Below are 72,089 nucleotides of genomic sequence, written 5' to 3'. Positions count from 1 at the left end.
CAGGAGGCACGGCTCTGCGTCCGTACTTCTTTGCACTGCACTTGTAAGACTCAATGCTGTCTCTGTGTTTCTATGTTTAATGAAGGAAGTTTTAAGGGGTGAAAGGTTTGGCTTATGTATTTCAACCCTGGCTGCTTATCTTTAATGAAACTCTGGTTTTCAGTGTCTTGCTCATGCCATCCACTGGAGCTGAGATTTTCCACTCAATGCTTTCATTCCTTTCTAAAATCAGCAGCCCATCCTCACAATATTTTAAAAAGTGAGACCCTGGCACGTATTGCACGGAGCACTGGGTGTGGTGCATAAACAATGAATTTTGGAACACTGAAAAAAAATTAAATTAAAAAATAAATAAATAAATAAAGTGAGACCCTGGGACAAGCACAGGATAGAGGTTCACACTCTAAGTCTTGCCTGAACACATAGTCAGCTTCTTCTGCCCCCAGTAGGTCCTAGATGAACTTATGTCACCTGCTGGGCAGGCAGCCAAGATTGCCTTTCCTTCTCAGTCAGGATTAGAAGGAAGGAAGCCACTGGGCAGAAAGCCAGACCTGCCAACCTGTCTATGACCCCACTCCAGTAAACATCTTCACAGTATTAGATCAATATTCTTTTCTTGATTTTTATTTCCAGTTGGCCCTTTTTGCCTGGAGGTGGAATGGTTGCCCTCATCATTCTGATATTGCTACACAACCTCTAACTCAATTTTTGAAATGTCTCCTTCACTGAGGAGCTGAATCCTTTATTTAAAAGATTGATATTGGCAAGTCAATAAATAGTTAACCCAATTTCTGAAATGGCCTGCAAGAAGAAAACATTTGCATTTCTGTCTGTCATTTTTTTTTTTTTAAGTAGAATGTGAATGATAATTAGACCAACATGGGATCTCTCTCCTGCAGCAAATGACTCACAAAATGTTTAAGTAATGACAGAAATTCACATACTGAAGGCTTTTCCTGCTTAGTGGAAAGAAGAGAAATCAACCCTACTAAGATGAAAACCCTACGTGCATTCTTTGGTGAAATTTTGACCAATAGATTGCTAAGTTATTATAGCTTGTGTTTCTTGTGTTAAGTGGTGGTGGTTTTTTGGGGTTCTTTTAATGAGTTTTTCCACATAAAACACTCATCACCATGCCTGGCTCATGGTGCTTGTGAGGGCTGATGGATTTAAGAAGAACATAGAGAGACTTATTGGCCAATAGACATACCTTAAGAACACAGGAGGCAAGTAAGACGGTAAAAATCAGATTCAAAGAGAGATTTTCCCTAATACTTTAGAAGCCCAAAATGTATAACACCACCAGTCTTCTCCCAATCCCAAGCTCTCTTGGGATTATGTAACAGTAAGTGCAGTGGCAAGAGTTCCTGACTTCACCCTTGCATGAGGCCACTTCAGGTTCCAACACCATCTGCAAGACTGAATAGATCGGCAGAGTTGGCTCCCATCTGGGCAGTTGTGGAAGGATTATTGACATTCTAGAGTAATTAACTTTGGGGGTTCTGGGTGATTCAGTTCATTAAGAATCCTACTCCTGATTTTAGCTCAGGTCATGACCTCAGGGTCATGAGATTGGCCCCACATGGGCTCCGCACTGGGTGTGGAGCCTGCTTAAGATTCTCTCTCTCCCTCTTCATTTGCCCCTCCGGCCTTTCTAAACAAACAAGCAAACAAATAAATAAAATGAAGTAATTAATCTTGTAACAACAGAAAACAGAAAGACCTACTAAGAAAGTCATTTTATAAAAACCTTCCCAGTCAAAGCTGTTCTACCATGAGGACCCTAGCAGGAGAGGAGACAGCTAGAAATTTGAAAAATATTCTAACTGAATTTTTGGATCTTCTCACATTTTAATGTTAGTGTTTTTTCATGAAAAGAATGTTTTTCAATAACTACGTTGAATGTAAATGGACTAAATGCTCCAATCAAGAGAAAAAGGATGTCGAATGGACCGAAAAAAAAAAAAAGAATCTATATGCTATTTACAAGAGACTCATTTCAGACCCAAAGTCCCCTGTGTATTGAAGGATTGAAAGTGAATTGATGAAGAAACATTTATTATGCTACTGGCTGTCTAAAGAAAGCCAGAGTAACAATACTTACATTGACACACTAGACTTTAAAACAAAGACTGTAATAAGAGACAAAGAACACATATAATAATAATAATGACAATCAAACAGAAAGATAAAACAATTATAAATATTTATGCCACCAACATGGGAGCACCCAGTTATATGAAACAATTAATAACAAACATAAAAGAACTAACTGGGGGACGCCTGGGTGGCTCAGTTGGTTAAGCCACTGCCTTTGGCTCAGGTCATGATCCCAGGGTCCTGGGATTGAGTCCCGCGTCGGGCTCCTGGCTCAGCAGGGAGCCTGCTTCTCTCTCTGCCTCTGCCTGCCACTCTGCCTGCTTATGTTCTCCCTCTCTCTCTCTGACAAATAATAAATAAAATCTTAAAAAAAAAAAAAGAACTAACTGGTAAAAATACAATAATAGTAGGGGACTTTAACACCCCCTTACATCAATGTACAGATCATCTAAGCAGAAAATGAACAAGGAAACAATGGCTTTGAATGACACTGAAGCAGATGTGTGGTCATAACATTCCATCCTAAAACAGCAGAATACACATTCTTTTGACGTGCACATGGGACATTCTCCAGAGTAGATGACATATTAAGTCACAAATCAGGTCTCAATACAAAAAGTTGACTTCAATACAAAAAGATTGAAGTCATCCCATGCACCTTTTCTGACCACAAGAAACTTGACATTGACCACAAGGAAAAATTCTGGAAAGACCACAAATACCAGAGGCTAAACAACATGCTATTAAACAATGAATGGGTGAACAAGGAAATCAAAGAAGATATTTTCAAAATACATGGAAAAAATTAAAATGAGGACAGCTCTCAAGAATGTTCGCCATCCAACAAATGGGCAGTCTCTGAATTCATAGAAATGGCAAGCAGACATTTACTATAAATATAGACTCTCATGGTAGTTCAAATTCTGCCTTTGTAGTGAGTTGACTGGTGGCCCCCCAAAGGTTGTGTCCATGTCCCAAGCCCCAGAACCTGTGACTGTGACCTTATTTGGGAAAAGAGTCAATACAGATATAATGTAGTTAAAGAGTTTGAGCTGAGGTCATCTTGGATTATCTGGGTGGGCTCTAACTACAATGACAAGTGTCCTTATAGGGACACGGAGAGGGCCATGTGAAGACAGATGGATAGATTGGAATGATGCAGTCCAGGCCCAGGGGAGCCACCAGGAGCCACCATTACATGGGGGAGGCATGGAGCAATGCTTCCCTAGAACCATCGGAGGAGATTTGGACTTTTGACCTCCAGAAGTGGGAAAGAATAAATTTCCATTGTTTTAAGCCACCCAGTGTGTGGTCAGTTGTTACCACAGCCCTAGGAAATGAATACGGCCACCATCTGCATCCTTCCACTACCTGGCGTAATGTCTAAGCTGGAAGGCAGCCAGGGCCACGCTAGGTGGGATTTCATAGCTGTCAGGTGACTGAATTGTTGCCAAAGAAGGGAGCATTCTTAGTTGTCAATGAGTCTCAACATGAAGACCCATGAGAAGTGAGAGTGGGTTGAAGCAGCCTAACATGGCAGCTGTCACTATTGTAGGAACACAGTCGGAAGAGCAGCAGAGAAGCAGGAAGGTGGGACGGATGCCTCAAATCAACCAAAAAAAAGATAGAGCTCCTTAAGAGGCATGTAAAAAATCATAAAATACTGTCATAGCCCTAAAAGAAATCCACGACTGCTTTGTTAAAGGAAACTCTGGGGAGGATGTTATTTGTTGTGGACTTCATCAAAGCGCGAGGACATCCTGACTCCTGAGTCACCAAGGTTCCAAATATGCCTTAGCTTCGAGGTAAAATCAGCCACAACGACTGCCTTGCCTCCAAGATGGCCACATAAGAGCATCCCAATGAGCTTTGCATAGAAATGTCATAGGTTACCCTGTATACTTCTACTCTATAATTTAAAAGCAGAGTTTGTTAGACTTTCAGCAAATGTATTCTACTGAGTTGTAATATTTTTTAAAAGATGACATGCAAAGATTCCACTGGGACACAGCTTTAGATGATAACAGTCTTATTTTTACAGATCTTTAATAAAGATGCTTTGAGTGTCCTTGGTGTGTAGAGACTATTTGTGGAAGACTTTGAGCAAATCAGCAAAACTTTTCAAAATCTCCCCTAAACCTTTGGTGTATATGGGTTTAAGCAGACTGAGCATATAGTGGGTGTGCCTTCTTCTGTTACTAACCCATCACTCAGACCCCGGGGACTGGGACACACGTCATCCTGAAGCACGGATGAACGGGACCTCACGTCTACATGTTGTTTTCAGAAACATCCATTTTACCACATTTTCTCTAGAACAACAGAGCTTTTTGCAACCAAGGAATTGCCCAAAGGAGCAAGGTTTGCCATTGTGAGATCCAAACAGATTTCATCCCGAGAAACAGGGAATATTTCCATCTCCATCCTGCCTCTCCCAGGTCTCACTGATGCCAGTAGGGTGTGTACCCGAGCTGAGCGGCGGCGAACTGAAGCACTGGCCAGGGGCTGAGAGAGACCCCCATGAAGTCTGCACAGGTCCTTTTTAGAAATTCTGGCTTGCTGTCACCTGAAAAGGCAGACTCTTAATGCTGCTTGGGCTTCAAATTCTGTTGAAAGTAAACTAGGTCAGATCCTAGGAAAAATTACATATGATTATATCTGCAAAACTGTCTTCACATAATCATGAGAACTTCCAAGTATCATAAAAAGATACAGACCATTGAAATTATCACATTGCTGAGGAATGCCCTTGCCTCATTCCGCTCTCCTAGCCAACAGCATCTTAGGAGATGAGGAAGGAATAAAGCCTGTGGGATTGAGAAGAAACAGTGCTGGGGCAGAAATAATCAGGCTCCATGTCTCTCAGCTGTCAATCACGGACAGTCACTCTCTACTACATGGAAAGGAAGTGGGGGAAAGGTACCTGGGTTTGTGATTTTGTACTTTAGTTGTGGAAGATAAAGAGCATTGACAGACCAGTGGATGGTGCAGTCACAAATGTCCTCATGCAAGCACCCTGGAAAACTGCAGATAACAAGAAAGTAAGTTGCTGTCAATAAATCACATTTTGGGGTATGTCCCAGCCTCCATAAAGGTTCAGCCAAATGTTCTAGCTTTACACATCGATAAAACAACCCCATGACGGATGCTCAGAGTTCTCACTGAAGGCAAAGGACACAAATTTAATAAACACAGAATAATCAGTGTAAGAACACAGAAAAATTGATTTAATACGGTTCCCAAATATTCCCATGCAATGTCCAAAAAGCAGAGGGGATTGCACTGAAAGGACTGTCAGCTGCTCAGAAAACTGTATTGTCAGGTATCTTTCTGCCCAGTTTTGCCAGACAACGAAGGACCCTTATTTTCGTAGACAAGAAAATGTTATTCACAGACACTGGAAGAATAAGTAGGTGGTTGAGGAAACACAATTTGGTCCCGATTCAAAGGTTATTTTTAAGCGTCAGCCTGAAAACGCTTCTGGTTGCTTAGAGAACATTTGGCTCCTGGAATAACGAGGTATGCTTTGTGGATTGCAATAGAAGGAATCTGAAAAGATGATGTTTATACAATGCCAGTGAGGGTTCACTAGTATTTCCTTGTTCCATCTTTGGCCCTGGTTTTACCTCCCAGAGAGACTGAGTAGCAGACAGAGAGGATGGGAAGCATGCTCAGGGCAGCCATGCGAGATCGGGATGAATAAAAAGTGACGTTCCAGCCACTAAATGCAGGGAGACATACGCTGAGGTTTACTTGGCAGGGCTACTGATGGGACATTTCTAACCTCATCTGCATGTTTAAAAGGTCTGGCATTACAAAACTGGGGAGATTTGTTCTGGTTGCAGAAGAAGCCAAGCAGCATTACCCCCATTTGCTTGGGAAGTTTCTTTCACTCTGTGGGTGTCTGACTGTGTTCAAATGAGTCCTGATCCAATTGATGATTCCAAGCTTTTAATTAAGCCAAGATTCAGGTCCCTGCCCCTGAATAATTTAACGAAACTATACCCTTGAGGGCAATGCTTATTTAAATAAACAAGGCTGTGTGAACTCAAACGCCCATTTCCAAATATTATGCAACAGAGAAGTTCATAATTAAAAGAATCTCTGCTTTACATAACCTAAAAGATCATCTGGGAGTCTGTCATGGGTGCTCGATACAAAGCGAATGGACCACAAATATTCAAATGGGGCTAACTCGTGAGACAGAAAGTCCTATTCTAGGTGGAAAATAAGAGGTTGTCATAGCAAATAGGTCATAGGTTTTATGTGATGATTAATACCTAGACAGGGTCAGCAGATCCCCGCAGGGTCACAGCTCACAGACTGTGATTTGTTCATGTAGCCCGTGGGTTCTTTCTTTATTGTCGGTGCTTCTGCCCGTCTTTTACCCTAAAACGAATGCTCTCTTGTTATTTAGAAAACTGAGTTAGATTCAAGATCACCACTTCTAAGCATGAACTTGTGCAAGTAACTTAATCCCCTGAATCTTGACTTTCTCAACTATCCAGTGGAATTGCCTCCCTCCCTCATAGAGTAGGGATGCTCTTCTTGCTCCGTCGCCCCCCACCCGTCACCCACTCGTCCGTTCTTCTACCGTGGCTCTTCCCTCCTCCGCTGGGGTCCCTACAGCCCACCCACTGCCGGACTTTCTCCTATGCAGATTTCAGACCAGAATTAAAGTTCGTGTCCTCACCAAAGCCTTCTTGACTCATTCTAATGGCATCAGAGCCCACCATCTCTCATAACGCCTCATATTTTCCCTCAGTTGAGTTTTTCCCCATCTCTACTTACATATGTGTGAGTAGCTAGATTGACAGATAGATACAGAGGGTATAGACACAGATGATGATAGATGGATAGATAGACAATGGATGGATGGATGGTTGGATGGATGGATGGTGGATTGGTGGATGGATAGATAGGTGGATGGATAGATGGATGGATGGAATGATAGACAAATAAACAGATAGATAGACCCTGCTGATTACTTTACTCTGCAGAACCCTAATTATTGCTTCTCTGTATGGTATAATGGCTCAATAAATGAGCCTTCTTAGTTAGAAAAATACCCCTAGAGGACCCTGGGTGGCACAGTTGATTAAACATCAGACTCTTGGTTTCCACTCAGGTCATGGCCTCAGGGTTCTGAGATTGACTTGGCCCACGTTGGGCTCCACGTTCCGGGGGAGTCTGCTTGAGATTCCCTCTCCCTCTCCCTGTGCCTCCTACATGCACACTCTCTGTCTAAAATAAATAAATAAATCTTAAGGGGGAAAAAAAAAACACAAAAAAATACCCCTATGCTCTGAATCTGATTTTCTGCCCCAGTTTTCCTGGGCCCTCTTATCTTTGTCTGTATATCCCTGCATGAAATTCTGCTCCAAGACTTCTCTGGTCTCACTGTGGACACAGGCGCAAGGGTTATTGTCAGAAAGTGAAAAAACTGTGCATCTCCTCCATGAAACAGTTTTGGAGTGCTACCTCTATTTATGTAAGAGTTTAGATTTTCATAGGTATTTCCTTTTCCTGGTAAGTTCCATATGACTTACATGTGTCCCCACTCTCGCTCACTCTGCCTTCATTCCTTGGAGATGTGAGGGGAGCAAAAGTCCAAGCCCAATGAGGACACTGAAAGAGAAACATTTTAGTGTCTCATCTAGACCCATGGGAGCAAGATACAAGGCACTAGAGGCCCCTCACTTTCTGCTCCTGAACAGGTTTAAACTGAAACTGTCCTCTTATTACCTTTGGTTCATACAAAACTCTGAAAGATATGTTTTAAGAAACGTGTTTTTCTCTGTCATCCAAAATTCTGCATGAAGATCAGATGAATCCTGTGAATTATTTGACTTTTTGTCATTTGAACACCTCTTGGTAAAATAAATAGGCACTGGGCATGCTCAATGGGAAACTCACAAGGGGAAATTACTTAGAAATTAGTTTCAAAAACCAATTTAATTTAATAGCTTAAATAAAAGCCCATAAAACTTGAATTTATCCAAAGCACTAAAACTGAGAACTAATGAGAGTTAAAAAAATAAAATAAAATTAGGGTAGGGACACTGCCAGGCTCAGTGAAGGGCTGTTAGGAACTAACAGGTTACATCATTATAATATTCTCATGATTTCATCTGCAAGCTAGATAGCAGTGCACTTGGGCATATGCAGGGAAAACATGATAAAACATCACTTTTTTTTTTTCCATGAGGCAGTTGCTCATGAGGTGTCTAAATGTCCCTGTCTCTTTCACACCATTTATATTTCTGGATGTTGTCACTCTCAGAACATGTCCCCCTTTCCCTCATAATTCTGCCTCTGACAAAATGAGCCTTTGTCCTTTGAAGTCAATATTCCCACTAAAAAATGTTTAGATCGATCAATGTGATTCTTCTTTTCATGTTGATTTACAGACATTCTAGACCATGTTAGCCACCAAAAGGAAACAGACTTGAAAAATGTGAATTCACCCAAAATGAGCTTATCTGGTTGCTTCCCCAGTTCAGTGGATGGAGACGGCTCTGCTTCCAAGCATCCAAGCTCCAGTCTCCTAGGATTCATGGTCTAGCCACCTTCCTCCAGTCACATGATGCTGCAGGGCCTTGCTAGCTCTAACATCCTGGTGGGGTTCTGGTTCAGCTTCTCCCTCCCTGGTCCTCTTCCCACCCTCAGCCTGGTACATGGTCCTGCTCCTGTGGGAGACTGAGTTCCAGCCTTCACCATCTCTCCTGAGGTTCAGGCTTGTTGCCCCATTTCTCTGCTCTCCACCCAGCTATCCACATGGTCCTATGACACCAAAGTTGGGTTCGTTTCTTATCTGTCAAGTTCCTGCTGTGCCATCCCACTTCCCCCAGGACAACAGTGAGAGCTTTATCCACTTTACACACCCCCTGTGCACTCCCCATGCTGGCCGCCCTTAGTCCCCAGGCATGCCAGGAGTCCTCCTACCTGGGAACTCTTGCCTTCTGATTTGCCTGCAAGGTTCTTCCCCTTCTCACTTGCTCTCTTGCCTCCTTCCTTTAGGTGTTGGTTCAGACGCCACCTTCTCTGGCCCCTCTCCCTGACACTTTGAACCTTGGTCTGGCCTATGTCCCTCCCCTCTTTGGTTTTTATCCTTGCTGCTTACCTGCCCTTGGCACACTTTAGATATGACTGGAGCTTCCTGCTTGGTGTCTGTCTCCCCTCTGTGATGGCAGGGTCCCATGGGAAGGAAAACTTGTTTTCATCCCATCTGCAGCCCCTGGACTTGGAGTGGAGCTCACACAGAACACTTGAGTATATGTTTTTTCAAACAAATGTACCAACAAAAGGAACTCAGCAATACAACCATACAGGAGTAGACCCAAACCCAACCACTATCTCCTCTCCTTGGAGAACTTACTCAGAAGGTTTGTCTCTGCCAAGACCACCCCTTCTTACCTGAGGTACAAGTGAGAAACCACCTACTCCCCGCCACTCTCTGTCCCAGCTTTGGTCTTCAAGAAGACATAAATTTTAGGAATTAAGAGAATAATCCAGCTAATATCAAAGGCTTAGAATTATGTTTTCTTAATTGATATTTTTATCAACATGTCTCTCCAAGAAAGTTTTTTCCCTTAACTTAGTATTTTTAGATTCCCCCCCTTAAATCAGTGTATGTTTAAGTCTGTGTACATAATGTGGAAGCTGGGAAAATTAAGGGCATCCCACCTCGAGTTTAGCATTAGCACAAGTACAGCCATTTTAGCTTTGGCAGCCATCTCAGGCCCCTGTGACCAAGGGCTGAACTTTCCCCTTCTTTACTTTAGTTCCAGGGACCCCCACCCTGCTTTAGTTCCAGGGACCCCCACCCTGCTTTAGTAACAAGAATACCTAACCCTGTAAACACTTACAGGAAAAACCACTATACCTAACCCTGTAAACACTTCTAAGAAAGCACCTAACCCTGTAAAAAGCCCAGCAACAGCTAATCAGCTTACTGCAGAAAAGTCTGAAACTTCTTCTCCCCCACCCCCACCCTCTTGTCATGACCCATAAAAACCCCTGCCTTAACTAGCGTTAGGGTCCAAGTCCCTACTCCACTGTGTCAGGTATACTTGGGCCCAAGCTTAAGCTTGTCAAATAAACCCTCGTGTGATTGCATCGGTGTTGGCTCCTTGGTGGTCTCTCAAACACGAAAACTTGGGCATTACACATAAGTGTTCACTTAAGTCTGATGATGTCAGCATCGTGTGGGGCAACATCTCCCTGGACCTCCTCCCCCAGCCCTTTGCTGTGTCATCCATGTGTCCTTCGTAAAAAGTTGGATCTGATTTTTAATCTAATCAGGAAACCTTAAGTCAAGCAGAGAAAGACAATTATTACATGCTTTCATTCATATGTGGAGCATAAGGAATAGCACGGAGGACCTCAGGGGAAGGGAGGGAAAATTGAATGGGAAGAAATCAGAGAGGGAGACAAACCATGAGAGACTCTGAACTCTGGGAAACAAACTGAGGGTTACAGAAGGGAAGGGTTGGGGGGATGGGGTAACTGGGTGATGGGCATTAAGAAGGGAACCTGTTGTTATGACTGTTGGGTATTACATACAACTAATGAGTCGTTGAACACCACATCTAAAACTAATGATGTGCTATATGCTGACTAACTGAACAAGAAAGAAAGAAAGAAAGAAAGAAAGAAAGAAAGAAAGAAAGAAAGAAAGAAAGAAAGAGGGAGGGAGGGAGGGAGAGAGGAGGGGAGGAAGGAAGGAAGGAAGGAAGGAAGGAAGGAAACCTTAATCTTTTCAGTAGAGACTATGATTGTGTTTGTTTACTTTTTAAAAGATTTTATTTATTATTTGTTTGAAAGAGAGAGAGAGAGAGCACAGGTGGCAGGGTGGGGGGAGAGGTAGACGCAGAGGGAGAAGCAGACTCCCTGCTGAGCTTAGAGCCAGAGGTGGGATTCAGTCCCAGGACCCTGAGATCATGACCTGGACAGAAGGCAGCCACTGAACTGACTGAGCCACCCAGGGGCCCCTCTTTGTGTACTTTTAATGAGTGATATATTTGGATTTATTTCTACCATATCAGTTTGTACTTTCAATTTCCCTGATTTTCTGTTTCTCCCCCCGCCACCCCGCTTTGCATTTTTGTTCTCATTTCATTCCTTTTCTATTAGTGTAGAATATCCTTTGTGTTTATCATTTTCACAGTAACATCAATATCTAAAATTAAATCTATATCTTTACCATCTTAATAGATAATTGGCCAACATTAGAACATCTAACTTAGGTCATATTCTCTATGACTTATGTGCAATTGTTAACATGTATTCCATAAATATTGCATCTAGGGTCATGTATGAAGAGGCCTCTTAATTTTCTTTTTGTGTAACAACCTTGCTGGATTTCACTGTGAGGGTTGTGCTGGCTTTACAAAATTAGTTTACAAGCGTTCTGTCTGTATTCTGTTTCTTCTTAATTGTTTATAATTCCTTAGTGAGGCATGTGAGTCTTGAGTTTCATTGAAGAATAGATTTAGATACAAATTCAAGATAAGGACTGTTCATATACTCAACTTTGCCTTATAGTTTTCTAAATTGCATTTTCCTAAAAAGTTAGGTTTCATTTAAATTTTCACATGTCTTGGCATACTTTTTCGTAATATAATTTCTTAATACATTTTTATAAGTTATATTCTCCTGTTTTCATTCCTGATGCTGAGTACAGGGTTTTCAATTTTATAAATGGTTCCAAAGAACCAACTTTTTAGGTTTGTTTTAACTACTAAAATTTTTTTTTGTTTGCTTATTATATTCTGCTTTTATCTTTATAGTCCTTTGAATGCCTTTCTTTGGGCTTATATTGCTATTCTTTTTCTAAATTTTCATTTTGTCCTTAGTTCATTAATTTTCAGCATTTTTTCCCCTAGGAAAGGCATTTTAAAAATGATGGCTTTCTGTTTTGAATATGGTATTATTTTCATTCAGTTTAAACTATCTCCTAAACATGATGGTTTCTTCTTTATATTGAGGTTATTTAGAAGTATGTTTCTTAAATCACATGTAAGAAAGTTTTCTAGTTATGTATTTTTATTGATTTCTTGTTTACTTGAATTGTGGTTGAAACTATTTGCTATGTAATTTTGATCATTTTGAGACTTGCTTTAGGAACCACATTTGGGTCAGTTTTTGTAAATGGTCAATGTATTCTTGAGAAACAAAATGGGCCTCTAACTTGGTGGGTGAAATGTTTCACATTTGCTGCTAGGCCACATCTTTTGATTGTTTATCTATGCTTTTACATCTTTGATGATTTTTTGGTCTGCTTTTCTATCAGTTAGTGAAAAAGCGAGGGCTTGACGTTTGGAACCACCTTACCTGCAGCATTTGCCGTTCTAGAACACAAGGCTAAGAGGCGAAACAGTTCCTTTGCCTAACTTCTTAGCCCAGGAGAGCAAAAGTTGTGCAGGGAGGTCCACCGAAGTGGGGTCTGAATACACCTCTCATGCCTTTGGTTGGAGTTGGGGAAGTTGTGAGCTAGAAGACCAGTGTTGGAACAGCCCGCAGCCCAAGTTGGATGAAGTGGATCCTAGATTGTTGTGCCCCAGGTGCTCAGGAAAAGTCAATAAAAATCCTCTCTGTAGGAGGATGACATGATCCTAGTCTTCCAACTAGTCCCGTGAAGAATGTTTATAAGTAAAATGCCTGGTACAAAATCACAGATAACCTGAAGCACAAGGAGAAGCTACATGAATGAAAAAAGAAAAAGTGAACATGAGAAGCTATCAGGCAGTCTCCACCTGCTGAATTAAGGAAGGCATCCAGATGAGTTCAGTGTGAATTTTGTTTGAAATTTTTTGAAAATATGCTTTCTTTATGTGGGCAAGATAACTAGTCTTAGCCAAAGAACCTAAGACTTTGCTAACTCTCCTTTGCATTCAAGCACATTTTTTATAACTTATAATTTATATTTTGTTTTCTTAATCCTCAGCGGGAGAGTTGAACTGAATGCCTAGTCCACCATATGCAAATAGAAACCCTTCTCTTTTGCTCTTAACACACAAATTTGGCTTCTGCGTGCATGAAGCTATTGAAATTTGACACAGTTTTGTCAGATCTACTCCTTTCCAATACTTTCCAATTATTAAGCAGTAGGGTAGTGCTCTCCCCTTTATTCCCCTACACACACACACACACGTACACACTGAGAAGAATAAAGGTGTACAGAATGGTAGGTAACTTGCTCTCTCACTTGACAGTCTGTTTCATTTTCTTTACAGTGTAAATCATTCACATGTCAACCTCCATAATCATGCTTCACGCCTTCTGAAAGTGACATATTACTCCAGGTATGTATTAGAAAATGTATTATCTCATTCCCTTTTTGTTAGACATTTAATTGTCTTTCTGTCTTGCATTGCTATTTTAAATAATGTTGCAATTAATTTCATTGAATATAAATACAGAACTACTTGTGAAATTTTATTTTAGGATAGCTTTATTGGTGCTGAATTAAAGTGTATAAGGATTCAAATTTGTAATTTAAAAGTCTAGGGGATACTGCCAAATACCATTATTGCATTTGGGAATCTTGGTTTCTCACTTTGTGTCAATGTGTTGTGAAATTCCAGTTCTAATTCCAGCTTAATGTCTGCTTAGTTGAAAAAGAATTCTCATAAGACTATATGATGTCTAATAAAGTAATCCAGAATTTACTAAATTATAGTACTTATTTACCAATTCCATCAACTGACGATGCCGAGTTTTGTTAAAGTTCACTTGTGAAACCAAATTGTTCTGTATTCAAGCAAACTGGTCTTTGTTCTCTGTCAATCCCTTGCTCCTAGCATGTAATCAGAATGCACAGGCTTTTTGATGTTTTAAACAAATAGGTTGAAAGCTCACTGAAAGTCATCATTTGAAAGATTATTAAATAGGGCAGAAAATTGTTTCCAATTTCCAAAGCGTGTGAACATAAACGGTTTCAAAGGTGACATTATGTCAGCAACACCACCTCAGTGACTCAATGCACTGATGAAAACATTGCCAAACACTCACTTCCAATGCTCTTGTTAAAGAGCATGTTCCTTTCAAAATGCAATTGCTTTCTCGTGCTTTGTTAAAGTGTCATCTTTACCTGGAAGGAATATATCAACTGATCTTCCATTTAGAAACTACCTATTCCTGGCAGTCATTCCTCAGGGTGTAACTTTGTGGAAGGGGCTGGGCTGGTTCCTCACCCACTCTGACTTGATCCCAAGGCCAGAGCTGAAAACATCCAGCTTTCCCCAAGTGTTGGGAAAACCTAGAGAGAAGTCTCTAGCACAAAGGTCTCCCTTGGGCCTTTGGAAATCAGGGTGTGGACAGCAGTAAAATGTGGATGCAAATACACAGAGAAAGAGAGTCCTGGTTTTTCACACCCCGAGGAGATTAATAAGCCAGTGGCAATATAAAACGAAAATTTTTAAAAAAGAGTTGTCAGAAACTGTTTTCTACCCCCAGGATAAATGATAACTTCAATGTAGCAGAGTGTCATGACCTAGCAATCCCTCTAATGATTACCAAAAACCTCTCCCTTTAGGCTGACTGTTGTGGAGCTCAGCGGGCAGAGACACATGGCAAGGACAGAATCCTACTAGAACAAACTCGCTGACAGTCAACAGACACATGGCCTGAGGTTAGATCCTAATATCTTCTTCAAATGGTTAACTTCACTGCAGAGAACCAAGAAATGGGACCAGTTTTTATTTAATCTTGATACTCAGATAACAACACGTATCTGAAATTGAAATGCTGTTAGTTGTATGTTTAATTGAGCTGGGACCTCATTAGTATGATTAGATCTTTACAAAGAATATAAATTACAGGCTTACTCTCTGTTTTTGATTATTTATACTATGAAAAAATGGATTTGAAAAGTTCTAATGTGGGGGGATCAAAAAATTCAGTGACCTTATAACATTAAAAAACAATGTGTGGTTATTATGTGCATATAGTAAAAAGTTTCCCTGGAAATCATATTCTGTTGTAGTATAACACAGGTAGTTGAAGTGCTGTGAATGTAGCTTGTTCTTTGCAAAATAATGCATGTGTGGTTTAAATATTTTTACATCCTGCACTGATACAGTAAAAGCTCACTTTGGAGCGGACAGAGTTGCAGGTGCAGAACAAACAAAGATGAAAAACAAACAATGCCGCCATTTTCTTTTAGTCGTGTGTCTGTTTGTCCTTCTTTCCCACTAGAAATCGAGCATCTTGAAGATAGAGACTATGGGCCCACATGTGCACGTACAGCCCATGGGACCTCTCCCAGCAGAGCCGAGTCTGTAATATGCTCTCTGAACTGATTGTCAGTCTGCCCCGTCACTCTTCTCCCCTAAATTCCAGGGCCTGGCTCTAAGCCACCACTGGGGTTTCATCTTGCTTAAGTTAGCAGGTGATTCTCAACAAACCCAACACTTGACTCCTTAACCGATTAGCCAAGCAGTAGCAGCCCTTTTCCTGAAGTGTCTGCACTGTAATCTCTGCATTCCCAAGAGGTGGATGGTTTGGCATAAAAAACTCACCTACCCTTGCCATGAGTGTCCATGTAGGTTACAAAATCCAGTACTACAAAGATGTCTTCGCTATAAAGGAGAAAACTCCAGTTCTAGATCATGCAACATGTATGTTCTGAACATCACACTCATTCCCACTCCAGCTCCACTCCCAGGCACCAGCTGTGAGGTCAGCCAGGTTTGGACTCAGGTCCCTGCTCTGTGGCCAGAGTTTTGTAGGCTCTCTATACTTCCATTTTCTCACAAGCAAAATGAAAATACCCACCTTGCAGATTTTAATAAAAACTAAGTGTGTGATCTGCACGAAGATGCATCCATGTTGCTCCTGACTCGGAGCTTGTGTCTGGCTTACTCTCAGCGTTGACCAAGACAGGCAAGGTCAGGCTCCTACCAGACTGGCTTCCCCTAGTGGGTTTGGATAACAAAGAAAGAAACAAATGAAGCCCAGTTCTGGAATTGGGAGTGAGTTAATAAAATAAGGCCAGTCATGAGCAGAGACTGGCTTCAGAGTAGGGAGTCGGAATGGCAGGAGCATTTGAGTGAGAGAGAAATACGGTTATTATCTGTGTATCAAAGCCTTCCCCTCCTGTATCATGAAAGTCACACTCTTTCGAGAGGAAGTGTGCTCCCAGCTGTGCGAACCTATAAACAAAGCCTAATCTTGAGATTTCTGACAAAAAGGACACTGGACACTGGTCTCACTTATCTAAGAATATGTAATGAGATTTAATTACATTTTAATAAAAACTGAAGAAAAAGACTTTAAGGACTTTTCAAATTTAAATTATGAATTGTTAATTATAATTTGCGTTTTTTCCTTTTAATTTTAACAGATAATTGGATATTTAGAATAGAATAAAATTTTAAACTATAATCTGGAAATAAATTTACTTTCTAAAAATTTTTATACTTTCTTTAGTGTACTTCTTAAAATATGTTTTTAAATATAAGGATAGTTTACTATTTAATACTTTAAATCATTTCTTTCTACAGAGAATCGGTTTTAAAACTATATTAAAAGAAAAATCACCTGGAATAAATGTATGATAATTTACAAGTTATATGTGTATGTGTTTCCTATGGTCCAGGAACAGAAGCCCACATGTGAGCAGCGATCATTACCTTTAGTCGCCCTTCATCCCGAATGACTTTCAGTGATTTAAAACCATATTTTTAATCTGTTCATTAAAATGGTACACCTGTCAGAAAGGACGGCAGAACTATTGCATTTAACTTTGGGTCAGCTTGACTTCCAGCTGGAAGATGTTGGCACATACGGGGTGCGGGCCGCCGTATGCATCTCGTCGGGAACGCTCCCAGTGGAGCGGCGGAACGTGCTCCTGTTGGCATTCCCAGCCGCTCAGAGCGCCCTGCAGAAGTCACTCGGTGGAAGCGAAGCAGACGGTGGGGGCAGGGGCATGTGAGCTGCTCCCCGAAGGACGAGAAGAAGCAGGTGTTGGTGTGGGTCCTGGGCAGAGGTGCCCCAGGACTGAGGGATACCGTACTGTGAGGGAGCCAGGCTGGAGCTACCCTATGTGTTCCCAGAGCAAGGCAGGAGGGGGCGGGTTTCAGGAACCCTTTGGCCTCCATCAGTTTTGTGGTGTCAGGGCACCTGGAATAGGTCGCTGAAGAGATAAAAGTAGAAGATGCTGCCAAAAACACTTGAAAACAAGTCCTCGTGAGGGGCGCCTGGGGGCTCAACAGGTTAAGCCGCTGCCTTCGTCTCACATCATGATCTCAGGGTGCTGGGATCGAGCCTCTGCTGAGCAGAGAGCCTGCCTCCTCCTGTCTCTCTCTGCCTGCCTCTCTGCCTACTTGTGATCTGTCAAATAAATTAAAAAAAAATCTTAAGAAAAAAAAAAAAGTCCTCGTGAATGACCATAATTTACTCTTTGCTCTGCTGTCAAGGAAACCCAGAGCCACACCTGTGAGCCTCTGCTGGTGATTAAATTCCACTGCAGAGAACGTGCTGTGCACCAGCGTTACCTCCTTCTTGCTTTACTTTTCTGTCCATATCTTGCCTCAATCCTTCCTGCTTATCTATTGATTTTGACTGTTTTGTTGTGAATAACAATGCAAGCTGACCAGATGCATTTTTACAAGGAGAAGGAGCAATATACAGATTTAGACAGAAGCCTAGCATCAGAAGGAGCCATGAGCTGGGCAGGAAGAAGTGTCACCTTACACATATGGATCCAGGGTACTGGGAGAGTGGCAGTAAAGAATGGAAGTTTCCAGGGGGACAGCAGGCTTGAAGATGGAGGAGACCACGTTTGGGTGAGCACCTCCCCAAAGAAGTGTTGTTTGACGGTGGCATGACGGGGGACGAGCCAGCTGGGGTGGGCAGAATAATGCCCCCCTAGATGCCCCTATCCAGATCCCTGAAACCCTGGATACGTCACATGACATGGCAAAGGGACTTGACAGATGTGAGTAAGGATAGAGATCTTGACATGGGGAGACCATCCTGGATCATCTAGAGGGGCCCAATGTAAGCACAGAAAAACAGAGAATCTTTCTCAGCCTCATCAGAGTGAGCTGTGGTGACATTGATGGCTTTTAAGGTAGAGGAAGGCAGCCACGTGCCAAGGAACTTGGGCGGCTTTAGAAGCTATAAACGGGAAGGAAGTGGATTCACGTCTAGAGCCTCCAGAGAGAAACACAGCTCTGCTGACACCTTGACGTTAGCTCAGTGAGACATGTGTTAGAATTCTGACCTCCAGAACTGCAAAATAATAAGTTCATGTTGTTTTAAATCACTCAGTTTTGATGAATTGTTACAGCAGCGATAGGACACTAGTATATTAGCCAAGAAAAATCCGGCCGAGCCCAGCAAGGATGAATCCAAAGAGAAGACACAGCCCTGGCTTCTTCCTCACATCCAGGAGCTAAGCCAGGAGGGAAGGAGCAACGTGTGTGTGCACGTACTTCAAAATTTGGGTGGACCACACAAGGACATGCCCTGAGCTTCCCAGCATGAAAAGCAAAATGCCTGCCACTTCACTCCTATCCTCTAGACTGTGCACAAAAACTCCCCTCATGCCTCACTGCAGCTGGGAATGTACTGGAAAGGAATCCTGGGAAATGTTTCCTGGTCCAGACAAACAGACACTTTCGAGTCTGCCACAGTCCACTCCTTGCCAACACGGCAGTCAAACACATCTCTCTGAGTCATAATTCTTTTTCAAATAAAGATAATAATGAAGTCATGCTTTAGGCTAACGTGATACAACTATCTCAGGAACAAATCAAACCCACTAACACTTTCCTCAGAAGAGACTATGGTCCTGTCATTCCATGGATTTGTGGTGCGCCCTGTACAGCAGGTGGGTGCAAACCCAAGAGGGGCGGGATGGGTGGATTGGCTCAGAACGTAGCTGCAAGCGAGACTCAAGGACTCTGAGGCACTTGCCTGGAAAAGCAGATCTTGGCACAAAGTTGCCTTGCACCCTCGTTGCCTTACAATTTCAGTCCGTCAGAATGATAGGTCCTTAAAAGTCTGCTCACCCATTTTTGGTTTTCTTTTCTGAGGCACTTCTTTGACAGGACAGGAACTTGCAGAAAACCTCAGGCCCCCTCAGGTCACCCACTTCTCCAGCTTGCTTTGCGGCTGCTGAATGCCGTCAGAAAGCCCAAGGCCACAAGCTTGCAACAGGCTCTAGGGCCTAATTACTTCTGGCTTGCTGCTACAAACACCAGACCAGACCAGTCACAGTGGGCGCCCTTTCCCTCATCAGCATGCTAAGAATCACGCCCAGGGCTGGAGACATAAATACGTACAATGTGTGGAAAAGCATGTCCTTTCAAGTGCACATGCGCCCCCAACTTTATCTACTTCTCCCCGCCCCACCCCACATGCCTAGATGCCACTCCTTTCCTGCCTTGGTCCCTTCAAAAGCTTTCCCCTGACTCTGCTGAGGGAACACCCTAGTAACCCTCTTACTGAGGCTCTTTCCCCCATGCCCAGGCATGGGCTTGCTCTAAATGATCTCTGCACCACTCTTGGCCTTGTGTCTGTCTCTATGCTGGTGAGCCAAAGAACCCCAAGATCATAAAGAAAGCTACTTGTAACCTCACTCAAGTGACAGCAAAAGACAGTGGAGAGAAAGGTCCCTCCAATGGGCTGAGCTTTGGGCATCCTGCGTGGCCATCCACGAGTGAAGAGAGAGAAGAGACAAGGGGCAGAAAAGATATACAAAACTAGTGAGACAGTGACGAGTGGCTGGACTAGCTGTGAAGAACCTGGAGAGTAGAGGACTGAATGATGGATGCAAAGAAGTGAAGGCTGAGGCCATGGAAAGGCATACAAAAGTCAGTGGGCCCATGAGGGTCCGGGATGGCTATCCGGGAAGATGCCGAACTCACCTTCTGCACAGACACGCCGCGTCTAAACCCACATGTAGAGCTAATCTCCCCGAGGAACTGATGGCTGAGTGGACAGCTCCCGGCAAGAAAGGAGATCAGGACCATACAGAAGATGGAAAGAGAGTTGGAGATGTGGTAATAATGTGGAACTCCCCAGTGCAGTTCCCACAGACTGGGAACTGCAATGGGGAGGGGTAGTACTGAGGGACCCTGAGCAGATTCATCTACCCTGGCGCACAGAGAAAAAAAATAAAATAAGATGGGATCAGAGGGAGACAAACCAGAAGAGACTGTTAACTCTAGGAAAGAAGTTGAGGGTTGCTGTAGAGGTGGTAGGTGGGAGAGTCGTTTCATGGGGTGACGGGCACTCAGGAGGAAACGGGGCATGAGGAGCACTAGGTGCTACCTACAGACAACTGAACTCTACGCCTGAAACTAATGACACACTCTATAGCAGCAACATTGAACTTAAATAAAATAAGATTAAAAAAAAGATCGGACGGGCACAAAGTAGGACAATCCTCGTATCACAAAGGACATCTACCAGAGAAGATACACAGAGCAGCCCAGTAGGCAGAGTGACTCCACCAGTCGACATCAACCCTTGTCATTGGCTTAAGTCACAATAAACTCTTGTAGATGCTGAGCTTCTAGAGGGCAGGAACTCTATTATAGTGATTGATCTTTGGACCCTAGGAACTATGCACTGGATCAAGCACACAGTAGACACTTGCTGTATGTTCGTGGAAAGAATGAATGTCTTCATTCATTCAGCATCCTCTTGGGGGCTGTTGTGTCATTTTCTCATTCTCTTCTTCCCTTTCCTTGGAAATATGAGGCGGGGAGAGAGTTGATAATAATTCACTTTCACATCTAAGATTGAAGACATTTGTCCTTTTAAAAAAAGTGTAAAAAGGCCAGCCTGGGTGATACATTTGTTTTTACAGATTTTATTTCTTTATTTGACACACAGAGAGAGAGAGAGTCCCCGCTGAGCAGGAAGCCCAATGCAGGGCTAGATCCCAGGGCCCTGAGATCAAGACCTGAGCCAAAGACAGACACTCAACCGATGGAGCCACCCAGGCGCCCCTGGGGGATACTTTTTATGACCTCCATGCCCAGGCCTTGAGTCCAGAGAAATGACAAGCACCTGACATGCTTAGTGACAATATGAGTTAAATGTCTATTTTTCCACACTCCACAAACAATGCTCAGGAACTCAGGAACATGGAAAGTATGCAATAATAAATCCATATTTGTGTTTTAGCAGGAAGAAAACCTCAGTCTTTATTTAGCTAATAATTATATCAACTAAGTTTGGCAGCCTAAGGCTGTTTTTTCTTCTCCCCAGACAAGGTCTTTCTTACAGTAAGATATAAATAATGACCCAACATTTTTAGACCCAATAAACTCACACATACTGTAAATTTATAGTTGCTTTCCATCTGTGAGGACAGTAAGTGCATCTTGATGAAGAAGAAAAAAAATCTGAATTTCTTTAACCCTAAACCTAGTCTTTTATTAAGAATAAAAGGGTAAATTGGGGCACCTGGCTGGCTCAGTCAGAGAGCACGCAACTCACGATCTCAGAGTCATGAGTTCAAGGCCCACGTGGGGTGTGGAGATGACTTAAAAATAAAATAGTTTTTAAAAAAAGAGAATAAAATGTAAATCTTTTCAGCCTAAATGTAGTTAATGTTACCCTGAAAATCTTAATGTAAAAACATTTGAAACTGAGTTTGCATTTTAATTGAGGAGACAAAAGGGATCACTTTAATAATAATATAAGGCAGGGGTGTGAACAATAAAATTGGCTGTTCCTATCCATTTTCATGGTTTGGAAAGCAGGAAACTTCAGGGATCAGGGGTTGGGTAAAGGGGAGGTCATGAGGGCCTCTCACGCGGTGCCTACAGTGACTCACTTGGTGCTCTTCCCTCTGCCCATATTGAATTTCTTCATCAAGCTCTAGTCAGACCCTGCCCAGTTCTCTGCAAGCCTAGCTTCATGTCCTGAGCCGGCAAGAGCATTTGTTGCTTGAACCATGAATGATACACACCATTTGCAAGCATTTCCACTTCCCTGTAAGTCTGGAGACCTGAATTTACACACTTTTAAATTCTTCAGAAACAAATTCTAACAAAGCAAAAGAGCCAGAGCTACTGAGGAGAGTAGAGACACTGATGGCCAGGTTACCTTTTCTATAAAGTACCACAGTGATGAGCCACGGGTGGCCACTGGGGCCGGGGTGTCATCCTACAAACCCTTGCAAGGGGAGAGATAGGGTCTGAAGCATGGAAGGACCGCCCTGAGTCATAAGGCCACTCAGGTAGGAGTGGAAGCCCTCTCCAAATAAATCCTGGGACTACACACTCAACTGTGCTGGGGACATGATTTCCAGGCTCAGCCAGCCAGTTTCTAAGGCCTGGAAGAGAAGGCAACTCCATCACCTGCTCTGGAAGTGGCCGACGGCAGCCACAGGCCTTACCACGGTGCACTTCTCTTCGTGGCCAGGCTCAGGCTTTCCCAGTGCCCTAAAGACTTCCATAGAAATTTTCATTTTCTTATCAGTAAAGTTGGGGATCTCATAATATGTGGATTTATCTTTTGCCTGTCATCAGTTGTGTTGTTTGTCTGCAGACTTTATCTGTTTTCCTTCGGTCTCCTCCTTGTTGGTTCTGCATGTCCTCCAGGATAATTCCCTGTGACTTGTCTCAAAAGCATTCTCCTGGCCTGTTGCCTCCCTTTATCTCTGCCTATGCTGTCTCACTCAAAACTCTCTTTTTTCACATAATGACACAGTTAATTTGCATTAGGTTATATGCTTCTGAGTTTCATTTTTCGGAGCACCTGTTAAGGCCTTAAATTGTTTTATTAAACAAAGCTGGAGGAACACCTGCATGGCTCAGTCAGTTAGGCGTCCAACTCTTGATTTTGGCTCAGGTCATGATCTTGGGGTGCTGGGATCATGCCGTGCTACCCTCTCAGCGTGGAGTCTGCTTGTCTCCCTGTCTGCTCCAACCCCCACTTACTCTCTCTCTCTCTAAAATAAATAAATAAATTTTACGAAAATAAAAAATTAATTTAAAATGCTGGACTTCCAAAATTTTTATTTTATTTTATTTTTTGAGATTTAATTTATTTTATTTCAGAGAGAGAGAGAGAGAGGCTGGAAAGGGGGAGTGGCAGGGGAAGAGAGAGAATCTCAAGCAGACTCCCTGTTGAGTATTGAATCTAACTCAGGGCTCCATCTCGTGCCCCTGAGATCATGACCTGAGCCAAAACCAGGAGTCAGATGCTTAACCAACTGAGCCACCCAGGTGTCCCTGCATTCACTATGATTTTTAGGATTATCAAGTAAAACTACTGTTCATGTCATAGAGATTAAAAGTAGGGATAGAAACAGTACTTAGGTCATGAGGATGAGACTAGATTCACGATTGTGGTTCCACCAGGTCTCAAATAGTAAGCACCTCACACATTAGTTCTAAATACATAATGGGGAAGTAGAAGGGATGAAGAAAAAATACAGAAAAAGATAAACAAGGAGAAAAGGGGGGAATGATAATCAGAGAACTTCCTGAAAACATCTGTTTGTTGGTTGCTATCCTTAAAAATGAGCTAGATACTATAAGACTTGCTGGTCTTTATCCTCACAGCACCTGCACGAGCTCACTAGCACAGGCAGCGTTTCCATTTTATGGGTGTACATAGATTTTCAAAGAAATGAACCAACCAGCATATGATCATAGTGGTATTACAATGTAGGTCTTTGTTACCTCGACCTCAGCAGGAACCTCCTTTCAGCCAGAAAGGAGTTATTTCCATGTCCCGATGGTAGATTAACCGCCACTATTGATCAAGTTCACTGACTAAGTTGCATACGATGCTCCCCTTGGAAACCCGGAAATATCCGTCCGTCTACTCAATGGCTATTTAATGAAACATGTTAAAGGCCAGGTGCTGGGCTTGACACAAGGGACATGGAGGCAAATGAGGCAGACACAGACTCTGCCCTCATGAATCCTACCCCAGGGCAGAAACAAGAGTCACAAACCAAGTAAGGGTGAGCGTGATGAATGAAGGTTTAATGATGCAACCAGCCCAATCTATAAAAGCAGGAAAAGCTTTCTGAAGAAGCAATATTTGAACAACCATGTGAGGTAGGAGATGATTATGTTAATGTTGTGGAGAAGGAAAGATGGAGAGAGAAGAAAAGAACAATGGTGGACTCTAATATGTGTTCGCCTAACTTGGGGGGTGATTAATACAGCCCCCTCATGGTGAGGTTGGGTGTGCCCATGATTCAATTCAGCGAATGGAATGTGAAGAGAAGTGACATGAGACACTGAGACAGACACCTCAGGAGTCCGTGTGAGGTTTGGCATGCTCTCCTTTCCTTGCTCCTATAATCATTCCAGCACATGCCAGGATGGAATGGGTCAGTCTGGGAACCTGAGCTGCTGAGATATGGAGCCCCCTTGTTGACTATGGCGGACAGAAGACAGGGAATAATTTGGGAACAGGAAGAACAAATGCTGGGTTAGGGATGTTGGATAAGCTGCGGTTTGGTCCAAGGCAGAGGCAATGGAGATAGGAAAATTGGGTATATTTGAGAAATGTTGAGCAGAAATAACCAGCAAGGTTTGTAAACTGAGCAATAATGCAGAACTAAGGGATTAAAGATACCTATGAGTTTTAGGGAAAGACGATTCCATTTGGTCACATTCAGATTGAGATGCTAATGAGGTACCCTGGTAGAGTCATTTTCCCTGTCGCTGTGGAGCAGCCTGGAGCTCACAGAAAGAGCTTCTCTGGTGATATAACTTCGGGGGTCTTCAAGATGATAATTGAAGTCACTGGAGTGGATGAGCTCACTCAGAGAGAGGGTGTAATTGTTGGGAAAGGAAGAGATACTGGCAAAGCAGAATGAGAAGAGATCAGATGGGAAAGAAGGACATCAACAGGGGATTTTTAAGAGGAAGGAGAGGACAAAAGAATCAAATGATTGGGATTATTCAAAAAGCTAAGGGCTAAAACTGCCCGTCAGAGCTTCTGATTTGGAGGCTGTTAATGACTTGATAGAAAGAAGTTTTGGTGGAGACGTGGTGGGGAAATTCAGAATGTGATAGATTTAAAAGTGAATAGAAGCTGAACTAGAAAATTTGCAGAGATATTGCTACTGAGGACAACCAGAAAACTTGGGCATAATCTATAAAGTCTGCTGGAAGATTCGTGACGACCTAATAAGGTAATACGCTCAGAAATTAGATCCAAGAGAAGAAACTTTTGGGTTCCAATTTCATTTCATGGCATCCTCCAAATTCTGGAAAGTGTAGAGAAAAAAAAATTGTGAGCAGACTTTCTGACAGCCTCATAGGATTATGGATAACATGGAGCCCAGGTCTCGCAGATAACAGAGAGAGGCCCTGCCAAGCTAGCTGAGATTTCATTTATGATACTTGAAAAAGTGAGCTTTTAAAAAAGAAATGAGATAGACTTAGCAATTCCAAAGCAAAGCTTCAAATCATTTCAGACTCTGGGACTGGATGAAAGTGAGCCAGCATCTGGTGCCAATACCTGTCAAGAGGACAAAACCATTATTCTAGGCCTCACAGGTATTTGTAGAATTCTGTATACAGTGTCTCGCACTCCATCTGCAATGACACACACACAATCAGACAAATAACACGAGTTAAAAGGAAGAAAACATACAAGCAACCATAGAAACAGATCTGTAAAACACAAGAACAAGATCTAAAGAACGGAACTGGAAACTCTAAGAGGAAAAAATAAAAATCACAGACTTGAAAACTGAAATGAGTAAAGTTAAGAATGTATTAGGCAGATCAGCCACCAATTAGAAGAAGTTAACCAGGAGATGAAGGAACTAAAAGACGACACAGAAATAAAATCCAGAATGAAACACAGAATGCAAAAAGAATTTTTCAAAAAGAGGAGAGGGTACGTGAAAATATCTAACATACATATCATTGTTATATAGAGAGAGAAGGTTTAACATAAAGCAGAAAAAAATATTTGAGGAGAGAATGGATGAGTTTTCAAAAAAAAAATAATGGAAAACGTGGAGATACAAATTGAAAAGGACCCTGAACTCACAAGCCAGATGAATAAAAAGAATGCCACAAATTTCAGAGTAAAGTTGAAGAAATCAAACACAAGAAGAAAATATTGAGAGTCTGGAAAAAAGAGATCACCTTCAAAGAAGCTATAAGATTCTTAGCTCACTTCAAACCATGAGCAAAGCCAACCAGAAGAAAGTGCTATAATACAATGTGAAAGGAAAACAAAGGACAAACTAGAAGTCTTCGTTCCAAAACTAAATCCCTCCCAGTTTGAAGTATACAGTTCAGACAACAACAACAAATTAAATAAATAAATAATATTTTTATTCAAATTCAATTATGTAACATATAGTATATAATCAGTTCCAGATGTAGTGTTCAATAATTCATGGTTGCATAGAACACCCAGTGCTCATCACACCACGTGACCTCCTTAATGCCATCACCCACTTACCCCATCCCCAACCCCCTTTCCCTCCAGCAACCCTCAGTTTTTTTTCCTAGAGTTAAGAGTCTCTTGTGGTTTGTCTCCCTCTCTGATTTCTTCCCATTCAGTTTCCCCTCCCTTCCCTGTGGTCCTCTGCACTATTCCTTATATTCCATGTATGAGTGAAACCATATGATAATTGCCTTTTTCTGATTGACTTAAGAAATAAATCATTAATAACAGATCTTTAAGATGGGGGATGTTTTGAAACACCTTCAGGTATTAAAAAAAAAGGCTTTCAGTTGAAAGTTAAAGATGCAGGGAAGCTCAGAAATAAAAAATCAAGAAACATGAACACATGGATAAAACTAAAGAAGTACTGAATGATAAAAAATAATATTAACAACCTCTGGGAGTTTAAAGATGAGTGAAATTCAGATACAGAAGGCAATGGAATTAAAGTTATGAGGGAGAAGGCAGACGTCCACGAGTCAAGGTTAAAGCTTGCAGTCTCTGAGGAAACTACAAAAATAATAATAATAATAATAAATAAATAAAAAACAAACACTGAAACAATATGTACTATCTAAGCTTATAGAGGGACAAATAAAATCCAAGTATCACATGCTTAGTGACAATAATATCTGATATTATATCCCTGATAATCAGAAGCTTTGTACAAAAATGCTAATGATGAGTCTACTTCCAATTATTTTTAACAGGAACATTACAACACATTACATCTTATCTGAAACCCTTAGTCAATGCCCTAAAGTGTAGCTAAGACACAAGAAAACAGCCATACCTAAATTTCAGCTATTTTGATCACTGGACAGTTATCAGTGATTGAATTTAGTGACTAACCTCTCTCATGGCCAGTTACTCAGCAGGTACATGAGATCTTGACTGACAAAGGTTTGCTTTTCAAAAAGGACACGCACTATTTGCAGGTTCTACTTGTTTCATATAACAACTTTATTAAGACACAATTTATGTTTTCTTCTGCATTCTCTGGGTCTAGCTATTCCATTTAGGTCTATGATTCATTTCAAGTTACTATTTACATACGATGTGAAGTAGCTGTCCAGATTCATTTGTTTGCGTGCGGGTATGCTGCTGCTCTAGCGCCTTCTGTTGAAAAGACTCTTCTTTCCCTATTTTTTTAAATTTTTATTTTATTTTTTCAGTCTTCCAAGATTCATTGTTTATGCACCACACCCAGTGCTCCATGCAATCCGTGCCCTCCTTAATACCCATCACCAGGCTCACCCATCCCCCCCCCCAAAACCCTCAGTTTGTTTCTCAGAGTCCATGGTCTCTCATGGTTCCTCTTCCTCTCTGATTTCCCCCAATTCACTTTTCCTTTCCTTCTCCTAAAGTTCTCCATGTTATTCCTTATGTTCTACAAGTAAGTGAAACCATATGGTAATTGACTCTCTCTGCTTGACTTATTTCACTCAGCATAATTTCCTCCAGTCCCGTCCATGTTGATACAAAGAAGACATACAAATGGCTAACAGACACATGAAAAAAATGTTCATCATCATTAGCCATCAGGGAGATTCTAATCAAAACCACATTGAGGTACCACCTTACACCAGTTAGAATGGCCAAAATTAACAAGACATGTGTTGGAGAGGATGTGGGGAAAGGGGAACCCTCTTACACTGTTGGTGGGGATGCAAATTGGTGCAGCCACTTTGGAAAACATTGTGGAGATCCCTTTAGAAATTAAAAATAGAGCTTCCCTATGACCCTGAAATTGTGCTACTGGGTATTTACCCCAAAGATACAGATGTAGTGAAAAGAAGGGCCATCTGTAGCATAGCAGCAATGGCCATAGTCACCAAACTGTGGAAAGAACCAAGATGCCCTTCAACGGACAAATGGATAAGGAAGATGTGGTCCATATACCATATACACCCAACTTTTGTATCAACATGGATGAGACCAGAGGAGATAATGCTGAGAAATAAGTCAAGCAGAGAAATTCTTCCTCTACTGAATGGTCTTGATAACCTTGCAAAAAATCAACTGGCCATGATGTGAAGGTTTGGTTCTGGACTCCCAGTTCTATCCCATTGTTGTATATGCCAATATGTCAATCTTATGCCAGTATACACTGGCATGATTACTGTAGCTTTGCAGTAAGTTGTGCAATTAAAAAAAAAAAGTCATAGGAATAACACAGAGGACATGGGGAGATGGAGAGGAGAAGGGATTAGGGGGAAACCAGAGCAGGAGATGAACCATGAGAGTGATTTAAGAAACAAAGTGAGGGTTTTGGAGGGGAGGAGGGTGGAGGGTTGGGTGAGCCTGTTGGTTGGTATTAAGGAGGGCATGGATTGCATGGAGCACTGGGTGTGATGCATGAACAGTGAATTCTGGAACAACAAAAAGAAATATAAATAAATAAATAAATAAATAAATAAATAAATAAATGTCTTCCAAATATATTCTTATTTTTCAAGATTGGGCTATTATGTTTAGGATTGAATTTTCATATAATCTTAGGTCAGCCTTCCAACTTTTGCAAAGAAGCAAGCTGGAATTCTGATAGAGATTGCATTGAATCTTTAGATCAATTTGAGTACTATTATCTTGGTAATATGAATTTTCCAGACCACAAATATGGATATCTTTTTATTTATGTGAGAATTCTTGATTTTCTTTTAAGCAATAATTTGTAGTTGCCAGAGTATAAGCTTTTTACTTCCTTTGTCAAACTTAGTATTAAATATTTTACTATTATTGGTACAGTTGTCAATGGGATTCTTTCCTCAACCTTATTTTAAAATATTTTTTACTAGTGAATATTAATGCAATTGATTTTTGCATCTGTGTCCTACAATCTTGCAGGATTCATTCATTAATCATAATCTATGGATAGAAATTATGCACTTGAGAAAGTGAAAACAATCCAGAGTGAAACAAGATATTTATGACATATATAATCAGAAAAGGCTCGTATTTAAAATAAGGGACCACCTACAATCCATAGGAGAAAAAGATGGATATCTCAATGGAAAACAAGCAAACAATTTGATCAGACATTTTATAAAAGAGGAAATCAAAATGGTCAATGAACACTTGAAAATGTGTTCAAGCTAAATTACAATCAGGAAGATAAAAATTAAACCCACAAGGAGCTATCACTCTATCTACCACAAGAGATGAAATTCAAAATAATATGATGTCAAGGTTTAGTGAGGGTCTAGAGCAGCCGACACTCATCGAGTGTGAGAGTGTGAAATGATGGCAGCACCTGCATTCTCCACTGAAGCTGATAACATGGGCATTCTCTAACACAATAATTCTGTCCCCATGAAATGCATATGTATTCGAACTAGAGACCTGAACAAATTGGTCGTAGTAAGAGCAGACGCTAGCCTCAAACTGGGAAAAACAAATAAAAGACTTTCAACAATGCATTGGATAAATTAAATTATGATATGTTCTTACCATGTTTCTACAAGAAACAAATAAAAAATCTACAACTGTGTAGATGAAACTGACAGATACAATGTTGAACAAAGTGAATCAGACACAGAAGAACATATATATGTAATTCCATTTACATGGGCCAGATACAATGAGGCTGTGGTGATACAGAAGTCAGGATAGTAATTAACTTTGCAGGGAAGCAATACTGGGAAACAGTCCAAGTCCTTATCCAGGATGCTGACAAAATTCTGTGTCATAGCCTGAGTGGTAATTATATGGATATTTGCTTTGTGATGATCGAGTAAACTGACCATAACTGTCTTTATGTAATTTCATTCACATATTTACAGAATGAAGTATGAGAGAGTAGACCCTTCCATTTCTTTATTCCGTCATCCCATTTCTTTCTTCATTCAGTAACTACTTACTGGGCACACATTTCATGACAGGTGCTGTGTGATACACTAAATATGAAATAGTAAACAAGATAGATTTTCCCTTGCTTTTTCATAGACCCCAGAAGTCTGTGAAGGATAGAGGAAGACCAGCCAGAGGGCAGGGATGTATTTATTTCAGGTGAAAACCTGGAAAACATTTACACATCTTTGGGAACAGCCAGTACCCAGGGATATGTATACACTGTCTCAGATCCAAAACTTTGAAATTTAAAGTCTCTCTGCACACTCAAGTTATTATTTCAAAATGGGCTAACTCTTTCCAGGACAGACTATTTTAATTTGTCATTTCAAAGAAGAAGGAGAAGGAAGTGGAAGAGGACGAGAGAGGGACATCTCAGACTCATCACTCTGGAATTTAGCAGTTCGCTACATAACATAACCTAGCGTGTGAGAGGCCAGAAGCCAAGGTGATTGTATTAGGATCAGGACAGTTTTCCTTGCTTGTGGTCATCAGGTATGTTGGTTAAAACCAAGCACAATGCCAGCTTCAGCGGCTCCGTGTTCTTCTCCCTCTCGCATTTGACTGCAATTAGGGAGGAAGTGGGTATATTGGAAAACCCCACACATCACATCTTCAGACTCTCTCTCCATCCCTTATTGCAGGGCTAGCCTGAGACCCAACCCTTCTAGAAACAGATAAAGGTCCCCTTCAAAGTCATATTCTTTAAAGACAAATATAGATGCAAAAATGTTGTGAATGTGGTTTGGGGCTGGGCACCACATGGAGAGAAAGAGAAAGATGGCTCCAAGGGTGGGGCTCACTAAGACCCTCTGTCCCCCATGCCCTCTGAGTGCCGCCAGGGGCCAGGCCCTCTTGTAATGTCACACCAGCAGTTTCCAATTCAAGAAGCTTATTAAAATATTCCTTTCTTTCACTCCCACTGCTCTCTGAGAAGTGTTCTGGTAAACAAGCTGTTAGTGTTTATTATGGAAGCTTTCACCATGTTGGTGGAAGTTTGGCAGCCTTATATGTTCCCCACAGACCTGTGCCTTACTAGGCTACCTCTCAACCAGTCTATGAGCCCATGCCCATGTCATAAATTTGGGGCCACTGTAAGTCCTCCCGATGACTATGATCCACTCTGCTCCTGCCCATGTTTGATGTTCCATGGGTGCCTTTGTAATATTAACTATTAAAAGCCCTTGTGGAAATGTGTGTGTATTATTTGGTACAAATCATACATGGAAGCATGGTCAGTTTTAAAGAAAATATCCCAGTTAGTATTTTGATTATTTAGTCCATCAACAAACATTTGAACACCTACCACCAGCCCAACAGAACTGAATCTAAGATGATGTGTTTTGGAAGGGACAAGGATGAGGACTTTGGGGACATCTTGTCAGTAGAGCCAGGAGTCCCTATGAAAAACTAGACACAGTGTGAAGACAGAAGGGGACAGCATGGGTGTGTGTGGGGGGGGGGGGGAATGGTGGGAAAAATTGAACTGGGTGAGCGCTGACAATTCTGGAGGATGGAGTCATTTATTATGGACACTTTTGTAGATCCAAAATAGAGAACCAAGTTTGGTGCATTTGGTTTCTCAGAAAAACTAAGTGTGGTTTAGTGCTCATTCTCTTTCTACATGTTCTTCACTTGCTACAATAAAATTACAGGTTTTTATGGGAAAAGCAATTAACTTGATCTTCGTGCCCATGGATTTTTAGATAAGATTTATGAGGACATGTTGCAATTTTTTTAAACAAGAATTAGAGGGATGTGAAAAAAGATTCTAAGATGCAGCACTTCACAATTAGGTTACGGCTTCTATTTTTTCAAGGAACAATTTCAACCCTCTGCATTAGTTCTTTTTGCATTAAAGAAGGATACTTTGCAGACTTGCACTTGAAATTGAGCTGTCCGGATCGTTCCCGTCTCTCACAATATCATGACATACTGAGACATTAACAAATTTCTTACCTGCAACATTTTAAAACAAGTGTAGATGCATTTCCTGCTTTCCATAAAGAAAAGATGGATCTAAGATGTCCTGTGGCAAATTAGGATTCACTCAGCCATGAATGTTTAAATCCCATTCGAGAAAATAGTTCATGTGCCTCTACTTTTTTCTGGGGAGAGGTATTTAATGTTTATCTTTTCAATCATGACCTTGAAGAGGTCGCTGGGCACGGAGGTGATTTCTAGTGTTTTTCCCTGCCATCACAGGAATTTTCTTATGGCTTCTGAGTTGTGTGAAGACCAGAGAAGTAATCAGCCCCTTGTGACCTTGAGGAAGCACTGGCCATCTGGTCTGCTCACTTTGGAAAACCGCAAGCCAGATGGGATGGTGCAGCCAATGGCCAGCAGCTCCCTGCACAGAGACTTGCTTTCATCCTGACTGAGAACGGGGTGGATTCTTCTGAATTTCAATTACTTGTGGGTGCTGTCTTTTCCAGCCTCAGTGGGGAGATGTCCCTGTTTCTTCTGGTGAATGGCAAATAGACTGCCTCCTGTTTACTGCTACTTATAACTTTAAAATTGCTTGGGAAAAATAGTTTCTCTAGATTGTACCAGTTCGGTTGTTTGTTTTGTTTTGGTTTGGTTTTGTTTTTGTTTTTGTTTTTGTTTTTGTTTTTAACAGGCAGGCCCCTGAGATTCTCAGACCCAATAGGACATTTCTCTTTTGTAGATATGACTCTCCTCTTGGGGTAATTACAGTTTTATCCAGAGGATACCAGGGTTGTCCTTTCCCCACTTTACTCCATTAACCACTGCAGACGCTTGCAGTTCCAAACAGACAACCATGCTTATATTTTCTCTTCTTTCAAAAATAAGAAAAAGTGTTGTTTAAAGTTAGACACAAGTGAAAAATGTCGATGGTATTTTGATAGGGATTGCGTTGAATACATGTAGGTTGCTCTGGGTAGCATAGACATTTTAACAGTATTTGTTTTTCCACTCCATGAGCATGGAACGTTTTTCCATCTTTTTGTGTCTTCCTCAGTTTCTTTCATAAGTGTTCTGTAGATGTCAGAGTGTGGATCCTTTACCTCTTTGATTAGGTGTATTCCTAAGTATCTTACGGTTTTTAGTGCAATTGTAATTGGGATCAACTCCTTAATTTCTCTTTCTTCTGTCTCATTGTTAGTGTATGGAAATGCAACTGATTTCTGTGCATTGATTTTGTATCCTGCATGTTGCTGAATTCCTGTATGAGTTTTAGCAATTTGGGGGGTTTTGCCCAAGATTGGGGTCTTTGGGTTTTTTCACATAAAGTATCATATCATCTGCGAAGAGCAAGAGTTTGGTTACTTCTTTGCCAATTTGAGTGCCTTTTATTTCTTTTTGTTGTCTGATTGCTGAGGCTAGGACTTCTTAGCACTATGTTGAACAATAGTGGTGAGAGTGGACATCCCTGTCATGTTCCTGAGCTTAAGGGAAAAGCTCTCAGTCTTTCCCCATTGAGAATGATATTTGCTGTGAACTTTTCATATATGGCTTTTATAATATTGAGGTATGTTCCTTCTATCCCTACACTGTGGAGAGCTTTAACCAAGAAATGATATATTTTGTCAAATGTTTTTTCTGTATCAATTGAGAGGATGATATGGTTCTTGTCCTTCTTTTTATTAATGTGAGGTAGCACTTTGATTGATTTGTGAATGCTGAACCACCCTTGCAGTCCAGGAATAAATCCCACTTGATCATGGTGAATGATCCTTTTAATGTACTATTGGATCCAAGTGGCTAATATCCTGGTGAGAATTTTGGCACCCATGTTTATCAGGGATATTGGTCTGTAATTACCCTTTTTTGTGGGGTATTTGTCTGGTTTTGGGATCAAGGTCGTGCTGGTCTCATAGAATGAATTTGGAAATTCTCCTTCCATTTCTATTTTTTCACAAAGCTGAAACAAATAATCCTAAAATTTGTATGGAATGAGAAAAGATGTCAAATAGCCAGAGGAATGTTGAAAAAAGAAAACCAAAGCTGGACTTCAAGCTCTATTACAAAGCTGTAATCATCAAGACAGTATGGTACTGACACAAAAACAGACATGTAGATCAATGGAACAGAGTAGAGAACACAGAAACTAACCCTCAACTCTATGGTCAACTAATCTTTAACAAAGAAATAAAGAATATCCAATGGAAGAAGACAATATCTTCAACAAATGGTGTTGGGAAAATTGGACAGCCACATGCAGAAGAATGAAACTGGACCATTTCTTTACACCATACCATGAAGATAAACTCAAAATGAATGAAAGACCTAAATGTGAGAAAAGAATCCATCAAAATCTTAGAGAAAAACCCAGGCAGCAACCTCTTTGACCTCAGCTGCAGCAACTTCTTGCTAGACACTCCAAAGGCAAGGGAAGCAAAAGCAAAAAAGCAACTAACCCACTCACAAAGCTGTATTTCATCAAGATAAAAAGCTTTTGCACAGCAAAGGAAACAGTCTACAAAACTAAAAGACAACCCACAGAATGGGAGAAGATATTCACAAATGACAGGTCAGATAAAGGGCTAGCAACCAAGATCTATAAAGAACTTATCAAACTCAGCACTTTAAAAACAAAGACTCCAGTCAAGAAATGGGCAGAAGACATGAACAAAAACATCTCCAAAGAAGACATCCAGATGGCCAAAAGACATGAAAAAATGCTCTCCATCACTTGGCCTCAGGGAAGTACAAATCAAAACCACAATGAGATACCGCCTCACACAACTCAGAAGGGCTAAAATTAACAAACAGGAAACAACAAACGTTGGCAAGGATATGGAGAAAGGGGAAATCCCTTACACTATTGGTGGGAATGCAAGCTGGTGCACCCACTCTGGAAAACAGTATGGAGGTTCCTCAAGAAGTTAAAAATAGCACTACCCTATGACCCAGCAATTGCACTACTGGGTATTTATTCCAAAGATACAAATACAGTGATCCAAAGGGGCACCTGCACCCCAATGTTCATAGCAGCAATGTCCCCAATAACCAAACTGTGGAAAGGGCCCAGATGTCCATCGACAGATGAATGGGTAAAGATGATGTGGTGTATGTATACAATGGAATATTACTCAGCCATCAAAACATATGAAATCTTACCATTTATATTGACGTGAATGGACCTGGAGATATTACTCTGAGCAAAATAAGCCAATCATAGAAAGACAGTTATCGTATGGTTTCACACATATGTGGAATATAAAAAATAGTGCAAAGGAGCATAGAGGAAAAGGAGGAAAAACTGAATGGGAAGAAATTAGAGACACAAACCACGAGAGACGCTGAACTCTAGAAGCAACCTGAGGGTGCTAGAGTGGAAGTGGGTGGGGATGGCGTAACTGAGTGATGGACATGAAGAAGGGCACATGATGTAACGAGCGCTGGGTGTTACATGCAACTGATAAACTACTGAGCTCCACATCTTAAACAAAAATGTACTATATTTTGGCTAATTGAATTTAAATTTTAAAAAATGTAAGATAGAAGAGCATGGAGCAGAGCACCTCCCATTCTCCTGCCACATCCTCTACCTAACCTGATGTGTGTGTGCACACAGACCCATGTGCAGATACATGCACACGAACCCACATGCACACACATGCACACACATACATACACACATGCAAGCCCACACGCACACACACACATGCACACATACTCCCTGTTGAGGAGAAGAGGAAAAAGAAGGAATCAAAGGAGTAGAAGGGAGAGACAGAGTCCATACCAGACTAGCACTGGGTAAGAATGCTATCCGAGGCAAGAAATGGAATATTCGATAACAGTGACTTAAGTGAGGCAGAGTATATATTTCTCCTCTAAAAAGAATCTGGATGTTAATGGCTGGTGTTAGGGTAGGGGCTCACCAAAGTCAGGGGTGTCCCACACAGCAGGACAGCTCCACTCCCAGTTGCAGAGGAGCCACGTTCACGCACAGGAACACGGGTAGGGGACAGCTCCAGCTGGGGCTTCTCTTTTTCAGAAGCCTCCCTTCAGCTTTCTGCTCATACCTCATCAGCAAGACCTGGGGTATCTGGTCCCCCTAGGTACCAAGGAGGATGGAAAGGAGGCATCTTACCTGCAGATGGCACACCACTGATCCAAGCCAACTGAAGTAGCGCCATCAAGGAGGAAGGACTAGAGGCTGCTGGCAGACAGCCAGCACTCCCTGGTGACATGCCTGCTGTGTCCCCTTTGCCCAACCCACCTCTCCGGCTCCCCTCCAACTACTTCACCCATCTTTCCCAACGGGGACTTCCAAATTTCTGGTAAACTACATGGGCTTGTGTTTGTTGACTTCACAACCAAATCATTACCCATAAGAGAAACTCTCGTATGAACTGCTGGAGACAATTGTTTATGCGTTTTGGACTGTCTGCCTTTTAGTTACAGGACAAGTGTCCAGAGTCCATTTGCAAAGTAACAAATGAATTCCCCTATTGTAGATAGTTGTCCATAATTAAGAATCTATAGGTTTTGTGAGTGCACTAGTGTTTCTCATGATTGTACAATTCCTTCCTTGGTACCAATTGCCATTGTAACAACTAACTTAGCAATAAAGAAAAAGTAAAACTAAGCACGTGTAAAACTGAATCATTAGGGAAAAAGATGGTTACTCAAATGAACCTACTTAATTGATCAATAGAAATATTTTTAATCTTTTAAGTCTCTTGAATTTTTATTGAATAGTATCTATGAATTCTCCTTTTAGGTTGAAAAAAGCTTCAATTATCAAAACTGACTTCTTAAAGTAACAGACCTATATGTAATGACTTTGAATTATAAACCTGTGGAAACAATTGTCTTTATCGGCAAAGGAAAAATCATTGAAACAGAAAAAGGAGTCTTGGTCATTTTTAGTTCTATTCATCTCTTCATGAAATCAGAAAAGCTAAAAAATAAACAAAATTTCTCTATTTAGCTCTTTCCTCAAATATATGTTTCCCAAAAAAAGGACAACTCAAAGTTAGAAATAGTCAAGTATAGTATGTCAAGGGCACTTGTACCAACTGATGTTTTCTGTGACAGCAAATGGATTTTTTCTTCATCTTTTATGTTGTGCAGGCTTTCATTTCATGCAACAGTTGGGTTGGTGGCCCTCACATCACTGCATAGTTAATCAGGAGTTAAATTAGAGTCAAGAGATCATTTTATTTGGCAACTAACCCACTCACGAAGCTGTATTTCTAAGGTCGAAAATATTCATTTCCTATAAATTGACGTGTCTGCTCTGCAGCCTCTTTTAACACGTAATACCTGGTATTCATGGTAAATGTGTTCACAGGAGTGCTCTCCAGATGGAAATCACCCTATTCAGATAGACTAAATCCATAATGGCACGTACACATCAGTGCCGCTCCCTGCTATAATCTGGTTCATCGAAGCTGGGAGAACACAAGGGCATTAAAGGAAAGGCTTCTGGGGAGACATCAAGTGGATGTGTGCATGCATTTGCTTCTGACAACGTAATACTTCTTACTGGTAAGTCGTTACATTTAAACCTAGAATCATCTTAACATAAGCTGTGTGGAGAAATAACCTGACCTTGGTTACTTCTCTAGCCACGCTGTCCTGACCAGCACTTGATAGGATAATTTTGTAAGCTAGAAGCCTTCGAGTCCTTTAACCTATCAGACATATAGCTATATCATTGTTCCCATGATGGTTACAGCCTCCCATCTTTTCCCTAGAAATGAGAGAAATCATTTTGTGTCGAAATTGTCATTTTTATATGAAAAAAAAGTGTGATTATGAGGATGAAAAGTGAAAAAAAAAAGGCTGATCAAAGCAACTTTTATTATAACTCTATAATTAAAATGGGACAATTGAGGGGTGCCTGGATGGCTCCGTCACTTAAGCATCTGACTCTTGGTTTCAGCTCGGTTCGTGATCTCAGGGTCGTGTGATTGAGCCCAGCTTTGGGGTCCATGCTCAGGGCAGAGTCAACTTGAGATCTTTCTCCCTTGCCTCTCCCCCAACTCATGCACACGTGGTCTCTCTCTCTTTTTCTGAAATAAATAAATAAAATAAATCTTTTTTAAAAAATAGTACAATTGAATCCATGAGTCTCCTTTTCCCATCCATAAAGTAGGAGTACAAATACTTCTGTTACATATTTATTGAATGATAGAATGAGATAGTACAGAAAAAGTGTTACGTGAACTTCGTCACGGCTCATGGCAGACCCCTCTCAACAGAAGCAGATGCTGTAGCTAAATCCAAAAGGAGTTTCTGGGAATTTTAATTTTCTTCTTTATGAATTTCTTGCAATTCATATGTATTACTTTATACATCCATTTTGAAGTACACATTCATACACAACTACTCAAAAAGAACTTTGATTTTTGTTGTCAGTATTAAAACTTCCCATTTAAAAACAGACATATTGACAATGGAATAGAATAGTGAGCCAGGAAATAAACCCACGCATTTATAATCAACTGTGCATTAAGAGTACACAACAGGGAAAGCATAGTCTCTTCAAACAACGGTATTAGGAAAACTGGATCTAACATGCGAAGAATGAAAGTGGACACTTATCTTACGCCATGCACAGAAGTCAACTCAAAATGGATTAAAGATTTAAACATAAGACCGGAAACTGTTAAAATCCCTAGAAGAAAATATAAAGTAAAAGCTTCATGACAACAGTCTCATCAGTGATTTCTTGGATATGATGTAAAAAAGCATCAGCAACCAAAGAAAATTAGGCACATGAGTCTACATCAAATCAAGAAGTTTCCGCACAGGAAAGGAAATAATCAATGGAATGTAAAACAATCTATAGCACAGGAGGAAATATTTGCAAACAGGTCTGCCTGGGTGGCTCAGTCGGTTAAGTGTCTACCTTCAGCTCAGGTCATGATCCCAGGTCCTGGGGTCGAGTCCCACATTTGGCTCCCTGCTCAGGGGAGATCCTGCTTCTCCCTCTTCCTCTGCTGCTTCCCATGCTTGTGATGGTGCACGCTCTCTCTCGCTCTCTCTCTCTCTCTGTTAAATAAATAAATAAAATTACATTTTTCAAAAAAAGAAAATATATCACAAACTATATATCTGACAAAAAATTAATCTCCAAATTATATCTATATTATATATGATAACTATATATAAATATAAATATAAATAAATATGTGTGTGTGTGTATATATATATGTATATATATATATATATATATAAAATCTCCAAATTATATAGTTAAGGAAATTTTACAACTCAATAGGAAAAAAACCCCAAATAACCCAATTTTAAAAAATGGGTAAAGGACTTGAATAGATTACCTCCACAAAGAAGAAATCCAAATAGTTAACAGACATATAAAAAGATGCTCATTATTACTAATCTTTGGGGAATTGCAAGTCAAAGCCGCAATAAGATATCACCTCATACCGGTTAGGATGGCTATTATCCAAAAAATGATAGCGGCTGTTGGCAAGGATGTGGAGAAATTGGGACCCTTGTCTACTGTCGGTGGGCATGTAAAATGCTGCAGCGATTGTGGAAAATGGTATGAAAGTTCCTCAAGAAGTTAAAAATTCGAGTTACCATATGAGCCAGGAATCAAATTTCTGAGTGTATATCCAAGAGCATGGAAATCTGGAGAGTGAGGAAATGTATGCACCCCTGTGTTCGCTGCAGCATTATGCACGATAGCAACAGATGAATGGACAAAGAGAATGTGGTACATACATAAGAGAGATACAATGAAATTTGATTTAACCTTAGAAAAGAAGTGAAATTGTGCCCACATGTCACAGCACTGAAGAACCTTGAGGACATTATACTAAGTGACAGAAGCCAATCAAGGACAAAATACTGCGTGTTTCCACTTACATGAGATATTTGAGAGATTCAAATTCACAGAAACAGAGAGTGGGATGGTGATTGCAAGGAAGTGGAAGAAGGGGAAAAACGCAGAATTGCTATTCACTGGTTATGAACTTTCAGTTATGCAAGATGAAGAAGTTCTGGAGACCTTCTGTACCACACTGTGCTCATGGTGTGTATGACATGCGTACCAGTCTGTGGAGAGGGGCGCTCTCCTGTGAAGTGTGATTCGTTAACTGCAAACACTCTTCTCTGATTCTTCCATCCATGGTTCTGAGCCAAAAATCCTTTTGTTGATAAGAACTGTGACCTACTCTAAAATGCATAGTTCTCAACCCAAATCAAAAATTTTGTTGTAAAATACCTAATTTATATCTGATGTCCCTTATATCTGATGTCCCGAGGTTTATGAATTCCATATAAAGAAGACTTTTCGGTCCTCTCTGTATTTCAAAATTACCTTATCTTTTGGGATTTTACTGCTGAGGATTTATACCTCCGTGAGCCCGAGAAAGGGAGAGCACAGTGGTTAACAATGAGAGCTCAGGAGTCAAAAGTCCAAGGTAAGATCTTGAGTAAATTGTTTAACATCCCCATATGTCAAATTTATATAGTGATAGTTTATATCAGAGATAGTTATGATCATTAAATAGGTTCATCCATGTAATGTGTTCTATACTTCTCTCTTTTTTTAAAGATTTATTTATTTATTCCAGAAAGAGAGAGAACATAAGTTGGGGGGAAAGGGAGATGAGAGAAACAGATTCCCCTCTGAGTGCAGAGCCTGATGTGGGGCTCAATACCACGATTCTGAGATCACCTGAGCCAAAACCAAGAGTCCAATGCTTAACTCTCTGAGCCACCCAGAACCCCTGTCCTACACTTTTCTGACACACAGTAAGTTTTCGATAAAAACTGAGTTCCCAGCTATCTCCTATGAATTTAATCTTGTTAGGCACACTTCTCTCCTGCCTTGTACCCTGAACTGTATGCACCAAAGGTGAAATAGAGTAACAACAACTCATATGAAAACCACACAGGGAGCAGCACCATCAGAGCATGCAGAGTGAGCAAGTTGTTCTTGCAAAACTCTCAGCCTTCCTGATTCCAGAGCAGTAAGAGGCCAGCCTTTTCTGCTTCAGACCAACAGGTGCCTCCCCATGGAAGACTGAGTACATCTTAGATGAAAGAGTACAAGGAAATGTGATCTCTCCAACATACTTCTAATCCAGAATTTGGAAGGATAAACTAGTAGTCTTTGGAAATCACATGCAATCCATACCAGCTCTCCAGGTGAGAGCAGAGCCCAAACCGGTCATGGGTGGAGTCCACAGACTCATCCTCTCCTTCACTTGGGCAACCTGGCCTCCAGACTAAGGTTTTCCTCTTGAGCCCTCTGTCTTCTCACAGTGGTAATTAATATTGAACTGTGCTTTAGCTTTTCTTCATCTCGTTTAAGGAGAATTGGATTGTTCTTGTCACCCTTCCCAAATTTGAAACACTCTCTACGGTGATTTTAATAAGCTTTTGCCACTTGTGTGAAAGCAATAATTTTTAATTTACAAAGAAGAGAGAAAAGGGATATCACGCTTCTGCAAAACAGGTAAAAGTGAAGTGCTGTTAGAGCCTAATTGATACAAACTAAATAGGAAGATGACCAAGGAGTTTTTCCAATAGCTTTTTAAGTGTTTCAGCAAAATTGACTTAGGAGGTCATATTCAAGAGTATAAAGATGATGACAAAAATCCATGGGGACTGATGACATACCCAGAGGTATGGGGGACAAATCTGGGCAGCAATTCTTTACCACCTTGTGGAATGTAGACCTCCACCAGCAGCTCCGGGCTCCTTTTCCCTTCTGCCCTTTGGCCATCCCCATGTCTCCTTCCTATTATTCAAAGAAGCCAGTGCATTCCCATCTCAGAACGTTGTACCCTCTGTTTGGGATTCTTCTTTCCACACTCTTCTTATCCTGGGGGTCTCACCTTTAATCTCACTTTTGCAGAGGCCTCACACTGTCTCTGTATTCAAGAAGCCCTCAGCCAGGACCAGTCTTTCTCTATCAGATCTCCTTGGGTATTACCTTCACATCTTTGTCCAACAAGTATTAGTACATTATACATTTAATCTCAATTCCATATTTATGATTGTGGGCTGCTTCTTTTCTTGTTCTAGAATCAAAGTTCCACTAAGTGTCCTTATTCCCTTTCCATGTTTCAGCACCGAGACAGTCCCCAAACCACAGAGAGCACTAACAAATATTTGTGGAATGAAGAGAAATGAATAACCAAGTGAACTCTATGTTTGCTGACTGCAGATGATTCACAACCAGTGACTCGAGTGTGCTTGTAGGCAAACATGATGACAGGTCTGGTAACATTCACATGATATAATATCTGAAGGAAAATAATTTGAAGGTGGACCCCATCATTGGAAGATTTATTTCTTCATGCGTACACTTCCTGTAGCTTCAGAGCTACTCATGTCCAAGACCCCTTCCAGAAGGGTGGCCTGGGTGGTGTCATGGAAAGATTAAGAAGGTTTATAACCTGGAATCTGAGGCCTACCTTCCTGGTGAGATACCATGTTGGACTGTCATGAACTGTCAGTCATATTTTTTCTGGCTTTGCATCTATAGAAATTTGTGGGCTGGAATATCTGAGTTTCTCATGATCCTTACCCAACAAAAGACAGGACCAGAAAGACACATTCTATCTGCCGGCGTCTGCCCCAGGCAGATCAGAGTTGGACAGTGCTTGTCTCCCGTCAGGGACTCGAACTACGGGTCATCTCCAGCAAGCATCTAACCCAAGGTCTTATCACCAATGCTGATAACGGGAGATAACAGTCCACGTCAGGACTCTGTGCCGAGGAAGCATCTCTTCTGTACTTTTAGAGCTAGATTACCTTGTGCATTTTCTGTGTTTGTAGCAACTGCTTGTCCTAAACATTCTGGTCACGTGGTGTTTACATTTAGACCTCATGTTACATATTTAGCATGAAAGTCATAATTACCAATAAAGTCAAAGCATTTAAAACTGCAGTTTGTGTGTGTGTACACATACTACCTATGCACCTGTACATGCAAATATGTAAAAACAGTATTAGGAAAAATATTTTTTGCATAAGAGTGAAAAATTCAGACTCACCTTATATTCAGTAACCTAGCTATTTGGCTCATTTTAGTTTCTAAAACAAAGTTCAGAGTTCTCTCGAATTTCAGAGACTAATGGTGAGAGCACAGCCCCTGGGGCTCTTCCTCCTCGGTTTGGACCTCACACCTCTCTCCTCTAGACTATGATCTCAGGCAAGCTCTTGATCAGCCCAAGCCTTAGTCTCTTTTTCTTTAAAATGGCGATAATGATAGCACCTACTTCATAGGCTTGTTTTTTAAGATTTAAATTAGCTAACATTTGTAAATTCAGTAGTTTGCAGCACATAATAAACTCTGCAGGTGAACTTGATAAGTGAATAAAATATCATATTTTTCAAACTGAGGACTATTACCCACGTGAACACAACCATGTGCCATGGGGCACTCAGCACCATAAGACGCATTCCAGGACCTTCCTGTGGTAACTACTAAAGTCAACGCTGAGGAATAGAACATTTTTATTTTAAGTAAAGGCAGATGCATTAAGGAGTAGACATTTTAAGATAAAACATGGGCTTTCAAGACGTTAATTTTTGCAGCTAGCTCCTCTGTTGCAAGACACGCCATTCCTGTCTGATGTGTCTTTCATCCCTTCCTTACAATAATCCAAATTCTAATCAGACTCTCAGTTTTCTGGGCCCATTCTGTACTTTCCTATATCACCTCTGCCAGTGATGACCACTCCTCCCATCCTGGCCACCCACGAAAATCCAGACCCCCTTCCAGAACCACAAAACATTTTCTTTCCTGTGAGGACTCTCTTGAGTCTGCTACTAAATGTAATTTCCCTGTCGTGAATGGCCAGAACACTGAGCGACTACTTTATGACAGGTGTCACATACTGAATAGTCATGTCTTCTGAGCATGAACACTCCCACTCCTCTTGTTAGGCTGCAAGCAACTTGAGTTCGGATATGATTCCTTTTATTCTGCTCTTTCCTTCCCCCCACAGGGCACCCAGCACAGTGTCTCTCACTTTACTAGGTGTTTATTGAGGTGACTAGACCCCATGTCTCCATCAGGAAAAGCCAGCCACAGGGCAGTTGGAAATCATTCATCTTTTGTCACAATGGCATCAATGAAAAGATAACTACTTCAAATGGGTTATTGACTACAATTCCAGGAAAGTACCAAGAACAAGTGTTCTAATTAATCATCCAGCCACAAACTCTTAACTTTCTGGTGAGTCCAATTTACTTTTCCCCAGGGGTCCTGTTAGCTTAGCTCAGCATTTGCAAAGAGGAGTGGTTCAATAAGGTAAGCAACACCTTTAATGAGCAGCCTATTTGCAACAAGGTCTAATTCAAACCTCAGCATGAGAAGGAAACCTAAACATTCTTCCTGGGGTATGACATGACAAGCAATTTCTTATCTAGTCATGCCCCTGAATATTCTACTAGCTGTATTTTTGTTTTACAGACTTTCTTTGGAGATAGTTGACATCAAAGTTTACAGGAAACATGAGAGCATTAACTAATTTTTTTCCAAAATATTTCCTTCATGCCCACTATATACCAGAATGATCAAGATGGAGATTAGTCACAGTCAATAGTGAAATTCAGACAAGTAAATGGAAAATTAAGTGCAGGGTAATATGTTGTGAGAGTGGGAGTACGGTTTGCCAGACAAATATAGAGGACCTAGAGTCAATAGAAATTGTTTGTTGGGTGTGAGAGAAATCAAGGAAAAATCCCAACCTTCTGTCCTGATTACTCAAGGGACACTAGAAAAAAAAGCAGGTTCATCCAGGGTAAGGGTGAGGATGATGATGGTCACTTTGATGTTGACCAGGTTGAGGATGAAAGGTCATCAAGACATCCGAGCAGAGATGTACATTAAAGGGCTCAATAGCAACTCAGGAATTTGAGAGAGAGATCCTGATAAAGGCACACATTTCTTAGGTACAAAAGAAGTAATGGTGATTGAAACACCAGGGAAGATTGAGACTGACAGGAGAAGATGCCTCTAGAGCAGAGTAAAGGATAAGTCCAGGAGGTAGGAGGAAAGCCAGTAAGGATGTCATGGAGGTCAAAGGAGATTCAAAGAGAAGGGACAGGTTATACATATCCAACACCAGTGAGCAATCAAGAAAGATGAGTACTGTAAGGAGACATAGGATTTAGTCAAAAGAATTCTCTGGTGACCTGAAAGTGTAATGTAGTGAAGAGATAGGGAAAAAAGCCAGTAAGGAGTGGGTGAAGAGTGATGGGAACACATTCCCAACAGAGATAGTAAGTGTTCGCTGCTCTTCTCAGAAGCTTGATGATGGAGAGAGAGCACGTGTCATCCCAGAAGGAGACTTTAGCACAAGGAAGGAGTTTTAAATGATATTTGGACCTTAAATATACTAACATATTTTGAAAAAATATCCAGTAGCAAGGAAAAGAGGAAGAGGAAGCCATGCATAAAGGGATGAGGTAGGAATCGGTTTTAGAGCATGGCCAGGATAACATTTAGCACATTGAATCTATAGAACTTAGTTAAACAAATACAGTGGCCCACAGAGAAGTAAAGCACCAAATCATGAAAGTGAACAACCTTATTAAATTCAGAGTTCTTATCCTACCAATATGCAGAATTCCAGAGGTCCAATATAAGTTCTGAATCTGCCTCTGATCCTCGGAGACGTCTTGGAGAAAGTATGTCATGTTCTCTGCAGCTTTCCTCATCAAAAACAACACAAGTTGGACCAGCTGCTCTACAAGGTGTCTCCCCATGGATGGGGCTCATTTGCACGTGGAGTGTAACCTGAGAAGGCTTTGGTAAGCCCCTCCAGGATCATTTCCTTCCTTACACCCTTTTTGAGCAGGTGTGGGCTGCTGGCTGCAGACTGGGAATACCCAAAAGCCTAGAAGCGTAGATACTCTTCTGAACTTGCTCCCTCAAGATAAGGTGAGGATTTGTTCCTTTATAAGGCTCAGTATGTTGGGCCCTTCCTTGCTAAAGCTAATCTGCTGGGTGTAGAAGTTACTCCCTTGTCCCATCCCCCAAATTAATTAATTAATTAATTAATTTATTTATTTATTCATTTATTCATTCTTTCTTTCTTTCTCTTTCTTTCTTTCTTTCTCTTTCTTTCTTTCTTTCTTTCTTTAAATTTATTTTCAGCATAACAGCATTCATTGTTTTTGTACCACACCCAGTGCTCCATGCAGTCCTTGCCCTGTCTAATACCCACCACCTGGTTCCCCCAACCTCCCACCCCCCCACCTCTTCAAACCCTTCAGATTGTTTTTCAGAGTCCATAGTCTCTCATTGTTCACCTCCCCTTCCAATTTCCCCCAACTGCCTTCTCCTAACTCCCCATGTCCTCCATGCTATTTGTTATGCTCCACAAATAAGTGAAACCATATGATGATTGACTCTCTCTGCTTGACTTATTTCACTCAGCATAATCTCTTCCAGTACCGTCCATGTTGCTACAAAAGTTAGGTATTCATCCTTTCTGATGGAGGCATAATACTCCATAGTGTATATGGACCACATCTTCCTTATCCATTTGTCCATTGAAGGGCATCTTGGTTCTTTCCACAGTTTGACAACTGTGGCCATTTCTGCTATAAACATTGGGGTACAGATGGCCTTTCTTTTCACTACATCTGTATCTTTGGGGTAAATACCCAGTAGTTCAATTGCAGGGTCAAATTTCTTTCTTAACATAAACCATTTCACTTCAGTGAGGCAAGAAGTGTCTCCTCTTTTCCTTACATTTATTATTTTTCTCTTGTATTTATTTTTAATACCCAATCATCCTCCTGGAAACCTCAGTGAACTGGTTGTTCAGACTTATTCCCCTCAATATGCCCCCCTCCATCTCAAAGGTTCTCCTACAGAGTCTTCCACAAATACTCACCAGCCTGTGATCAGGCTGTTTTCATTTTAGCTTCCTCATTACACCATCAGGTCATGCCTGCCACCGCCACCCTTCATGTCATCTTTGCTCAGCTCTGATTATCATAGATTGTGTTGATCCTGGGGAAAGGAGGGGGCCAAAATGAAGGGCTAAGCTGAGAGTAACTCACTTCTGCCACTAGAGGTGGCCACTCTGGGACACCTGGGCAAACCTGACCTCAGATTCAATTCCAGGCTGTTTCGTAGATTCATTCTCATAGAAAGGAGAGTTCACCACAGCTGACAAATCACCACTGTCTGGAGTCCCCGCCTTAGAATCCAGGCACAAGATCTCCGACCCTGAAGAACAATATCTCTGTCTCCTAGTGCAGGTGCTGCCTTCTTGAATCCCCATTTCCCATCCAAAGATTAACCTCTACCTTGGCTGATTGGCAATAAAAACCCAATACTTTCAGAAGGTGTGTATTCTGCATTCCATGACCCCCCAAAGACCATTCCAATAGTAGCCCAGCATTCCTAGTCTAACTGACGCCTGCAAGTTTTTAATGGTATTTCTACTCTCAGATGCAACTAATTTCTTCACCTGTTGTTTTAGTCCAAATGAATGGTTCTCCATCTGGATCATGTGGGAATATCTGTTCTGGACCTTTGAATAGCAAATGCTCACTCTGGACACACCCACTGTTATGCACTGAATTGTGTCCCCCACAGTTATACATTGAAGCCCTAACCCTTGAAGTGACTATCTGGAGATAAGGCTTTTAGGAGGTAATTAAAGTATTGAATGAGGTGATATGGGTAGGGTCCTAGTCCAGTAGAATTGTTGACTATATAAGAGAAAGATCTCCCTCTCTGTCTCTTTCTCCTGTGTAGGGACAACGAGAAGGTGGTCATCTCCAAGTCAGGAAGAGGGCCTCACCAGCACCCAACCACACTGGCACCCCGTATGGGAGCTTAGAGCCTCCAGAACTCAGAAAATAATTGTCTGTTGTTGTTGACATGACTATGGTATTTTGTCATGCAGCCTTAGCAGACTAATGCCCTCACCTGGCATCTCTAGGGAGCAGCACAAGGATAAATAAAGATGAGCCGCCTCTGCAGCCGGACCTACTGACCACTGGTACAGCCAGCCCCAGCCTATTCACAAGTGGCCACGTGCCTCTACTAAGAAGGAAGATTGTTTCTTCTCTGAACTTCTGCTCCATTTTCAGACTTTCTGAGAGCTAGCTAAAGGCTCATGTAGTACCTTCCTCATCTAAGCTTCGGTTACTAAACTTCAGTTTCCTATCTTACCTATATCGAACTGGTCTCTTCTTAGAGTAATGCATAAGGGATTATTGGGTATGGCCATTTCTCCCACATCAAATATCTAGCGCACCTCTCTCCTAGGTTCCTTCTATGACAGGAGTTCTTTACCTCATTAGCTTGTGGACCCTCTTTGAGAATATGAGGAAAGCCAGCACTACTTCTAAAAAATACACATGCTTGCATGCCGACAAATTGCGCATGACTTGGAGGCGCGGGAGATCATCGTTCTGCCAAGGCAAAGTTACCAGTCTAAAGAGTCATGACCTACAGCCTCGCTATGTGAAGCCTGGTCTTCCCATGAATATCGTCACTGAATGCAGAGTTTCAGGGCATAGCTAGGACCTACTCATCAGAATCTGCCTCTGAATGAGACGCCACGTGACTGTGTTCACACTAAAACTTGGGAGGCACTGTACAACAACTCTGGCTATAAACAACTAATTTATACACATAGCATGAGCAGGATGAGTTATTATAATTAAACAATTCCCACTCTGAGAGTTTCTCTGGAGGGAACTGAGAGAAGAGGACAGGCATATCGCCAATGTGCTTCCACGGAGCACTAGAGATGGGATTCTTCATCCATGTACACTTCCCGACCTGGCCTCCGATGGCCCCTAATTTCCACCTTTGGAGGAGATTTCCGTACATTATGAATATCCCTATTGAGCATCCTTTCCTGATAAAATATCCTCAGTCCTCAAATAAGAGGGGCAACAGCGAGGTCACCAAAATAACTCCTTTTACTGCTCTTTGAGTTTCAGGCATTAAGTCAGATGGCGAAAAAAATGATCCCTCAACACATCTCCATATGTTCTGACAATGTGATCCCATTGTATCATTTACAAACTTCACATACTAAATTAAAAACTGTATTGACTTCATCTTCTTGGTGTGAAATCACCCCTAGAATCTGACCTTCTATGAATGTCTCCAGAGCTGACAAATCAATCTCGTTCTCGCGAGTGATGAGGGATACATTTCTCTGCTCCCTGAGCAATTGAAATGTACAGCTGTCTCTTGTACATATTTTAATTAGAGATTTTTCCTTTTCTGTGCCCTGGGGCTTTTTCTGAAGGTACCTTTCCCAAGACTCATGATAAAAATAATGATATTGCATGGTGCAAATTCACGCAACAGAACACAGGTGCCAGACTTCTACTTGGATTTCTGTCATGGCTGAAGGATGTGAAAGGTTGTTGTCCAGGCTAAAAGTTGGGGAGCAAAGTGGATGAAAGAAGGTGAAAAGAATGCAGTGTGCATCTGTAATTTCAGAAATGCTGCCATGACCTCTAATGCCAAGCCGTTCTCCGCTCTTCACCCAAAGACCCTCAGAGACAACGCACAAGACAAGAATCTAGTCCATGTAGGGTCAGCTACTGGCTTTTGGTTCCATAGATTTATGTAAGTGGATTCCATGATTTTATGATGTGAGTCCACCTGGGCAAGAGACTACTGTGTACTGAATCTATCTATCTAACTTTCTTCCTCTGTTCAATCTCTCCTTCTTTGGAAGAACATTCCATGAACACTTTCTTCCCAGGAAACTGCCAAACCAAACTTCCTTGCCCACAACTAAAAGTGTCTTCACGTGATCATTTTGAGCCCAATCCTCTGTAAAACCACCCCCAAATGCTTCACCTGCTCATGCACATATGCACGCGCATGCACACACACACACACAGACACACAATCAAACACTCAGAAACAGACTATGGGGGAATGCTTAATGCTTATGGTAAGCTTCAGAAGATAGCAAACATGTAGCTGAAAGTGATGTTATTTTTTGCACAGCAGCAAGCCGAGGAGTCAAGAGATAGGAGTCAGGATGTGTTCCAATTTAAAATAGTGATTCTAACCTCTGGAGAGATGTCAAGTCACTCTGTTTTTATATTCCTGGTCCAGATCTTCACTTCTGTTGGAGCACTGGTCCGAAATTGGGACATTTCCACACAGCACCCCCACCCAAACTGGGTGACTGTGGGTGGTTTTCCAGTGTTCAAGTATTACTTTTTCAATGGTATTGTTGGGTTGCATTAGTCGGAGCGATGCTGGGAACTACAGTGAATGTCCTTCAGACCTTGGGGCATGAGCCCAACGCACATCTATTTCTCTCACCTCCAAGGACATCTGGGAGGCTCTGCCCCAGGACTGTACTCACCAGCCCGGACTGCTTTCTCTGGCAATGCCCCCATCTTCAACATGAACATGCCCTGTGTGGCCAGCACCCAAAGAGAGGAGACCACGGAGAGTCTTATGGACGGCTTCACAGCAGGCCGAGGAGTTGGTACATCACCACCGTCCTCATCTCATTGGCCAGGCTCAGGACTTGGCCCCAACCAAACTGCAAGGTAAACTGAGATACTGTTTTCTCCATGGCCAGGAAGAGGGAAATGGAGCACGTGCTCCCTCCCAGCATGCATGCACTCCCTGGTCAACTTGACATTACAGAAAACTGTCTGTAGAGTTCATGAAAGCAAACACACAAATCATCCAACGTCTGTGCTATGGCTTCATGGTTTCCTTGCTGCTAGGTACAGGATTCTGTTTTGCTAAAACAAAAGCAAAATGTGGTATGAGTGTGAATGTGTGTGTGTGTCAGAGAATAGTCCTTCTCTGAAGAAGGTGGTATAAAATAGTCTAAAACATGTTTTTTTTTTTTTATAATCCTAGAAGCCCCAACAGCAAAGTCTGCATTTCATCTGTTGTCTGAATCCTGACTTTGACCGTCTTCTACTCATCTTCCCCACCCCTACCTTTTCTCTGCCCTCCTACCCATGAACACCAAGCCAGTGGGCCTCTGGCATACTAGAATTAAACCTAATGAAAGCCATTTGATGCTGAAAAAATGAATTCATAGGGGCGCCTGGGTGGCTCAGTGGGTTAAAGCCTCTACCTTCAGCTCAGGTCATGATTCTAGGGTCCTGGGATCAAGCCCCACATCGGGCTCTCTGCTCAGCGGGGAGCCTGCATCCTCCTCTCTCTCTGCCTGCCTCTCTGCCTACTTGTGATCTCTCTGTGTTAAATAAATAAATAAAATCTTAAAAAAAATGAATTCATAAAAAAATTGAGTACAGAACTGACCTAGATTACATGGGAATTCTGTTTATGATAAAGGAGATGTTTTAAATTAATGTGAAAAAAAAGGAATCTTTGGTGAGTAGTGTTAGTAGAATTAGTTATCTGTTCAAGTAACAGAAAACTGTAACTTCCTCTCACTCCATCACAATAAAATTTCAGATAAAAAATGTAAACATTTAAAAAATTGACATTATAAAAATCCTAGAAGATCACAGACGAGTTATTTATAATATCAGAATAATGAAGGCTTTTAAAAGTAGTACACAAAATCCACAGTCCATATTAGTAAATTTGACATAAAAATTTAAAACTTTTGTATTATAAAGATACAGAAAATTGCTTACCAATCATTCATTTCCTGCGATATAATATTTCACAATTTAATAAAATATTACATGCTATAAATAAATAGAACTTGTGGGAAAAGAGAGACATTCACTTTTCATTAAACTTTTGCTCTGTTCTGAAATTTTCAAAAGTTAAGCCAGGAATATTTTTTAGTACACAGGTTTTATTTTCCTCAAATTACAAAAACTGTATACAAATCAAACAAAGATAATAAGAGATCATTGAAAAGATGGCAAATGGTATTGATGGGCATTTATAGAAAAGCTGACCAATAACCAATAACCATGAAAAAATTCTAAACTCAAAATCAAAGACATGCAAGTCAAAAATAATAATGATAAATGTCATGTGTGTTCTTAACTTACCAGCTACTTAAAAGGGGAAAAATATTGATGATGCTGGTGCTGATATAGGTTGAAGAAATAGACAATCTCCTTACGAGCAGGTGGAACTCTATGTACACAAAATTGTGACATTCAATTTGCAAATATAAATGAAAATAATAAATATACTTAACCTTTGCCCTAGAAATCTACTGCTAAACTTTTATTCTACGTATATCTTGCTTTTAAAAGGTTTGCAAAGGTAGGGCACCTGGGTGGCACAGTGGGTTAAGTGACCAGCTCCTGGTTTCAGCTCAGGTCATGGTCTCAGGGTCATGGTCTCAGGGTCGTGATCTGAAGGTCATGAGATTGAGCCCTGTGTGGGGCTCCATGCTCGACGTGGAACCTGCTTAAGACTTCCTCTCCCTCTGCCTCTCCACCCCCGTTCTCTCACAAATAAATAAATAAATCTTAAAAACAGTAAAGAATAAAATGTTTTGCAAAGGAACGTATGTGCAAGGATGCCCCTTGTAGCACTGTTTACAAAAGCAAAAACGAAATAGAACTGAAGAACCAAAGGTAGGAGGACCATAATGTGTCATGATCAATGCAGATGTTAGAATATTCACAACAGGGAGAATGAAAAAGCTTTTTCTGAACTGATGGAAAAAGACTAAAAAAACATTCAAAAGGAAAAGAGCAAATGCAAAAGAGCAAGCTCTCTGTTTTTATCTTTGCCTTCTGGGGGGCGAAGAAATCTCAAGATACTGTTAAAAGTTTACATTAAAAAGAACTTGTCAGAAAAGAGAGACATCTGCTTTTCATTGCAAACGTTTTCTAGGTTCTGTAATTCCTAACTTTGTCTAAATATTTCTTATTTATTTAATTTATAATTATGAAAAACAATTATAATTGTGGTTGTTGGGATGAGATTTGAAGTTAACATTTTGCTAGGGATAAATCTTCCCCTCACTGAGGTAGGTTACAAAAGACAATCGTAACGACCCATCTAAATTCTTTCCCATCGTGTTCTACTGCAAATCCATTACCAAATACCAGGCTCTATACGTCTTAATATATAGATGTACACATCGATACACTCCAGCACTGGCACAAGCTCTATTTATAACAGCACACACCCTCTGTGGTGATTTTCAAGACTGACCACAAATTCCCTGCCCCCGTATTTTGCAGTGCGACACAGCAACTCCCCCACAAAGGGGGGGAGACTGGGGCTCCATCCCTGCAGCCGGTGGGGCCCAGAACAGTGTGTAGGCAGAACGTGACTTGACGACAGTCTGCAGCCTGCCATGAGGGTCTCCCTGTCAGTGGTGGGGGACACAGTCAGGCAACCTCCAGCCGTACTTCAAATCTGAGTCAGGTCCCTCCTCCTTGAGACAACCTTCCTCAAGCCCAAATGTTTACTCTCTGGGCCGGTTATGGGCTCACTTGTGTTCCCTCAAAATTCCTATGCTGAATTCCAAACCATCCCCCCACCCACCCCCCTCTCAGAGTGACCGCATTCAGAGATGTGGTGTTCAGGAGGTGATCAGGATAAAATGAGGTCACCAGGGCACACCCCAGTGCGATATGATGGGTGTCCTTGTAAGAAGAGGAGATCAGGACACAGTCACACACAGAGGGATGCCCATGTGAGGGCATTGGGAGAAGAAGGCTGTCCGCACCCCAAGGTGAGGGGCTTTAGGAGAAACCAATCCTGCCGACACCTTGATCTTGGACTTCTAGCTTCTCCAGAACTGTGAGGAAGCAGACGTCGGTTTTTAAGTCCCGCGTCTTCGGTATTGGTTATCTTGTGTACTTCTGACTCCTCCTTTTTCCTGCCATGTTGTAGGCATGCGTGGAATCTTGAATCTTCTCCCTCGATGGGGGAGTCTGGTGGAGACTTCATCCCACCCATCTTTGTTTCCGGAGAACAGAGCAGACCCAACGGCTGGAAAGCTGGATCCTCCATGCAGATGCCAGCAATTTCCTTCTGTGCCAATATTCACGTATTCACTGCTGTTCCTCACAGTTCTTGGTCATCCTGGGCTCTGGTGTCTGGCATTTGGGCATCTACAACTCTTCTCTGCATCTCCCTCTCATGCCCAGGTCAGTGGTCGCCATCTGGTGGGCTCTCAACAATGACTGACAGACAGGACAGGACAACAGAAGCCAGGACATGATGCTTTCCAAAGCAAGAAGGAGGCAGAGCCAGGGCTCCTTCCCTTACAATGAGGCTGAGTAACAAAGTTGGTACGTCCTCGGTTTTGTTCAGATAACTGGAAAATCAGACAGACCCAGGAGGCACTTTGATGATATAACAGCCTGGGATGATTCCAGTGTGTCTGCAAAATCAGACCTCACGCGAAGCCTAAAACAGGCTATGACACTGAGGGGGAGACTCCGAAAGCCTGGAATTGCTGACTTTGCACTGGCCCACATCTGTCTGCAGGTCAGGCACACGAGGGGACGATGACTATACTCAATGCCACCATCATGTCTCGGCAACTCGTCAGGAGGCTGACCTCTGTCTGGAAGCAAGAAGAGGGCAACAGCCCTGCCAGCTTTATGAAATGCAAAGTACGGATCTATCTTTGCTTGGAAATATGTCCCGGGAAAAGCAAACATGTATTTATTGAAAATATGAACCACAGATTGTTACCCATCTGAGTAAAAGTTCTCCAAGATTTAGTCAGGGTAAGAACACGAAAGACTGGTGGACGTGCAGGTTTTTTCGGTCTGAGGTAGTTTCTCACAAAGAGTTTTGAAGACCATTTCACCAGGCAGCCCCAGACCCCTACAGCATGTGTTCCTGCTCACCCACTCGCATCCCATGTATGCTTGTTAGGAGTCAGCGTGCGTTTCTTTCTTCTCGCTTTGAGCATCTCCTTCCCACGTTGGCTACTGTTTTTCCTCTCTTCCTTCCTAACACCCCGAGTTTCTGCACATATTCATTCCACGCCCACTGTACCTGTCTTCTCTGGGGATCCACCTGTCACCACTAAAGTGTCGTTATTGTCATTTTCTGCTTTCGTGCAAGCCAGCATAAGGTGTTTTATAGGGTAGACAGGGCACTGTTATTCAACAGTGGGGCATCAGGAGAGACCGAAACTAGGCTCTGTACACCAATTTTAGTACAGGAAAAATCACTTATACCCTTGAAGACTGAGAGTGATGATTTACTGTATTCTGCTACTCACGAATGCAATGTAGATTGGGAGCTGGAGGCAGACAGTGGGAAATTAACATAAATCGAGATTTCTTACATTGTGTATAGTTGGAAAGTAGCACTCTTCAGAGGAGAAAGTCATAAAGCACTTTTACCAGATGTTTTCTTGGCAGACTTTAATTACTCTCCTGCTCCCTGTCGTTTTTAATGATACCCATTGGAGACGGCTACTAATTCATGCTTCCCTGCTTTGTTATCCCCTGGGATTTCAAGTTTTTCATATGTGTCTGCTCTTCTGCATAGATCTGAATTGTCAGGTGATTACAAAATACCAACAGCAACTCTAACAAACAGGCCAAGGGCTTGGAAGTATAAGTGGGTATAAGTATCTATGTGGAGAGCAAAAGGTGAAGATCGTGACAATGTTAATCCGGGAAGATCACAGAGCGCGACAGAATACGGCGCCGTGCCCAGAGCTAAGGGTTCGCATTCTTGGCTAAAGGTAAGCACAGTGAGGATTCAAAACGTCTGCGCTCAAATTTCCTTCCCATCTGGAAACACTGTCCTTATTAACTGCTGACCACAAAGATTGCTTTTACTGGAAATAGCAAGGGAAAAATCTTCATAGACTATTACCAATAGTCTTTATAGACTATTACCAATAAGAAAACACTGCACGGGGTGGGGGGGTGGAATCTGTGCAGGAAAATAAAAAATTCCCTCATTTCAGTCATGGCTTTTCTCCCAGTGTAATAGTAAAACTAAATTGGAAAAAGATGTAAGACTATCCATAAATTTTACTAATTGCAGGCAAAGATGTCACATACAGGTTCCCAAATTTAAAACTCTTTCCTCACATTCTAATCTTTCCTAAACTTTGGCTCTATCCTGGTGTATTTCCAAATTCCTGGGTTTCTGCCAGCCCTTTCAAGGATTATTTTTAAGAGGATTCTGGCCTTTCTGTGGTTAATGATTTAAGGCAGAGCCAAACTGGAAACTGTCCCAGGAAAGTGACAGGGGATGCTCTTGCTGACAAATCCTTTCAGGATTGCCCTGAAGGCCTTACTGAGTCTCCAAAGAGGGTAGAAAAAAGATCTGAATGCATTCTTACTAAAATTTTTGAAAAGAAAATTTTGTTTTGTGGAAATGGAGTCTGTAAATGCATGTCTCCCCAGAACATGAGGACAGTTTATTTTATTAAGTAAATGAAATATGCCTTCCAAAGTACTCGTGCAATTTAAAGGTATTTAACCAACTTCTCCATTCTTAATAGTATCAGCATCAAGGTAATCCTTTTCTACTCATGCTCAAAATTCAATTTAAGGGGATTTGAATTAGTGAGGATTTACTACATCGATTCACTTCTGATCTCGAAAGAATAAAATGATTTGTTAAAAATAAGATACTTGGAAGCTAAATGTGCTTTAGAAAACTGAGCAACCATCATGTGTTTTTTCTTTTTGTTTTTAAAGGGAGAAGGACCAGCAAGGGTATAAAACTTTAAATCAGAAGCTCACTTATGACCATACACAGAAGCAAAATATTTTTAAAGGAGGTTATTATGGCATGAATCACTTTTATGAGGACATATAAGACATGCAGAGGCCATTTGACAGAATACCTATGAATTGTCAATCACCTCATTATGCTGTTTGACCTTCCCTCTCCTTGAACTTCACAACCATAGCCAGCTGGACAAGAAAGGCCAACATACCTGAACAGATGTAATCACAGCCTCGGTTCATTCTAAGTAGAGGACATTCTCTGTGATTTAGAAAGAGTTTCTAGGGTAAGACATCATAAAGTTGAATGAGGACATTACTTTCCATTTGTCTGACCTGAAAAGAAGTGTTAAAAATATAAATCACCAAATTACCTAGATCATTCCAGGCTCATCCAAATATCTAATTTATTTTCTCCTAGACTAAATACTCCATGATTTGCATTGTATACATTAAGTAAAATAATGTGATATACACTGATACCAGTGCAGGGTGATTTTTTTTTCCAATTGTTTTTCCAATTTTTTTTTTTTTGCACAGTGGCTATTAGAACCATACTAGAAATACAATTACTAACATCACTTATACTGGTGACACCAAGGAAACCAAGGTCCTATCCCCATTTAGAATTTAAAAATCAATTGAAATAGTAGGTCATTTATGAAGGGAACCAGCCTTCAAACACATTTTGAGTCCTAAGTCTGTATGCATTTCCTTTTTTCTTTTTTTATTTAAATTCAGTTAGCCAACATATAGTATATCCTTCGTTTTTGAAGTCGTGATCACTGATTCATTTGTTGAGTACAACACCCAGGGCTCACCCACACACACTTGAAGGAGCAGTTTCACCTTCCGCTCACAGGCGTGGCGGAGCAGCATTCCAGACAGACCCACAGAAAGGCCTGATAAAATTAAAAGAACATAGCACAGACATGTTTTCTTTCCTTGGGCATCTTAAAAGAAAAAAAAATAAATAAACGATGTGTGCAGGTTGATAAGAACGGATGACAAAAAACAACCGAAGTCGTACCCAAGGAATTTTCCTGCACGAGGATCCTGGGAGCCGAGAATTCCATGACCATGCTAGGGTTTGCTTCGGACAGACCATCTGGATTCACGGCCAAAGCGTGGAGAGGAGAATCAGCACACCTAGACTTCAGACTGACATTTGAGTTCCTTGAATGTCAGCTTTCCTCAGGGTCTAAAATGGGGAAAATAAAATCTGTTGCTCTTTTACTTTCTAACACATCATTTATAGAAAGATTCTGATCTTAAGACCAACTCCTGCAGTCTGGAGTCTAGGCAAGTATCATGATGGTGCGGAATGTCAACATGTAGGTTATTCAGGAGTTTCCTGCAAAGGAATTCAAAATAAAAAACAAAATTTGCCTGTCGAAGTACTTTATGAACCACTTAAGTTTTCCAGATTCATCCCCATCTGCATCCACAGTGATGCAAATAAACTGAGGAGCCTCCAGTAAAAAACTAACGTACACATTATTTCCTTGCCTCCTGCCTAGTACTGACCATGGTGTGCTCAGCAGTAAAACCAATACACGATTCATAGACTTCCAGCTTGACCATTTTATAATTAGCAGATTATAAACCCAGAAAATCTGGATTAAAAATCCAGAAAATGTGATTTATTGGTATACAGAGAAGCCCGGTACAGCACAAAGAGGCTGGCTGACTATGAGGAAAGGATTTTTTTTTTTTTCCTTTCCCTTAGGGAAACCAAAAAAAAATTTTTTTTTAATTACCAAAATAAAAAATAAAATAGGACTTTTTTCCTAAATAGATTTATGACTAAGTTAGCTAACTATAAGCTCTTTTGAAAAAAGAAAGATTTTACAAATGTTTAAATTTACCTTTGTGTTTTAAGAGATCTCACTGACCGAAGTTATCATGCCACTTAGTCATTTTAAGTGTCCCAGAAAAACTGAAAATGTAAATTAATGGCAGAGCATTTTATACCCAAGGCTAAACCACTCATACTACCTACCAGAGATAGGACCTACACACAAAGCCCTGCCTGGTTCTCTCCAGGCTATGGGGGAAAAAAGCAGAGATTTCTTCCCATTCTCCTTTATCTTCCTTTGGTCTTTCTTTTCTAAGTTTTAACGGGTTCTCCTGGATATCCAAAGTGCTAAGTCTGACTCCCATCCTTTCAGTGTGATGCCTCTCTTTCCAAACTCTAAATGTCCAACTAGCACCTGACTCCTTTGTTTCACCAAAAAGAAAAGAAGGCAAACCCTTAAATTTCTTGAGATCCAAACTCTTAAATTTTTAATAACAGAAGCAAGTTCCAGTAAACAACCAAACTATTTTCTATCAAACTGGTTCTGTGCAAAGGACTGTGCCTTCTCGATGTTTGTGGTTGCTCACCCCTAATGTCTCAGGGACCGAACTCGTTCTCTGGACTTTTCCTCTTTCGCCACACTGAGAAATTCCCAGACCATCATCAGTCTCCATTGCCTGCTGCCATCCCTTCCGGCCACCTCCCTATCTCTCTGGCTCACGCCAAACTTCAGTGAAGACTTTAATGTCAGGGTCACACTCATTTATTTCTCCCTAATACAATTCCTTCCTGTGTAACTTCAGTGTCATTGGAAAAGCCCATCCGGTGTGCCTGTCTCGAAGTTCTTTTCACCTTTCAGTTCCTTTAAACTTCTTTTCCATTTTTACCACAGTGGTTGGTTCCCATGGTCACATCCTGGATCTGGTCATCTCTTAGAAATCCTTCACATCTGCAAATAAGAACTGTGAGATATCACAAACCCAACTCCCCCCTCTTGTCCTCTCTTCCTCCAACCACATGGGTGGCTTTTTTGGCTTCAGACACCAGTCATTTGATTCCTCTTTCCTTCACGTTTGTTAAGCTACCCTGCATCGAATAGCGTCAGCATATGGAGCTGCTTCCATTCATGTTTCTGTGCCTCATGTGTGTGGCGCCATGCTAGACCAGCAGTTGTCTTCTATGCATGGAGCAGACCCTGTGGTACAGAATTGCTCAGTCCTCTCTCCTGGCCTGGTGTAATCCACTCCACCACTCAGGCGGTGTGACAGAGCAGTCCTTGTACATCCTGCAGACCACTCCCTCCCCCACTTCCTTTGCTGACTCATAACCTTCACCTTGAGTTTTCTCCGAATTAATGAATCTTTAAATCTATCCACACGTCTAATAGCCTACCTGTTTTTCCATCTCTTCACCTACTTATTCAGCCACTTATTCAAAAATATTTATTAAATTGTCCATAATATGCTAAATAGTATATTAGATGATGGGGTAAAAAAAAAGTCTAACAGGGATGTTTATTCTTGTAGAGCTCATAGAATAACAAAAAAGAAAAACATAAATAATTGCAACTTCATGCTTCATGGGTGTTTTATTATGTTAATGGAAGAGGACACAGTAGGTAAAGGATGGTTATGTTTCGTTTGGGTGGGAACTCTTGATTGTTCAGAAGCATTCCAGGGTGCACCTTGCCTGCACCACGGTCGATATGAATCATTCAGCTACATCCTTTCAGCCATCTCTCACCAAAATGACTAGGAGGAGGAATGACCAACAGAAGAAAAATACAGAGGATGGGCCTTCTGCAACAGAGCTAATGGCTATCGACATAGACAATATGTCAGAAAGGGAATTCAGGCTAACAATTATCCAGGCAGTAGCTAAGTTGGAGAAAGCCATGGATGACAAAATGAAATTGATTAGGACAGAACTGAAAGCCACCAACGATGATGTTCACAATGTTCTCAATGTCTCTGTACATTAGAATTATAATTGATTTTAGCTTATACTTTTTACTTAATTTATTATAAAATTTATCATTTGAATGTGTATTACCATTAAAATAAGAAAAGTGGTATGTGTTGGTCAGGACTCTCCAAAGGAACCAAACCAATAGGATAGATATATATTTTCTAAGGAAAGAACTCGTGGGATTGCGGAGGCCAGCGTGTTCAAAGTCTGCAGGGCAGGCTGGACACTCAGGCAGGATTTTTGGGTTAGTCTTGAGGCAGAATTCCTTCTTCTCCAGGCAACCTTGGTTTTTGCTCTTAAGACTTTCAAACGACTACATGAGGTCCACCCACATTATCAAGGGCAATTGCCTTTACTTAAAGTCAGCTGGTTATAGATGCCAATAACATCAACAAAATATCTTCACAGCAGTATCTAAACAAGCATTTGTCCAAACAGCGGGGTGCCTAACCTAGCCAAGCTGATGCATAAAATTAACTGTCCCAGGATATTATGGACTGAATTGTGTCCTTCCAAAATTTATATGTTGGAGCCTTAATCCCCAGTAAGGCTGAATTTAGAGATAGGGTTTAGAAGGAGGTGATAAAGGTTAAATGAGGTCAGAAGGCTTGGACGTTAATCTGGTAGGACTGGTGTCCTTATATGAAGAGGAAGAGACACAGAGATCTGAGGACACAGCAAGAGCTGGTCATTTGCAAGCCAGGAAACTGGTTTTCCTCAGAAACCATCCTTGATGCACCTTGCTCTTATACCTACAACCTCCTGAAATGTAAGAAAATAAATTCCTGTGGTCTAAGCCACCTAATCTGTGGTGTTTTGCCATGTCACCCTGGCAACAATAATACATAAGGTATTATTAAAGAAGAAAGGAGAGAGAAAGCCACCTACTGAAGACAATGGTACAATAGTAATATTCAACCTGGCTGTGTATCAGATTACACAGGGAACTTTCACAAGCATTGTTCCCACGCCCAAACCCTGTGGTTCCCACTCAGTACTGGGGGATGAGGAAGGCGTGCACCTACATGCTGCATTGTTCAGAGCAGCACGCTGCGAGCAGAGACTCTGCAAAGAGGGTTGTGACATGGGACGCTGTAGTAAGGAAGAAATCTTATTATTTCTATTTGCACGATATATATTTGTATCTAAAAAGAAAGGGTTTGGTCCTGAATGATATTGAATGTGTGGACTGACATCCGTGCTCCTGTTCAGCCCAATATCAGGTAGTCACTCTAACAAGTAAATGGAATGAGGTCCTCACCATGACGAGTCAACCTCTGATGGGTTAACCCAGGACAGGTTTTCTGCACTCCTTTGTTCACCCTCAACAAATACTTTTATGGATGCCATACATGCAGTCAACTTACATAGGGCAAGAAATAGATTTATGGGTATAATCAAATCTCAGTGACACAAATCCCCACAAAATGGACAGCTGGCTTTAAAGGACTCCAGTACAGAAAGTGATTATTAACATGAGGCTCACAGTGCAAGCACAGGTGGCCAACAGGAACGGGCAGAGTTTCCAGAGTCTCCTTTAGTCTTCAAAAGAGGCAAAGGCTAATGGTCTCATCAAGGTTGACAAGAGTCAGTCCAAAACCCTCAGAATTGTCAGAAGACCATTAATGCAGATTTACATTCACCAACATTAGCCATCATACTGTGCATTGAAATATTAGCAAAGGATAAATCGACATGGTGGCAATTTTTGGAAAATGTATGTCTTAATCCACTTTATCTTTAATGTAAGATTTTTCATATCTCTTTTGGGATGCATTTCATGATTCATACACTACATTAGCACATTAGTGCGCATAGAATCTACCATATGGTGCTGAGAACTGGAATGGGCCATAAGACTTGAGAAAATGACAGTTGTTGGGGTCCTTGATAATGACGGTTTCCATGGGATTGTTGGGTCGAAATCTTGCTTGAAATACACTCGGATGAGAATAGAGGTGAGAAAGTGAAGACAAAAAAAAAAAAGTGAGAAAGTGAAGACAAGTCTTCTCAGGAAATTTGCTCTCAAGGGTCAGGGTGAAATAGACTAGGAGCTAAAGGGATAATTATGCCATGGGAAGGATTTTTTAAAGGGAGAAAACATGGTATTTTAAATGCTGATGCAAATGACCCTGTGAAATTAAAATTTGATTATATAATATGTAAAGGGAGTAATTTCAAAAGCAAAATTCCAGAACAGATGAGAAGGGGGGATGGGGAGTCTGGTACACAGCAGGAGAGCTGGCTTTTGCCAGGACAAGAATCCATCCGTTGTCATTAGAGAGACAGCAGAGTTTATGGGTATAGACCGAAGCCACTGGCAGAGCTGGTGGGGAGAGGGTGATGAAGGTCTCCTCTGATTGCTTCTCCACGAAATCAGGAGCAAGTCTGTCAGGGGATGAGAATCTATGTGCACCGATGTCTGCAGCTCTTCACCTAGTGACCATAAGAAGCTTCATGGCAAAGGATGATCCACATTATGCAACTAGTAAAATCTATGGTTTTCCTAAATGTCTTGAATAGCAAGCATTACACACCACAAACTCTCAATAACAGCTCATCAACTTCCAATTTCTTGTTGTTATGGAATTAGAGTAAAACCGTCAGGGCCCCTGGGTGGCTCAGTGGGTTGAGCCTCTGCCTTCGGCTCAGGTCATGATCTCAGGGTCCTGGGATCGAGCCCCGCATCGGGCTCTCTGCTCAACGGGGAGCCTGCTTCCTCCTCTCTCACTGCCTGCCTCTTGCCTGTCAAATAAATAAGTAAAGTCTTAAAAAAAAAAAAAACAAAACAAAACCTCATTCTCCATTTTATGGACCACTCCACACTGACGTTCTTCATATCTGGACCTGTATCCACTGCCCACTCTGTGTCTCCCACCGCTCTTGTCCCACTGACTCCGATTTTTCTGTTGCCATGTCCTCCCCTCTGAATGTTTATTCCAATTTTCAGAAAAATCCATTCTTGCTGAAAATCCCCATAGAATAGATTCAGCCCCAACTCTACGGCTGCATGAAATTGTGTTTGTTCCCCCAAACATAATGACATGCCTGTCCCCCATAGAATAGATTCAGCCCCAACTCTATGGCTGCATGAAATTGTGTTTGTTCCCCCAAACATAATGACATGCCTGTCCCAACTGAACTCTCTTTGCCCAAATCTTCAGTGTTCATGTCTTATCAGTGTTTCCCACCAGGTGCTTACTTGCTCTGACCAGGAGAGGATGGGGTAAGATTTGAAAAGCGAATGTTCCACTCTCCACGAAGATGCTTCCTGCCTCCTGCTGCGAAGTAGCCCTCGGACAGCAGCTCTGGGGTTGACCAATTCCCGTCTTGGCTCCCAGTGTCTTGCTGGCATGGGCCAGTAGAAACAGTTCAAAATGATAAGAGAGCACAGAGGGAGGGCTTCTAGAGAGGGCCTTCACCACTCTGAGCCAAAACACGGGACTCAGAGCAAAGTCCTTTGCAAGCTTACAGCCTGCCCATCTGCTCCTTTTTAAGAGACTAAATAAACCCTATTCTCATGCAAGCTTCCCACGTGACTATTCTCTATGCCCCTCACATTCTGTGCAAACACGTGGAATCCTAATGGTTAAAGCACAGAAAGGGCCAGGGGACTCCAGGTCAAACCTTCATTTAGAATACCTCTCTCTGGCGATTTAGAGACATTCACTGCAGCAGGAAAAATAAAACAAAGCAAAACACCAAGTTATGTAACCTGCCTGCTATCACACATGACTCTTATTATCACCACCTGAACAACACAACCAGAATGAGGGCTTCATTTCAGAAGTCATTTCTGATTCAGGGAATGGGTCACGGCAAGTTTAGGGGTAGGGACCCGGCAAAGCACAACCCCACAGAAATTCACAAAGAGGAATATGCACTTGGAAGTTGCATTTGATGGGCTTCTGTCATGCTGAAAGAGATTCTTGGCTCAGGGGAAGAGATGTGGCATGACATTACAATCGAAGGAGTGATGGGGCCCAGTCTCCCTCTGCGCTGGGTCTGCTGGTTTAGTTTTGCTTCTCTTTGCCTGCTCCCTCTCAACTTTATCTCCAGAGAACTCTATCTGGATGGACCTAAAATCACTAACTTGTCATGGCTTTTTTATTATGCACCCAAGAGCCAATTGGTTTCAGGTGAGGAGGGAAGTCATAACCAGCTATAAATATACATAAGTCCTCTTCCGGTTATTAATTTTCTCCTTCACACCTAAGTGCTAGCGAGGGAAGAAATGTAATGGAATGTCTCTCAGCCTGCAAGCCACAGAACTTGTTGATGAGAAGTAGCATCAACTTAGACAACCTTGAGAAGAAGGCTGGGGCACAAGCTGACACCCCAGTAGGCAAGGAGTTAAAACTTATGAGGAACTAAATATTGCAATTTTCCGTGAAGGAAAAGAAGTTTTTCCATTATTCATGCAAACACAGTTAATGATTTCATTTCACATTCAACCAGGGAGGCCTAGCATGGCTAAAAATGGAAGCTAATATCAAATGCCACAGGCATCAGTTTCATTGGTACCTATAAAGAATGAAGCACTTCAAACAGAATAATAAAAATAGTACCACATTTGTTCATCATAGGTAAGAAAATCCAGGCAAGCCAAACTTTGCAGGCTTTTGTTTCTTGGGTAAAATAATTCTACTTGATTAAGTCTATGAAAACACCACCTCAGTTTATAGATTTAAGCCAACCTGCAAGATTCATATTAACTTTATTGATCTTAAACTTCATCTGATCTTGCCTGTATTTTACATTTAGTTCTATGCCAAAGAGATGTATGTTTTAGGGTATGAGTAAAATTTAGAGGCTGGCAGCACGAAGCCTTCACCACTATTCCCATTAACAATTTTCTAGCTATATTTTAGATAAGATTAAGAATTTATTCATAGTTTTATTAGGTGGTATACTTGATTCATTTGGTGCTGTCTAAGCCTGCCAATAAATACTTGCCTGTCCAATATATTTCATTCGCCTGAGGACAAGCACAGATCTATAAATCTTCATTCAGTGTCCCAGGATTCAAAATCTAGCCCAGGGTCCCTGGGCAAAGAGAAATTCAGAATCAAACAGTGCATGACAACAGCAAGAAGAGCAGAAAGGCACAAGACCAAAGTGATGTGGAGGCATATAAAGGAATATTTATTCAGAGCCCAGAGAGGAGGTGAGCACGGTGAGCCGGAGGCATTGGGTGGAACTCCAAGTTGAAGAACAGTTGGTTTGAGCCGTGACAGAGAGGCTGACCTTGGAGAGGTGGAGAAGAAAATTTGGAGAATGGTTGCCATTAGGTAGAGCAAAGAGATTTAGCAAAGTCAGAAACGTAGAAAATGCATAGCAACTTCAGATGGCAGTTTACCAGAGGCGAGCCCCATGGAGGAGAGCAGGGGCAATGGAGTCCGGTACTAGAAGCCTTGAATGCCAGATCAAGGAATTCAACATTTATCCTCCAGATAATAGGGAAACCTTAGACATTTTAGGGTCAACTGATAACTTCATAAAGTGTCAATTTAGGAAGGCTAGACTTCGTTGGCATACACAGTGAGAACAAGAAACCATACTTTGGAAGCTGTTGCATGAGGGCAAGTGACAGGTGACAATGCCTGCAGTGAAATGGTATGGGAAGGAACAGACAGGTGGAAGAAGACTGGAAGATGGAGGACCGGCTACATGGAGTGAGACAGAAAAGGCAAACATAACAGAGCTCTAACCTGAAGGGGCTTAAAAAATGCTAAGCATACAGATATTAGGGAAAGAGAGATGAGAGTGTCTTGGAAAGAACCTGCGAGCTAACTCGATCCTGCTGAGGTTGGAAGAAGGGTACACCAGCTAACACAGATGCTCAGGAGGAAGGTTGAGATGTGAACAAGAGCTGGGTATGGGAGTCTGGCTGGAAAGGGGTTTGCCAGTGGCCACATGGTGTCAAGCACTCGGAGGGAGAGATGAGGAGGAGAAAATGAGGGGGTGGATTCTGAATTGCGGGGCTGTAAGATGAACGTGGTTATTAGCCGCAGGAAGGAGCAAACAGAAAGCTGGATTCTAAAAGCAGCCAAACAGTTCTGAAGGACAAAATTCTGTTCAGATCCCAATGGTTTCAGAGTTTAGGGTTAATCTAAATTATAGGTCTGAAATTGAAATTAATTGTTTTCTTTTATTTTATAAAAGAATGCAGAAAATTAGTAAAAACACATGGGAAAATAGGCTATTGCTAAGAATTTTTACATTATTAATTCAAAAATGATTTAAAACATTAAGAAATCATTGTTACGCTCTTACCAGAACTAATCTGGACTCTAGGTCTGGCTCCTTAACCTGCTACATAAATGTCTGCTGCATTGCTGGAGATGGACGGTAGATGGATGATGGATAGATGGGTATCAGGGTGGTATTAGTTCTTGCGGTATACTAGTAACACCAGGATTTGTAAGTAATTGCTTATGTCCAAGAGAAATTTATTTTCAATGAAAGAGGAAAATTTAACAAGCCTGAGATAATGCGCACCATGGGGATGCTTCCAACTAAACCTTTGGAGAGAGGTTCAACCACATGACAGTGGGAGAGTTGCCATCTAAACCAGGAGGTGGAAGACTAGGGTCCCAGGCTCATTTCCATTCTATGAAACATCTGTGGTACTTAGTGCATGTCTTGGGCTATCCGTGGCTTCAGCCATGAGTCATGGTAATTATGCCTTCCTTTGCCAGAGGCAAAATATTCCTTAGAGTCATTTTGTTGCCTAAGGCCTCTGATACAGATAATAAGAAGTGACAGTTCTCGCAATTCAAACATGGTGGGAAGATCCCACGCAACAAGGCACCATTCTCCTGAGTCCTTGCCACAGGAGAATGAAGGGGTAAAAAGTCATGAAAGCACAAAGACAAAGCAAGGAGAACGGGAGACAATGGTGAATGAAATCAAGTTTTGGGAGCTAGAGACCAGATGTACCCGTGAGCGGTAACTCTTTTAGCAGAATGGGAAAAGTATCAAATAAGGGCCTATGGTGGGAGATCCCAGGAGGAACGTGGTATCATGTCGCAAATGAAGAAGGTCCAAGAACATAGCGGCCATCTATGGAGGAATGTCTGATACCGGTGTGGGACAAGAAATGCTGGTATTTTCTTGTTGGAGAGACTGGGCCACAGAGACTCTATTCTTAGGGCACCTGGCTCAGCCAAGGACAGGCTGCCTTCCTGAAGGTGAGTGAAAGTCTAGAATAGTGGTCTCCCAATGAACTCTCTGAAATGGTGAGAATGTTCTATGTATAAGCTGCCGAATGACTCACGAGCCACTCTGGCTCTTGAACACTTGGAATGTGGCTAGTGCAAGCGAAGAAGTGAGATTTTCATGTTAATTCAGTTTAAGCCATTTAAATTTAAATAGCTCGATGTTGCCCAATGTAGAATAGTAGAGGTCTAGAACCTGCAGGTGGTTGTCCCTTTGCCCTTATCCCCACCCAGAATCTAGGGTAACAGCAGCCAGCTTAGGGCACAGGTGGGAGAGGATGGCAGATTTCTCCTGGGAAAACTGAGCTGTCCAAGAAGAAAAACCTAGACACAGATGCATCGGTGGGTTCTCTAGAACAATGTGGTCTCCATCAGAATCACCTGCAGGACAGCCCCCTTCAGGGAGGCACTCACTTGCCTGGTACTTTGAATTGGGTTTTTTATCAACTCCCTTCCAAATAAAAATGGGCAACCAAGCATTGTCAGTCATTTGAAGAAGACCTCTAACATGCATCCACAAAAGGATGCAAAGCTGTTGGGGAAGTGTGATGGTTATCAGGGAGCAGCCACCACAAAGCCCTGGGGAAATTAAACCATAGAGAACAGTTCAATCAGGGAGTGAGGAGGGAAGGAAGGTGGGGAAATCTGATGAAGGCTGAGGTCAACAGTAAGAACAGACAGTCCATGGCAAGAAGTCAGCTCCAGGCAGTGAAGGAGACTCTGAGCTGTTAGGTTTCCTTGAAGTTCACGGGTATCTCATGGGTTGCTTAGCCTCTCTTAGCTATACTATTGCTCAGGCATTGTGGGGAAGAACAGCAGATTCATGGCAAATTCTTCCCCACCACAGATCTGAGAAACAGTAGCTGACATCTGGATTTTTTTTTTTTTTTTAAATAGCTCCATACCCAGTACAGAGTCCAAGACAGGGCTTGAACTCAGGACTCTGAGATCAAGATGTGAGCTGAGATCAAGAGTTGGACTCTTAACTGACTAAGCGACCCAGGAGCACCTGACATCTGCATTTTACTTAGAATGTAGACTAATTCATCCTAGGAGCCCAAGCCCTCCAGAGCCCCTGGGAATGGTTTCCCTCCCACCTCCCCTATTCCTCACACGCCCAGTGTGAAGTGATGGAGGGCGGTTCCTATGGCCTGACAGCCTCCCTGTTCCATGATGTTCCTGAGTGGCTTGGGTTTCACAAGCAGCCTCATGAAATAGGCACATAACAATGAAAAACTTCCAGTTTAGAGCAGCTTCGAATAAACATTTATTTAGAACAAGGAGATAATGAGCGATTATTTTCATTTCTAGAACATCACAGATGTTGTTCATTAGGGTATGTCAATCAGAAACAATTCTTTCATGTATGCGAGTTCATTGTCAAGAATTCCCAGGGACTCATTTGAAAAGTTGAAGGGCTTCTTCATAACCCAAGTCTAAAATCTAAGGGAACCATTGAGGGGGAAATGCAGAGGCTAGGGTGTCAACACACACTAAGACATTTCAGTTGAGAGCTTAATACACACAGCCCTTTCATCTGTGTCCCTCATGATCAACAGAACGTTTTTCTAACTGATTTTTGTTTAGGGGTTGCTGTTTGTAAAATGTGAATCAAGTAAAAACAAAAAACAAAAAACTCTACATCACAAGAACCAAAAAGCACGACATAACTTGCATCCTGGAATTCAGCCTCCTAGCCAGCATTCCGTACATTATCAATATAGCTAAACATTTACAGAAGTAGAGGATCTGAGTTCAAATCCCAGCTGTACTGTTTGCTTGCTCTGTGACCATGAGAGGACCTCCTAACCTGTCCATCTGAACTTTGGCTTCCTTATCCGATACACCTGGTATTGGGCTGTAAAGTGAGGAGTACACTAAGAATGAAAATTCTAGTTATTAAAGAGAAGACAGAGTCCAGAAAACCCATACCCTAGCCATGGCTACCCATGAATATTAATCAGTATTTGGTCATCCAAAGAAATGTCTATCAGAGCCACTTGATTAATTTAACATATTATATTTAGCACAATACAGTTCCTATTGTCTCCAAAAGACATTCATCAGTATTTGCATTCTGTTCCTCTGTTTATTGAAATTTCACAGAAAACTGCCATTGGCATTTTCTATAAAATGAGCAAAAAGTCAGTTTCCAGAGCTATTGAAATAAATAGCACCGGGTGCCTGGGTAGGTCAATCAGTTAAGCACCTGACTCTTGATTTCAGCTCAGGTCTTGGTCTCAGAGTCGTGGGATCAAGCCCACGTCAGACTCCACACTGGGGATGGAGTCCGCTTGGGATGTTCTCTCTCCCTTTCCTTCTGCCCCTCGCCCCCCAGTAAATAAATAAATAGCACATCCCTCTCTCAACAGACACACATTCACAATGTACTTCGTTACAAGACATCCCTTCTGTGACTGATTTTGCCTGCTGATGGCAAGTTCAGGGATTTGTGGAACTAAAAACACTATTTCTCATTTCCCTGTTGGTAGTCCTGGAAGACCATGATCATGCACTGCTGAATTTGGGAGTGACCACGGCTGCAAAGACTACATTTGTCACTTAATTCAACACACTTCACAACATTCTTGACCATCGTCATGCAAAGCCCAGCATGTGGTGAGCGACAGTACGGGGACAAAGACCTGAGTTAAAGCAACGCTAGCAGAAGAACAAGGCCCTAAATTCCGAATCGGGGGTTCGGTCACAGAGGGCGCTCCATGCTGGGTGCGGAGTCTGCTTGAGATTATCTCTCGCTCTCCCTCTGCCCTTTCCCCTACTGTCTGTCTGTCTGTCTGTCTCTCTCTCTCTCTTCTTTTTCTCTCTGTAATGAATAAATCAGTCTTAAAAGAAATAATAATAAACAATGGGGCAACACCTGAGCTGCCAGTGCTGGTAGAGCTTAGAGGAGGAGGAAAGTCAGAGCTGCTTGCTGCACAGCCCACATGTGAGCTTGCGGGGGTGCAAGTCCGCCTCTCCGTCCTCCCTCTCCCTCGCTTCTCCCCGGGGTGGGATTGGTCATCGCAGCTGATTCTGCCATGTATGTGCTTTGAGTTAAGGGCTTTAGACATTCCAGATGAAGATAAATTTAAGACCAGCTCAAAGATCCCTATCAGCTGAGAGTTCCAAAAAATGTTTTGTTTTGTTTTACTTTTGGACTGTAGGTCACTGCAAGAAATAAAATACAGAAATACATGAAAATTAGTCTATTAACAAAATATCTAGGTCTTAATTTATGGCCAGGGTTGAAACAGCTCTCTGTTCACCTCTGCTCTGAAGCAGCAGAGAGTTCGGAATGGCACCGGGCCCCGTCTGCCGGGCCAACAAGCACACACACAGCAAGAAGCCAATAACCTGACCGAGGGGGAAGGTGGTCAGAACACGGATTTTTCAGCATTTTTTCAGCTGTGTGCCCTAGGCAAGTCACCTCTCCACACAAGGGCTCGGCTTCCTCATCTGTGAACTACAGGTAACGGCATGTAAAGCATTTAGCATTTACCTCGCAGGGCTGTTGGGAGAGCAGAGGAGAAGGACAGTGTTGGAGGAGGCCAACGAGAGGACGTGACGGTTGGTTCTGGGCACGTGGTGGCCTCTCACCTCCTCCTCTGCCCTTGGAATGTACATTCTGCCCACTGTTCCCATGCCAGCTGCCATTTCAAGGCACGGCCTTGAGAAGCAACGCATTGCTGGGACCATCTGGCCTGAACGTGTGACTGAACTCTGTGAAGGTGTCGCGATGCTCTCCGGGGATTCTGGCAGGTGGGCCTGCGGATCTACTTGTCCCGCTGTCGAGACAGGCCTCTGTGTAATTTCCCTTGCTTATGAAACCTGCGCGTACCCGTGGACGCGGCTCCACTCTTTCCTCAGTCTCTCCTTGTGAACCCTGTATAGGTTTGCGAACCAACAAGAAGATGGTAAGAGGTGAGGGGGGGAGGGAGGAGGTAGACGAGCTGGGTTTGGGCCTTGAAGTCAGACGGCGCGGCATTCCACACCCGGCTCTGCTGCTGACTTCCTTCACCTCTGAGCTTTGCCAAGTTATTTCACCTGGTGTGCAAGGATAACGCTGGTCGCCGTAGACACGCGGTAGGCTTGTGGACGGCTGCATCACGTTTAAGAGCTTATCACACAGTAAGAAATTCAGTGATTGCTGGCTATAAAAGAAAGAAACCTTTAGAATAAGAAAGGTTCATAAGGAAAAGGTTTTGAAA

Source organism: Lontra canadensis, unplaced genomic scaffold, assembly GCF_010015895.1.
Source record: "Lontra canadensis isolate GAN:19392208 unplaced genomic scaffold, GSC_riverotter_1.0 scaffold22, whole genome shotgun sequence".
NCBI classification, from domain to species: domain Eukaryota; kingdom Metazoa; phylum Chordata; class Mammalia; order Carnivora; family Mustelidae; genus Lontra; species Lontra canadensis.
This window is presented reverse-complemented; position numbering follows the sequence as displayed.